At 48.4% G+C, this 70,725-nt stretch overlaps 3 protein-coding genes, 3 non-coding genes and 1 pseudogene across 6 annotated transcripts; 6 read left to right on the forward strand and 1 right to left on the reverse strand.

Moving 5' to 3' along the window:
• The first annotated feature begins 11,244 nt into the window (after window positions 1-11,244).
• On the forward strand, window positions 11,245-16,418 carry RPS11 (ribosomal protein S11). Its single transcript, XM_030545303.1, has 5 exons — window positions 11,245-11,350; window positions 12,006-12,137; window positions 12,727-12,802; window positions 14,546-14,675; window positions 16,247-16,418. Exons 1-5 carry the CDS (start codon window positions 11,336-11,338, stop codon window positions 16,368-16,370), a joined length of 477 nt encoding a protein of 158 aa, XP_030401163.1. The 5' UTR covers window positions 11,245-11,335; the 3' UTR covers window positions 16,371-16,418.
• LOC115642008 lies at window positions 12,466-12,557 on the forward strand. The gene has a single exon (XR_003998141.1). It is a non-coding gene; the product is annotated as a small nucleolar RNA SNORD35 (small nucleolar RNA).
• On the forward strand, window positions 13,228-13,318 carry LOC115642007. Its single transcript, XR_003998140.1, has one exon. It is a non-coding gene; the product is annotated as a small nucleolar RNA SNORD35 (small nucleolar RNA).
• Window positions 15,195-15,289, forward strand: LOC115642006. The gene has a single exon (XR_003998139.1). It is a non-coding gene; the product is annotated as a small nucleolar RNA SNORD35 (small nucleolar RNA).
• A 10,163-nt stretch (window positions 16,419-26,581) lies between the features above and the next one.
• Window positions 26,582-27,641, reverse strand: LOC115641911 (annotated as a pseudogene).
• Window positions 27,642-36,397: 8,756 nt separating this feature from the next.
• LOC115641912 (olfactory receptor 52B2-like) lies at window positions 36,398-37,234 on the forward strand. Its single transcript, XM_030545267.1, has one exon. It carries the CDS (start codon window positions 36,398-36,400, stop codon window positions 37,232-37,234), a length of 837 nt encoding a protein of 278 aa, XP_030401127.1.
• A 12,725-nt stretch (window positions 37,235-49,959) lies between these two features.
• Window positions 49,960-50,910, forward strand: LOC115641913 (olfactory receptor 52B2-like). Its single transcript, XM_030545268.1, has one exon. It carries the CDS (start codon window positions 49,960-49,962, stop codon window positions 50,908-50,910), a length of 951 nt encoding a protein of 316 aa, XP_030401128.1.
• The last annotated feature ends 19,815 nt before the right edge of the window (window positions 50,911-70,725 follow it).

The following is a 70,725-nucleotide window of genomic DNA, read 5'->3' on the forward strand; positions in this document are numbered from 1 at the left end:
ACAGGCCATCCGCACTGCCATGTTGGGCTCCCGACCTGTGTCGCACCGTGAAGTGAAAGGGTTGAAGCGATAGGAACCATCTCGTTACTCTTGCATTTTTGTCCTTGTTTTGGTGCATCCACTGCAACGGGGCATGGTCCGTGACCAGGGTAAACCTCCGTCCCAGTAGATAGTAGCAGAGGCTTTCAACGGCCCATTTTACTGCCAAGCATTCCTTTTCCACTATGGCGTACTTCCATTCCCTAGGCAAGAGCTTTCTACTGAGGAAGAGGACGGAGTGTTCGTCATCTCCGACCATTTGTGAGAGCACTGCCCCTAGCCCTGCTTCAGAAGCATCTGTTTGTAGGATAAACTCCTCCCTCCAGTCTGGGGCTATCAGTACGGGGTCTGTGCAGAGGGCCGTTTGCAGATCTGCAAAAGCGGCTTCAGCCGCAGCAGACCATTTTACTATGTCTGGGTCCTGAGCCCTGGTCAGGTCCATTAATGGGCATGCCCTGGTGGCGAAGTGGGGAATGAAACGTCTATAGTACCCCACGAGTCCCAGGAATGCTCGGATCTGTTTTTTCCGGAGTGGTCGGGGCCACTTCTGTATGGCGTCTAGCTTGTTGAGTTGGGGCCTCCCCACACCCCTCCCCACTATATATCCAAGGTATTTGGCCTCAGCTAACCCGATCGAATATTTGGAGGGATTTGCAGTCAATCCGGCCTTTCTCAGGGTATCCAGGACTGCCTCTACCTTTCTTAGGTGCGTCTCCCAGTCGGGGCTATATATGATGACGTCATCAAGATACTCCCTATGGGACCGTAACAGTTTGTCCATCAGCCACTGGAAGATAGCGGGGGCCCCATGCAACCCAAAGGGAAGAACAGTGTACTGATATAGTCCTTCTGGGGTTGCAAAGGCTGTCTTCTCCTTGTCAGCTTCAGCCAGGGGGATCTGCCAATAGCCCTTAGTAAGATCAAGGGTAGGCATGAAACGGGCTTTTCCCAGTCTGTCAATCAGCTCATCTATCCTGGGTAAAGGGTAGGCATCAAATCGGGATACCTCGTTTAGCTTGTGGAAGTCATTGCAGAACCTCATACTGCCGTCTGGCTTAGGCATTAAAACCACGGGACTAGACCATTGACTATGAGACTCTTTAATGACTCCTAAGGCTAGCATCTTCCTTACCTCTTTCGTAATCTCTTCTCTCTTGGCCCCTGGGATCCGGTATGGCTTGACATGCACCTTCACTCCAGGTTCTGTGAAGATATGATGGTGAACCTCGGTAGTCCTGCCTGGCTTTTCCGAGAACACATCTTGGTTGCGTTTGATCAGGCTGACCACCTGGGATCGTTGTTCCGGGGTCAGCTCCGGGGATATTCCCAGGTTGGGCTCATCGCCTTTAGGGGATGGTGCCCCCAGCGCAGCTACCAGAGCTTCTCTATCCTGCCAAGGTTTCAGCAGATTTATATGGTAGATCTGCTCTGGCTTGCGGCAACCTGGCTGCCAGACCTTATAGTCAACTTCTCCTACAGCTTCAATTACCTCATAGGGCCCCCCTGCCATCTGGCCAGGATCTTGCTCTCCGCCGTGGGTATGAGCACCATCACCCGGTCCCCCACCTGGAACTTCCGGGACCGTGCTTGACGATTGTAGTACGTCCATTGCGTCCCTTAGGCCTTCTCCATGTGTTTGCGCACAAGGGGGGTGACTCGGGCTATTCGGTCTTTCATTTGCAGCACATGTTCCACAATGTTTTTGCCCAGGTTCGGCTGTTCTTCCCAGTCTTCTTTAGCCAGGTCCAGTATGCCCCTGGGATGTCGACCGTAAAACAGCTTGAAGGGGGAGAATCCAGTGGAAGCCTGAGGAACCTCCCGTACGGCAAACAGTACATAAGGTAGCAGGGCATCCTAGTCTTTTCCATCGCGGCTAATCACCTTCCGTAACAGGCTCTTCAACGTCCTATTAAAACGTTCAACGAGGCCATCGGTCTGGGGATGGTAGACCGACGTTCTGAGGGTCCGGATGTGGAGCATGGTACACAAGTCCGTCATCAGTTTAGAAACAAAGGGGGTCACTTGGTCCATCAGAATCTCCTTAGGTATCCCTACTCTGGAGAATATCTGGACTAATTCTTTGGCTATGGTCTTGGACATGGAATTCTGTAGGGGGATGGCCTCGGGGTATCGGGTGGCATAATCTAATACTACTAGGATATATTGATGGCCCCAGGCCGACTTCTCCAATGGCCCCACTATGTCCATTGCTATTCGCTTGAATGGAACCTCAATAATTGGCAGAGGTACCAGTGGGGCCCTTAAGTGTGGTCGGGGCCCATCTATTTGGCATTCCGGACAGGAGGAACAATATCGCCGGACTGCCGCATAAATATCAGGCCAAAAAAACCTCTGTAGAATCCAATTGAGGGTCTTACCCATCCCTAGGTGGGCCCCAAATAGATGACTGTGGGCCAGATCCATTACGGCTTTTTGATGCTTCCGGGGGACCAAGAGTTGTTCGATAACTTGCTCTTGGATGCGGACTACTCTATACAGCAGATCTTTTTTAATCATATAATACGGCCCTGGGCCCTTAGTTCTCCCCTCCACCGGGACCCCATTTACCTCGACTACTTCCTTAAAAATGTTGGGGTATATGGGATCATTGGCCTGATCCTGACCAAAAGTCCCACGTGCGGTCCCTATTGGCCCTATTTCGGGGGGGTCTACCTCTGTCTCCCCCTCAGGGACAGCGCCTGGGGAACCCAGTCCAACAATTGGGTTGTAGTTGGCCGACCCCGTCCTGCTGTCAGCTGAGTCCCCTCTTTCCCCTGCCAGTGTAGGCGTCAGGTACCGGGTCAGGATCCTCGTCCCCCTCCTTTTATCGGCCCTCCGTTCCCTCCAAGTCTTCCTGGACTTCCCCGGTGGGAAGAACACATCCTGGCTAAACTCATGGAAGGCGGGGAGAAGGTCCCCAATCTGGGCCACCCTTTGGGTCCCAGGGTCCTTCTTTCCTTCTCCCTCGTCCCCGGGGAGTAGGCCATCAAACCCCAGGAAGTCTCGTCCGATAAGGACAGGATAAGGGAGTTTTGGAACGACTCCCACTGTGAACTCAGCGGGGTTCCCAAGAACTTCTATGTGTACGGGGACAGTCGGGTAATAGCTGATATCCCCATGTACACAGGATATTCCAGAGCGCTTGGCCTGGGATAGTTGGCCCGGCCTGACCAGCTTCCCTGAGACCAGTGTGACTGCACTTCCCGAGTCTATTAATGCTGTGGTCTCTATACCATTCAGCTTAACGGGCCTAGTGTACCTATGGGGGACCATCGCAATCCCGACTAGACTTATTAGCTCGCATGGTCCCCCTATATCTCCCAGTTCACAATGCATGGGCTCTCCTAGATTAGGGCATTGGGCAGCAATATGCCCTAATTCACCACAGGCATAACAGTGGTACCCCCCTCGGGGCAGCCCCCTATTTTTTGGGCTGCTGGGATTTATCCCCTGAGCCTTTCTTCCCCAGTCCTCCAGTCTCTCCGGGACTGTCGGCGGCTCTTCCACCTCCTGCCTCCCCTCCATTTTCTGGCCTGGAGCTAGGGCAAACCGGGGCCTCGGCGCAGAGGCTGGTCTCCAATACTGGCACCTTCCTCCCCCGGTGGTCTGAGAAAGTTCTTGGGCTGCTAAGGGCCTCTCCACGAGAGCAACTAGATCGTCATAAGAAGAGGGATCATTTTGGCGGACCCACCCCCGTATGTCCGGCGGCAACCCTCTCATGTACCTGTCCAATACCAGGGTTTCTACTACCTTCTCCGGCCCACGGGCCTCGGGGTGGAGCCACTTCCGCGCAAGGTGTATCAAATCAAATAGCTAGGACCTCGGCGGTTTGTCCTCCCAGTACTTTCACTCGTGGAAGCGCTGGGCCCTTATGGCTGGCGTCACGCCTGCCCTCGCCAGGATTTCCGCCTTCAGCCGAGGGTAATCCATAGCTGCTTCTGCAGTCATGTCAAAGTAGGCTTTCTGGGCCTCCCCATACAGGAATGGGGGCAGCAGACCTGCCCACTGGTCTCGGGGCCAGGCCGCCCGCAGTGCCGTCCTCTCGAACGCGAGGAGATACGCCTCTATATCATCATCTGTTGTCACCTTCTGTAAGTAGTTGCTTGCCCGTAGCAGCCGGGTCCCCTGGGCCTTGTGCATCATCGTGGTCAGGGCCTTCAACTGGTTCACTACCTCGGTCAGAGTGGCTTGATCTTAGACCGCCTGGCTCATCAGCAGCTGGTTAGTCTCCTATTGTACCCGTACGGACTCTCGCTGGGCCGCCACCTGTACTTGGGTAGCCTCTTGTTGAGCTGCGGTGGCCTGCATCAATGCCTTCAGTACACCCTCCATTTTTCCCCCCAAAAAAATTCTCTTTTTTTTACCTTGCCCTGTGATGGCTTGCCACCGAGCCTCACTCACTAGTACATCCCACTCCTGACACCACGTGTAGCAAAGTACCTGCCTCTCCTCTGCTAGCTCAGTCCTTCTTAGCTTTGGAGACACAGGCTTGGGCAAAGCAAAAGCCCTTCACAGTCGCGCAGGGTCTGGCTAATCCCTTCTCAGTCAGGCCCTTGTTCTGTTGTCCTCTCCTTCTGGGGAGAGTGCAATCCGCCTTGCAAGAAAAGTTTCAGAGTTCAGCTGCCCCTACTCACTGGCAGCTACTTTACTTCTCTCCTCCCCTCTGCTTCCCTGCCAGGGAGGGTTTAAAAAGGTCTCCAGCCATTGGGGCCAGCTGAAAATAATTAGCTCCCTGGTAACCCCTGTTCCAGCTGAACCTTATTCCTCCATGGTTAAGCCTTCTGGGACTAATTACTACCCCTCTCCTGGTAGCTAAGTGTCCTGAGTTTGCCACAGAACCAAAAAAGAGCCACTGTGACTAAACAACAAAGTAAAAGAAGCAGTGAGAGACAAAAAGGCATCCTTTAAAAAGTGGAAGTTAAATCCTAGTGAGCAAAATAGAAAGAAGCATAAACACTGGCAAATGAAGTGTAAAAATACAATTAGAAAGGTCAAAAAAGAATTTGATGAACAGCTACCCAAAGACTCAAAAAGTAATAGCATTTTTTCTTTAAGTACATCAGAAGCAGGAAGCCTGCTAAACAACCAGTGGGGCCACTGGACAATCAAGGTGCTGAAGGAGCACTCAAGGATGATAAGACCATTGCAGAGAAACTAAATGAATTCTTTGTATCGGTCTTCACAGCTGAGGATGTGACAGAGTTTCTCAAACCTGAGCAATTCTTTTTAGGTGACAAATCTGAGGAACTGTTCCAGATTGAGGTATCATTAGAAGAGGTTTTGGGACAAATTGATAAATTAAACAGCAATAAGTCTCCATGATCAGATGGTATTCACCCATGAGTTCTGAAGGACCACAAATGTGAAACTGCAGAACTACTAACTATAGTCTGTAATCTATCATTTAAGTCAGCTTCTGTACCAGATGACTGGAGGATAGCTAATGTGACATCAGTTTTTAAAAAGGACTCCAGAGTTGATGCCAGCAATTTCAGGCCTGTAAGCCTGACTTCAGTACTGGGCTAACTGGCTGAAATTATAATAAAGAACAATATTGTCAGACATACAGATGAACATAATTTGTTTAGGAAGAGTCAATATGGTTTTAATTAAGGGAAATCATGCCTCACCAATCTACTAGAATTCTTTGAGGAGGTCAACAAGCATGTGGACCAAAGGGATCCAGTACATATAGTGTATTTAGATCTTCAGAAAGCCTTTGACAAGGTCCCTCACCAAAGGCTCTTAGGCAAAGTAAGCTGCTATGGAATAAGAGGGAAGGTGCTGTCATGGACTGGTAACTCATTAAAAAATAGAAAAAAAAGGGTAGGTATAAATGGACAATTTTCAGAAGGAAGAGAAGTAAATAGTGGTGTCCCCCAGGGGTCTGTTCTGGGACCAGTCCTAGTCAACATATTCATAAATGTTACCAACTCACCTTCATAAAGCAGCAGACACACCATCTCTGATCTTTCTTTTTTGACTGACATATTGGTAGAACCCCTTCTTGTTGTCTCTAACATTTCTTACCAGCTGTAACTCAGGCTTTGCCTTGGCCTTCCTGATTTTGTCCCTACATGCTCATGCTATTCCCATATATAATTCCTTGGTGACATGCCCCCTCTTTCATTTCCTGTGTGTATCTCTTTTAGTTTTGAGATAGCTAAAAAGCTCCTTGTGTAGCCATATTGGCCCCCTGGGGCTCTTCTTATCTTTCCTCTGCATTGGAATAGCTTAATGTTGAGTGGCAAATAGCGGGGAGTTCCATCCTTTGCTTTGAGATAGGAGGGCTTGAGATATTTGATCCTCTCCCTGCACTGGACACCGTGCCCAATGGATCCCCAGCTCTACCAGCCGAAGCTCCTGCTAAAGCCGTGGATCTTGTTGTCTTCACACCACATGTAGACCAGAATCCTGGTGTGTTCTTCTGGCCAGCTAGCAGTGTGCTGGGTGGTGAACATCTTCTCTGCTTTTTCCACATGCCAGGCATAGCTATTTGTAAAATCGTGCCATATATGGGAAATGAAGGGTTAAATATCAAGGGGCTGTATTTGAACCAAGAAGTTGTTTCCGGTTCATGGAAGGTAGAAGGGCTGGAATGCACAGGCCCAAGGAATTGTGGGATAGCATTGTCAGGCAATCTGAACATGAACCTGACAACAAAAGCTTTAGCTACAGCCTCACTGCAAAGTCACTTGGTCATGAGCTACAGGAGAAAGCAGGCTCATACCCATAACCCTGGGTGAGCCATTAAACCCATATTCTGAAAAGGGGCAGGTGCATGTCAGCAAGCATTGCGTGTGGAAGTCTGGGGAGTTGGGCTTAAACGTATTACAGTCCATATCCACGCTGCAGTGCCGATATACCCTAAATAGTTTGCGTCTTTTCCCCACATAGTCAGCTTGATGCTTACAGGATTCACCATAAACTGAATTTCAGATGTGCTGGGATGACACTTCAAGTCTGTTCTCCCTTATCTTGTGCTCCTTACTGAAAGGAATACAGTACTTCACTTAAATCACAGGTCAGAGTCATCTCCCTATTGGCCCCTCCTTCCTAGGGTGTCCCTTATTCCAAACCCACACTCCCCTCATGTTCCTGCACAGCTCAATTTCTCTCCCCTCATTATTACTGTAATTCGATGGCACCAAAAACTCTTTCTGCACTAACAGAATTCCTCCCTGCACTTTCATTCCTTTGGCTTCCTCTCCAAGGCTACCTTTTGGCCTTGGCAGGGCTGAGGGACATGGTCAGATGCTTCCTGGTGACACTGTTATTCACCCTCAAGGCTGGAAATACATCCAGAAGTCACTGCTCCCACAGAGTGAAGCACTGGGTCTCAGGTAATAGTTCCTGAGTCCTTTGGAGGGTGTAGTTAGTCGTTGGCTGTGTGTTATTTCTGTGTGCTGTCCCAGCTCTGCACAGATAGCCATCAAAGCAGACCTCGACCAAACTGCACAATAAGACCACAAGACTTGGTTTCTAGCGAAGGTACCCAGCCAGGTTTGTTGTTGATGAAGCACAATGCTAATGCTCCAGCTCAGTGGTTACAGGTACACTGACACATGAATGCCTGTGACAATGGACCAGCACAGTGAACAGTGAGACTTTCCATTCCCCCCCAGGCCAGCCAAAGACATTCCCTCTGAGACCCCTCTTTATACACTGATACAAACAAGTTATGTATTGCCCCTCTGACGTGATGTGTCCTAGCATCATTTTTGGGGAGTGTGTTTGTACCATACTTGTACCATATCAGGGTGTTCTGGTACCACCTCTCTGGAATGTTTTACATGAGTGTCCTGTGCCTAGCACTTCTTAGGAATGTGTGTGTTTTTGCAATACCAGCTCTGTTCTTGCCAGGTTACACAAGCAGAGCCTGACTTTTGCTTACAGCCTGACTTTTGCTAACTTTTTGCTTTATATAAGCAAAGTTGACCACTATGTTAGTTCGGGCCTCTTATACCAAGCCTCGTGTCTCAGGCTCTCTCTTTCTACTCCAGGGGGAGGTTTCCTGTTCCAAACTTCAGGGAATTCCACCTCACAACCCACAATGAGCCTGTATCTAAAATCAGGCTCCATTTCAAACAGGTCCCAGCAGATTTTCACACCCTACTCCTCTCGTCACTGTACACACTCATCAGCATCTTCCTGAAAATGCCCCACTGGAGCAGTGTCCCCTCCCTCCAGCCATCCCTTCCCCAACTGCAGAAGAAAAAGGGGGAGGAGGGGAGAGAGGAACTAAGTGTCTTGGGTACCTGAGTACTCTAGAAAACGTTGCATTGACTCTGCTGTGGTGGAGGGGATCAACATCAGGAGGTTTGGGCTGCAGAGAAGCCATCCCCTCCCCACAAGTTCTGCCCTCTCAGGATTTTGTTTCCAGGCACGACCAGCTCCATAGAGACCAGGGATTGGAGTCCTGAAGGGAACATCTCACAACAGGGCCCTGTGCACAGTTTAGTCAATTTTGAGCATGAGGGGCAACAAGAACTATTGCAGGGGAATGAGGACCGCTGCAGAGAACTTGAATTTACCCATTCCCTTTGTGCCCCAAGCTGCTCACGTTCATCGTGAGGTTGGTGAATGAGCTGGGTATTTTTAAAGCTACTCATCATCTCATGTTTCAGACAGGTAGCCGTGTTAGTCTGTATCAGCAAAAACTAGGAGTCCTTGTGGCACCTTAGAGACTAACACATTTATTTGGGCATAAGCTTTTGTGGGCTACAACTCACTTCATCATCTCATGATTTTCTGGCAGCAGGAATCTCCCAATTTTCCCTTATTCAAAACGTCTACCATTTCCCATCACTTACAAAGGAACTGAAGCCAGAGACCATCCTCTCTTAAAATGGTTCACAGTTCACAAGCGGCTGCCCCGAATGAAGATGGCTGCTGTCTACCATTATTTCCAACGGCATTGAAGCCCTCAGGGAAAAACAGCCACTCTCTGGGCCATGCGTGGCCAACCTGTGGCTACGGAGCCACATGCAGCTCTTCAGGAGTTAATATGCAGCTCCTTGTATAGGCACCGACTCCGGGGCTGGAGCTACAGGCGCCAACTTTCCAATGTGCTGGGGGGGCAGGGTGCTCACCGCTGAACCCCTGGCTCTGCTACAGGCCCTGCCACTACTCCACCCCTTCCTGCCCCCCCTCCCCTGAGCCTGCCGTGTCCTCGCTCCTCCCCCTCAGAGCCACCTGCCCACCATGAAACAGCTGATCTGGAGGTGTGGGGAGGTGCTGATCGGCAGGGCTACCAGTGGCGCTGGGTGCGGGGAGGGAGCTGATGGGGGGCTGGGGACGTATTACTGTGGCTCTTTGGCAATGTACGTTGGTAAATTCTTACTCCTTTTCAGGCTCAGGTTGGCCATCCCTGCTCTGGGTGCTCTGGTTTAGAATCTGGACAGGGAAATGTGGGGGGCAGAAGGGGGAAGCCAAAGACAGCCTGAAGGGAAATGGAGTGAAAAAGTGGAGGCAGGTGTGACAGACTTGGGGACCACAGGGGGAGGGGCGTGAACGGTGTGGCAGGCAGGAGAGTGGGTGGGAGGATGAATAGGGATAATATGGCTGTTCCCCAACCCCTGAAGTTAGGAGAGGGTAAGGCAGCCCCCCACTGAGCAGCCAGCCAGCAGACCCACATTTTTGTATACGATTGAATCTTAAACCTGAAATAATCACGAGCACTGGGGTGAGGGCAATGTTTTCCCTGGAGTGAACCTAATTTAATGCTAACGGGGGCCCCTCTCCCCTCATCTCTGCAGCCCAACCAGAGCCACCAACACGGTTTCTGTCTCGCTGGTGCTGGGGAGGAGGCTGCTGGGGCCCAGGCAGGTCTGTTCCAGGGGAGCTGCTGCGATCTCCCCCCTCCTGATGTTCCCGCCTCAGGAATCGTCTCTTTTAAATTAATAAACTCAGAAGCTGCCCAGCTAGGCCTGGAAATGCCGAACCCCTGCACCCCGCGGGCTCACTGCAGTCTCTGTCTATTGCCTGCGGCGAGGCTGCTTCTGAAGCTAAAGCCCTTCATGAAACCCGGCCCCTTCGCAGGGCTGGCGGCAAACCCCACCATCTCGCCAATGCACTGCTCCTGCTTCTCTTGCACCAGCAGCGGCCTCAGGGCAAGAAACTACTGGCAGCCTGCCACACCTGTGAAACTGCTCATCCCTTTGCACAGCAGTGTGTCCGCGCAATGGCTGCTGGGCAGGGGGTGTGCTAGCCCCACAGAGCAATGGCTGCCGGGCGGGGAGGGGGGGTGCTATCCCCCCAGAGCAATGGCTGCCGGGCAGGGGTGGGGGTGCTATCCCCACAGAGCAATGGCTGCCAGGCGGGGAGGGGGCTGCTATTCCCACAGAGCAATGGCTGCCGGGGGGGGCGAGGCGCAGGGGTGCTATCCCCACAGAGCAATGGCTGCAAGGCGGGGAGGGGGCTGCTATCCCCACAGAGCAATGGCTGCCGGGCAGTGGTGGGGGTGAAATCCCCACAGAGCAATGGCTGCCGGGGGGGGCGAGGCGCAGGGGTGCTATCCCCACAGAGCAATGGCTGCAAGGCGGGGAGGGGGCTGCTATCCCCACAGAGCAATGGCTGCCGGGCAGGGAGGGGGGTGCTATCCCCACAGAGCAATGGCTGCCGGGCAGGGGTGGGGGTGATATCTCCACAGAGCAATGGCTGCCGGGGGGCGGGGGGGAGGCGCAGGGGTGCTATCCCCACAGAGCAATGGCTGCCAGGCTGGAGGGTGCTAGCCCCACAGAGCAATGGCTGCCGGGCGGGGAGGGGGGGTGCTATCCCCACAGAGCAATGGCTGCCGGGCGGGGCGAGGCGCAGGGGTGCTATCCCCACAGAGCAATGGCTGCAAGGCGGGGAGGGGGCTGCTATCCCCACAGAGCAATGGCTGCCGGGCAGGGAGGGGGGTGCTATCCCCACAGAGCAATGGCTGCCGGGCGGGGGTGGGGGGTGCTATCCCCACAGAGCAATGGCTGCCGGGCGGGGGTGAGGGTGCTATCCCCACAGAGCAATGGCTGCCGGGCGGGGAGGGGGGGTGCTATCCCCACAGAGCAATGGCTGCCGGGGCGGGTGCTAGCTCCACAGAGCAATGGCTGCTAAGGGGTGGCTCGCACACATTCCCGCGGGTCGGGGGGGAAATGAGAACTCGATGCCGCTGTCTGAGTCAGCCCCGCCCCTCCGCTGCTGGGACGGAGCGGACACTTCCCGCGCGCCCTGTGCGTAGTGAGGTCACTTCCGGCGCGGCGGCGGATAAGCGGCCCCGTGCTGCTGGTGCAGCCTCTTTTTCCTCGCGCAGTGCAAGATGGCGGACGTGCAGGTCGGGGCTCCGCGCCGCGGGCGGGCGGGAAGCGGCTCACTCGGCTCCTGCGGGGGGGATGGGGCGAGTGGGGCAGCCCCGGGTGACCCCCCTCCCACACACACACCCCCACGCCGGGGCCTGGCGGGCGAGCGGGGCTAGGTGCGGCCCCGGGGGGGGGGGGACACGTAGCTGGCGCCGGGCCGAGCCCCCCGGCCGCGTGCGGGGCAGAGAACTGCCCACGCGCCTGGCGGCTCGGCACGTGCCCCGGGCCCCGGCCGGGGGGGGGGCGTGTCCCCGTGTGCAGGCGCCCCGGGCCTGGCGCTGGCCCCGCAGGGACTTGGGCTGGTTTCACTGCCCGGCCCCAGGGAGTTAACCCACCCTGGCCCCGCGGCGTAGGCCAGGCCCCAGGTACAGTGTCACCGTGTCTCGGAGCTGATCCGCCCTGGCAGCGCTGGCATTGCCCCAACTCCAGGGCCTCCTCTGGGGAGGTGCACTATCCACACCTCCACGCTACAGGGGTGGCAGTGTAGCCTTTTCAGCGTGGCCATAAGCATAGCCAGGCACTCTAACCCCCCTGGTGCCAAGGCAGGCTGGCTCCAGCTGGCGGCATTGGGTGCATTATTTGGGTGACTTTTCTTCATTTTATCTTTCTTTTTTGGTCTTCCCCAAACAGACTGAGAGAGCTTATCAGAAACAGCCTACCATCTTCCAGAACAAGAAGCGGGTGCTTCTGGGAGAGGGAGTCAAGGAGAAACTCCCCCGTTACTACAAGAATGTTGGCCTGGGCTTCAAGACCCCCAAAGAGGTATAATTTTGTGTGTGAACAAAAGTGAACCAGGCTATAGCTGGTCCTAGCTCTGGCTTGCTAGTCTTTTGGGGTGACTCATGAATTTGCCCTTCATATGGGGGAGAGGGCAGAGGAAGAGGTTAATATCTTCATGAAAAGTTTAGTATAGAAATGGTATTAAATTTGGACTAGAAGAATAAAATCCAATAGGATAGAGATAAGTTCAGCCCCAGATTGTCAATGGCCAGAATATTTCTGTCAAAATAGCAGGTTAATAGCCAGTGGATCACCCAGGAAATTATGAAAAGCAATTTCTGCAAACTTCAGGGTGGTTCCTTTCCTTACTGACGTGATGTTTTTTCTCACGATGGTCTTCCAAGTCCCACAGGTGAAGGGGATTTGACAACAGTTGCCAAGTGGCCTTGCTGATGTCAGTTCATACAGACAGGAATAAAGGCGGTCATGTGCCTCATGCTTACAGTACTAGTCCTGTTGTAGCACCCAAATTGACCTTCTGGGGTGCTACAAGTTTTCATTGATGGTAGATTTCTGCAGCACTCTAAGTTTTTAGCTCCCAAGTGCTGATGTCAACTTTCTCTGTTTTCAGGCCATTGAGGGCACTTACATTGACAAGAAATGCCCATTCACTGGTAATGTTTCTATTCGTGGTCGTATCCTGTCAGGTAAGAACTAAGAGACACTTCTGTGAGCAGAATTGTCATTTTGGATAAATTTCAAAACCTTTTGGTTATGTGAACATCCTGCAGGGAATGGCCTTTGGAGGCCTATTTGAGTAGAGCTGTTTAGGAGCTGGATCTATCAGTTAAACAAAATGTAGGCATATGAGCTTATTAATGGAAAACAGGGTTGTTTGGAACTTGCATTGACTGGAACAGGCTGCAGATGTCCTGGAGTCTGAGCCTCTGGAACTAGAGACCCGAGCATATAAGGTTACTGTTAAAAGCGGGAGCCATTTCTTGCCTTTAATGTGCAGCCCACTCTTTAGGATCTCAGATCCCAAAACACTAAATGCCCCCTTCAGGTTTGTACGCTTCCTGCCAGAAATTAATTGCTGTCTCCCCTTTTCACTGCTGCTATGGTCCTGAGCTGCAAATGATGCTATTCTCACGATGGTCTTCCAAGTCTCATGGTGAAGGGACTCTGACGACACTGCCAAATGGCTTTGCTGATGCCTGACAAAAGGACCCAAGAGACAGTGGCAGTACTCTTCTAGAGAGAGTTGCTACATCTTATCTTAGGAGAAGCTCTTTACACTGAAATAGAACTGTTTTGGTTGACCTAGATAGTGAGGAGAACATCACCTTCAGGGGCCATGCTGCTGTTGAAAAATGCATGCTGATGGTACAGCACGGGTCCCGAATGTGGTGCCCACTGGCACTGACACCTAAATGCGCCCATGTCCTGGCCGGTGGTCGAGCATGGGCTGAAATGCCGCTGAATTTCAGCAGCTGCTAACAAGTGGTGTCATTGAGAGGCATCACCACCGAAATGCCGTTGTAATTTAGCGGCATTTCGACAGATGCTCAGCCACTGCCACAGTCCTTCGTCTGACACCTGCCAGACAAAGGTTGGGGACCACTGGGCTACAGACTTGATAATGTTGTCCAAAATTATCTGATGCCATCCTTTGATGCTTAAATACTAAGTAATCCATTTCTAATATACAGTGGATTATGGAGCCAACTAATCCTTAATGAGTATTAGGAATAACTAATTAGCCACCATCTTTCGAATGTAATACAGGATAGGATAGAGAGAAATGTAGTGCCTATGTTAATGCATTAAGGAGGATGGGTAAAACAGAGGGGCATGTAATCAATAGCTCCAAGTATAGCATCCTATTGAAAATTTCAGGAAAAGGTCGGGGACAAGTCTCCGGTCTGTACAATCAGGGTTAATGGTTTAGGCATGTAAGTGCACTGTACTGTATTGGATTTATTTTTATTTTACTATAAACCATTGGTAAGAGTTATACGATAGCATGATAGGAAAACTTACCATATAACCCTGAAGGTCCCAGCTTCAGTCTGTTGTCTGAGTTTTACTCTCCAGACTGGAGCTTCTTTTGGGAAGTCTGATCTTATCTATACTAGGAGGTTTTAGTACACCAGTACAAGTACAATGGCAAAACTTGTAAAGCCCTTCTAGTGTGGATGCAATTATACCAGTTCTCTGAACCAGCAAAAGCGTGCTGGCATAAGCACAGTTAGACTGGTATGTGTCTGCACTAGGGCTGTTACCAGCAAAGCTGTGCTGATTTTAAATTAAAAAGAAATACCTTGTCCAGCATAACTATACTGGAATAACTTTGTAGACCAGGCATCAGTAAAATATTAACTTCTGCTTAAATACAACAAGTAAGTGCTTGGTGTTCTTTCCTCCTCTATGCCCCCATATTCCCGCAGGTGTGGTTACCAAGATGAAGATGCAGCGTACCATCGTCATCCGCAGAGATTACTTACACTATATCCGCAAGTACAACCGTTTTGAGAAACGCCACAAGAATATGTCCGTGCATCTCTCCCCCTGCTTCAGGTGAGCACAGGAGTAGTACTGGGGGTACACTGTGGAGCAGTGATTAGTGGTGCTGCGCTCTTCCCTTCAAATCTGAGCACTGATGACCCTCTACATAGGTCATTATGTAGTCTCTCTGTACTGTTCACTAACCCGCCCTGGAGACTTCAGGCCCCAGAATGCAATGATGGGCACAAGACAAGGAGTCAGGGTATTTGTATTAATCCATTCTGATAGAGACTGACCATGGGCAAGCTGTGTATCTTCTACCTCTGTTTTCCTGTGTGCAAAATGGGAATCACTTACCTGTCTTGCTAGTGTGGTGGTAAGGTTAAAGCATGCACGTGCTTTGAAGTTGAGATGTGCTGCAAGTGCTATAAATGCTCAGTCTCAACCCAAACAGAAAGCTGTTCAGATCAAAGGGAAGGAGGAGATACCCAGAATTGTAGTTGGTGACTACACTTCAATCTAGAAAGGTAAATGAAGCGAGTCAACACTGTACAACTGTGTGGGCTGTGCTCTGACCTAGAGCCTGTTTGGTGGTGGTGATGTCTAAACTCACGATGGTCTGCAGAGCCCCCCGTGGTGAAGGGGGACTGCTGAAAATGCCAGTCTGGCAATGCTGAACCATAAAACATGTTCTGGTCTGGCAGCCCCCAGTCTCGAATGCTTCTCTGTGCAGGAACTTTCTGGAAAACTGTCAAACGTGTACGTGTAGGGATGTTTATCAAGTGAGCTGTCTGCATGTGGTATGGTCACATTGGTAAATATAAATTTTCTGGGAGGAAGCCGCCTTGGAGTACTTAGGACAGAGGACTTGGTGTAAAGACTGAGTCCCCATTCTTAGTGCTGTCTGACCTTTATTCTGTGATCTTGAGTAAGTCACTTCATCTCTGTTCCTTATTTATCCCTCGGTAACCAGGGATTACTTGCCTACCTCCCTGGAGGTTGTAAAGCTTTGTAAGTATTTATAAAGCTCTGAGATCCTTGGAAGAATGATATTTGATCAGAATATAGGGAACCTTTCAAATGACATGTGAAGATAAGTATAATGAGAAGAGGGAAGTGAGGGTCCTGTAGCTTGAACAACACTCTGATCCTCTTGTCTCTGGAAGGTCCTGGATTAGCATTTCAGGTCAAATTCAGGTGACTGAGTACTAAGCAAGAAGCTTTTTCCAAGTGTTTAGGTAAGGATTGCAAGGGAAACACCTGGTCTTTGCCTGGGCTATGATTCCTCAAGCACTTGTTTTTGATCCTGATTAATATTCTCCTGTGGGAACTGTACTCTCTTACATATTGACACTTGCTTCATGCATGCCAAAACCAAAGGCTAGAAAGACCTGGTTTGGTGGTGGATGGTGGACCTCTCACTTTCTGAAAGCAAATGCTACCTGTCTGGCAACTTAAATTAACAGTAGAAGGAGCCTTTAATACTTCAGGTTCATGAGACCTGTTTTTCAGTGTTGTCTTGTTCAGTTGCGTTTAGTCTCTTCAGTGCTGTGCTGGCACAGATCCGTACTGCAGGAACAAATTTTTGGTGGCAAAGAATCTGCTGTTTAGCTATCTAAAAGCAGCTGTTCTTTTTTTTCCAGGGATGTCCAGATTGGGGATATTGTGACTGTGGGGGAATGCCGTCCCCTCAGCAAGACAGTCCGATTCAACGTCCTCAAGGTCACAAAGGCTGCTGGCACCAAGAAGCAGTTCCAGAAGTTTTAAAGGCGATAAATGGATGATTGGGATGAATAAAACCTTTGTAAAAACGTGTTCAGTTTGTGATCTGAAGTGAGCAGGGAGGGCATGCCAAGGGGCATGAAACTGCAGGACTCTAGCAAAGGATAGTGGCCTTGCTCCAGGTCCTAGAGTATCTGCAAGAGTGCTGCATGGTCACATGTCAGTTCTAAGTTTGCAGAAAGGTGGGGAGGAGTGCTTTGTACAAAGAAGATATGAGTGGTTTTGGTGTCCCTGTAGGACTCCTATTTCCACATGGAAATCTTTGCTTGCTCCACGGTACCAGCCACCTGAACAATGCAATGAGGTTTCAGTGAGGGTTGGGGTGTTCCATTTTTACTGAACCCCCTCTCCCACATGGTTTTGTTTGAATGAGATAAGTACCAACAGCCTTTGAAAAGGAAGTGAATACACTTTTAATCAGGCTTCACTTCTCCCTGTCCTAGGGCTTGGCTACACAGGAGAGTTGCAGCGCTGGTGGTGAGTTTACAGCGCTGCAACTTAAACTCTGTGTCCACACTTGCAAGGCACAGCCAGTGCTGTAACTCCCTGGCTGTACACCTGGTCTGCTTGGGGTGAAACGATTCTAGCGCTGGGGATGCAGCGCTGCTCAGCAAGTGTGGCCAGCAAAAGTGCTGTTGTTGGCCTCCAGGGTATTAGGAGGCGTATCCCAGAATACCTTTTCAGCCACTCTGCTGATCGTTTGGCACTCCACTGCCCTCGGCTCAGGTGACCTGCCCTTTAAATGCCCTGGGAATTTTAAAAATCCCCTTCCTGTTTGCTCAGCCAGGTGTGGAGTGTAATCAATCAGTGACCATACCTCCATGTGCCAAACAAGCCCCAGCATGGAGCAGTGGCTAGCTGCTGGACCTCATCAGTGTTTTTGGTGAGGAAGCTGTGCATTCACAGCTGCACTCCAGCCATAGGAATTATGATACCTATGGCCAGATATCAAAGTCCATGCGGGAAAGGGGCCATGAATGGGATGTGGTGCAGTGCAGGGTTAAAGTAAAGGAGCTGCAGCGTGCCTTTTGCGAAGCGTGTGAGGGAAACCGCCACTCACGTGCTGCCCCTATGACCTGCTGTTTTTACAAGGAGCTGGATGTGATACTTGGGGCTGACCCTACTACCAATCCAAGGACCACGATGGACAGTTTGGGGAGGGGGTAGAGGAAACTGAGAGTGAGGGTACTGGAGTGGTGGGAGACACCCAGGAGGCATGTAGCCAGGAGCTCTTCTCTAGCCAGGAGGAAGCTAGCCAGTCACAGCAGCTGGAACTTGGTGAAGAAGCAGAGGAGCGGGTTCCCAGTAAGCAGCTTTTATTTTAAGGATGGAAATGTTTCAGGAGAGGAGGGGGGTTTGGGCTGCATGCATGCATGTATGCCTAGATGTGGAATAGCCCATTGATGTGGTCTATCATGTCTCAGTAATCGGCCTCTGTAATCTCTTCAAAAGTTTCAGCCAGAGCGTTGGCAATGTGCTTGCGCAAGTTCATAGGGAAAGCCACTGTGATCCCTGTCCCAGTCAGGCTAAAATGTCTGCGCCACTATGCTGCGAGGGGTGGGCGGACCATTGCTGCACCCAGGCAAGTTGCACAGGGGCCAGGGCGGAATCCACATTGCTGGAGAAGATCCTCTCGCTCTTCCCAGGTGACCCACAGCAGCGAGATATCTGTCAGGATAAAATCCTGTGGAAAAGGTAGGGATAGTGTTCAGTGCAGGTCATCCCCCCCAGCAGCTCTCTGATTTCTCCAATGCACAGAAACCCCAGTGCAGCCGTGACCCAAGCAGTTGCCCTTCCCAGGTGAGCCACGGCAGCGAGATGGCTTCATTAATCACTCATTCCCCATTACTCACCATGTCTTCGCTGCTGTGGCCTCTCTGTGCTATGTTTGCTATGTGTAAAGGATGCTACAAATGAGACTAAAAACTCCTTAACTGTGATTATAAACAATGCAGCCTCTGTAATGTTTCTATTTCTGTTTTTTTTCTAAGTGTCCTTGAATAGTACCAGTAATCCCCCATCACTATCACAGACTGCTGAAAAGCTACAGAACCTGAGGAGGAAACCAAGAAAAAGCAAAGAAGATTTGGTGAAAGCAGTTATGAATCAGTCTGCCAGAGAGAGTAAGAGGCTGCAGGACTGGAGAGAAAAAATTCAGCAGTAGAGGGAAACAGAAAGCAGGAGAAAGGAATTGGCTAAGAAGAAAAGCACAAAGCAGCTGATAAGCCTCCTGGCGCACCAAACGGAGTGTATGCAGTCACCCATAGCCATGTAGGCAGAGCACTACCGTGCTGCCCCCTCCCCATCCCAAAGCACTCTCCCTTGTGCCCCAATGTCAGCTCAAAACCCACTTCTCCAGCATCCAGGTTCTAACCACCACCAGCTGCCCCCAACACCTGTACGTTCACCTACCAGCCCTGAGAACTACGACCCTTACCCTCTGCACTCAACCCCCATCACCATGCAGCATTTTCATCCTGAAGTGCAGCAGGCATTGCACAGCACTCCAGGCAGGACATATTCAAACCTCTGACTGTACAGTTCACCACCCTACCCCCCCCCCCGTCCTTTTAGTTACTGTCTTTTCAATAAATGATTTCTTGGCTTTTAAAACAGTTTTTATTATTGCAGAAAGTGGAAGATACTGTACCCCAAGGAAAAAACAGGCACTGCAAATCATTGTAACCACTGCACTTCACTCCCGTGCAAGGCACCAAACATTACTGTTGGCTTTCAGCCTCAAATTGCTTCCTTAAGGCATCCCTAATCCTTGTAGCCCTGTGCTGGGCCTCTCTAGTAGCCCTGCTCTCTGGCTATGCAAATTCAGCATCCAGGCGTTGAACCTCGGAGGTCCATTCCTCACTGAATGTTTCACCCTTCCCTTCACAAATATTATGGAAGGTACAGCACGCAGATATAACCGCAGGGATGCTGCTTTCCCCCAAGTCTAGCTTCCCATAAAGACATCTCCAGCGCCCCTTTAAATGGCCAAAAGCACACTCCACAGTCATTCGGCACCGGCTCAGCCTGTAGTTGAACTGGTCCTTGCTCCTGTCAAGCTTCCCTGTATACAGTTTCATGAGCCAAGGCATTAACAGGTAAGCGGGGTCTCCAAGGATCACAATGGGCATTTCGACATCCCCTACTGTCACCTTGCGGTCTGGGAAAAAAGTCCCTGCCTGCCGCTTTCTGAACAGGCCACTGTTCCAAAAGATGTGTGCATCATGCACCTTTCCAGGCCAGCCTGTGTAAATGTCAATGAAATGCCCCGGTGATCCACAAGCGCCTGGAGAACCATAGAGAAATACCCCTTCCGATTAATGTACTCAGATGCCAGGTGGGGTGGTGCCAGAATAGGAATATGCGTCCCATCTATCGCCCCTCCACAGTTAGGGAAATCCATTTGTGTAAAGCCATCTAGAATGTCCTGCACATTCCCCAGAGTCACGGTTCTTCTTAGCAGGATGCGGTTAATGGCCCTGCAAACTTGCATCAACACTATTCCAGCGGTCGACTTTCCCACTCCGAACTGGTTCGCGACCGATCGGTAGCAGTCTGGAGTTGCCAGCTTCCAGATTGCAATAGCCACCCGCTTCTCCACTGACAGGGCAGCTCTCAATCTCGTGTCCTTGCGCTGCAGGGTGGGGGCGAGCTCCGCACACAGTCCCATGAAAGTGGCTTTTCTCATCCTAAAGTTCTGCAGCCACTGCTCGTCATCCCAGACTTGCAGGACGATGTGATCTCACCACTCAGTGCTTGTTTCCCAAGCCCAAAGGCAGCGTTCCACGATGCTGAGCATGTCCGTTACTGCCACAAGCAATTTAGTGTCACACGCGTCAGGCGAATCGATATCATCATCAGACTCCTCACTGTCACTTTGGAGCTGAAGGAATAGCTCAACTGCCAAACGTGATGTGCTGGCGACATTCGTCAGCAAAGTCCTCAGCAGCTCGGGCTCCATTTCCCACAGAAATCGCGCTGCAGACTCACAATGGCGCCAAACAGCTGGGATGTGAAGCGATGCACCACGGGGCTTTGGGACAGGAAGCGGAATGACCCGCACCCTTCCGTCCCCTTCCCACAACCCACGGTGCCAAAATGGGACAAGGTGCTCTGTGGGATAGCTGCCCACAATGCACCACTCCCAACAGCGCTGCAAATGCTGCAAATGTGGCCACATTGCAGCGCTGTTAGCTGTCAGTGTGGCCACAGTGCAGCGCTGTCCCTACACAGTTGTATGAAGACTGCTGTAACTCCCAGCGCTGCACATCTCCAAGTGTAGCCATACCCCTAGCCCTGCTACTTTAAGATTTTCATAGTCTTCTGTGAGAGTCTGAACAAGACTAAAGTTTCTTATATCAAAAATGGGTTTTCTTTTTTAAAAAGGATGGGTGTGCTTTAGGTACAGTAAAACCTCAGAGTTAAAAACCTTGGGAATAGTGGTAGTGGTTTGTCACTGAAATGTTTGTAACTCTGAATATAAATTTTACGGTTCTTTCAAAAGTTTACAATGGAACATTGACTTAATACAGCTCTGAAACTTTACTGTGCAGAAGAAAAATTCTTGTAACCATCTTAATTTAAATGAAACGAGCACAAACAGTTCCTTGCTGTGTCAAATTTTAAACTTGATTTTTTTGGTAGTAGTTTACATCTAACACTGTACTGTATGTCTTTGCTGGAGTCTGACTGCTTTCTTCTGGTTCTAAATGAGGTGGTGTTTAACTAAGGTTCTACTGTACATTGATGCTGAAAGATCACTTCTCCGGTTCCTACATATCCCTGCCAAAAATTGGAATGCTGCTAGCCCATGGTTGTAGATGAAAATTTCATCTTTCAGTGAAAGGCAAGAGTGGACTCATGTTGCTTGCACTGGCGTTAGTCATTGCTTCTCTTTTGTTCTCTAGCGCATGGGTGGGCAGACTTTTGGCCTGAGGGCTACAGTGAGGTTCTGAAACTGTGTGGTGGGCTGGGTAGGGAAGGCTGTGCCTCCCCAAGCAGCCTGGCTCCCTCCCACTTGGTGCCTCCCTCAGAACCTCTGACACATCTAACAGCCCCTGCCCGTAACTGCCTCTATCCAACCCTCTGGCTTCCTGCCCCTTGCCAGTTCCCTCCCACAACTATCCAACTGCTCCCTGTACCCTCACTGCCCCCTGGGATGCCCTGCCCCTTATCCATCCCTCCTCCTGCACCATGCTGCTGAGAGCACCAGGACTGGCAGCTGTGTTATCCTCAGAGTGTGCCACACAGTCTAGAGCACCAGGGCGTATGGATGGCTTGCAGTTGTGTTGCCCCACAGGAGCTCACAGCCCCCTGCCCAGAGCGCTGGTGGTAGGGTGGGCTGCGGCTGTCGGGGAGGGAGGTTAGCTTCCAGGGCCAGGAGCTCAAGGGCTGGGCAGGATGGTGGGTTAGGGGGTGAGAGGAGGAATGCCTATGGTTTAGGGGTTGGGACACCTTACCTCCAGTACCCCTGCTCCAATTGTTATCTGTCCATAGTGGAGCAGCTTCAGCAAAAGATGAGTGAGCCCCACATCAAGTGGCCTATGGCCCAGTGGGGCAGGAGCCCTTTCCATCAAGCTAAGGGAGGCAATTAAACCTAGTTCTCCCACATCCCCGCTGAATGCTCTGACTGGGCTGAAAGTTGCAAGTTGGGGACCATATTCACTTCCCCCTCACTATGTCCCGTGGAGGGACGCAGGTATAAAACTCATTTCCTTAAAAGGTGGCTTAGGTGTCAGCCACCAGGTTCTCATTGGTGGCTTGCAAAACAAGAGCATCCCTGGTCTGAATAAGGAGCCCAACTTGGTTTTGGGGCTCTGGCGTTCCTGTGGTTTTGCTAGCTTGTGTGATGCTCAGTGTGGCAGCACCTGTGAGGCTCCCACGCCAAGAGCAGGTCTACACTACAGCCAGGATCTGGCTCTCAGATCAAGCCTCTGATGATCAATTTAACGGCTCTAGTAAAGCCCCACCAAATTGACTGTAGTTCGCTCTCCAGTCAACTTCTGTACTCTACCCCGCAGGAGAAGAGTAAGGTAAGTTGACGTGAGATTTTCTCCTGTTGACCCACATTGTAGACCCTGCAGTAATGTGACCTAAGGTACATCAGCTCCAGCTACATTATTAATATTTCCAGGTATTTTCTTCTTCACCTGAGTATAAATTATAAAAACAGTGATCTTGGAAATATAAAATTTGTTTTTGTGATATGCTTATTACACACTATTCATTATTTATCATTAATAGAATTTTATTACATTATGAAAATGGCAACACTCTTCCAAGATCTCACTTTCGTAGCTTGTATCACTTTGAGTTAGTCTGTTATAAGACAAGGCTCCTGTGTTTCATCAAGGAGCATCAGATGTGAAACAGCATGAAGATATTTAAGAAGCCAACTCAAAGAGTTCTTCCTACACAAGCATTCAGGTCTTGAGCAGTCCAGGCAAACAGCGCACATTACAACAAAGCTTAAACTTGTTCAGCATAATTGTAAAAATACTAGCTGCCAATTTAATTTTAAAAACAGCAAAAAAAATCCACTTCCCTTTCCATTTCTTATGAGTCTTGAAGTTTAAATCTCCTCATTGTGACAGGCATGCTTGGTTTGATCTGCTTAGCTTTGAAAGTCCAGCGGCTCTGGGCTACTATCCTGTGCTGCCTGCGGTCCCTAGGAACAGCTCTGTCTGCCACTAGGGATTTTTGATCATGGGTGGAGTAGCCCATCCATTCATCATTTTGTTCACTAATTAGGTCTAATTTCTGATAAACCAAGTTTGCTATATTGATTTCTAGTATCCCACTTTTGTTTAAAAAGCACAATCTTAATACGCTCCTTGAGTTATAGCAGGAAGCCTTTTTGTTTAAATTAAGTCCCTTTTGCACCTTTTTGCATGACAGTTTGTTGTTAAAGGTTATTGTGGCATATTAAGAATACTTAGTTTTCACAGCTGAGCTCACAACTAGGATAAATCTGTAGGCCCGATGCCTGATTCATTGTTGAGGGCCCCAAGACTGGCTCAGGTGAATGAGGGAGTGCCCAGCAGTACTACCTTTCTCAGGCCTTGGCTACACTCACACTTTACAGCGCTGCAACTTTCGCGCTCAGGGGTGTGAAAAAACACCCCTCTGAGCACTCCAAGATACAGCGCTGTAAAGCATCAGTGTAATCAGGGTGGCAGCGCTGGGAGTGCTGCTCCCAGCGCTGCACGCTACACCCATAAAGGATGTGGTTTACATGCAGCGCTGGGAGAGCTCTCTCCCACGCTGCCGCTCCAACTACACTCACACTTCAAAGCGCTGCCACGGCAGCGCTCCCGCAGTGCTGCCGGGGCAGAGCTTTGAAATTCCAAATGTAGCCATACCCCCAGTGTTTTCACAGTGAGGGGATTGTGGCTGGCCCACTCCAGGCTGCATCCAGTCCTAGCTGCTGTAGCCAAAGCTCTCTCCCATCAGCAGTCAAAGCCCAGCAGCTCAGCATGGCTTCTGTTCTGTAAACAGGAAGAACTGGTGTGACCAAAAACCACACCCGGATAATTACAGGTCTCTCAGCCTCACACTGACCCTGGGCAAAACAATGGGATGGCTGATATGGAACTCAGATAACAAAGATATAAAGGATGGTAATGTAGCTAATGCCTGTCAATGTGGGTTTATGAAAATGAATCTTAGAATCATAGAATATCAGGGCTGGAAGGGACCTCAGAAGGTCATCTATTCCAACCCCCTGCTCAAAGCAGGACCAATTCACAACTAAATCATCCCAGCCAGGGCTTTGTCAAGATGGGCATTAAAAACCTCTAAGGATGGAGATTCCACCACCTCCCCAGGTAATGCATTCCAGTGCTTCCTCACCCTCCTAGTGAAAAAGTTTTTCTTAATATCCAAGCTAGATCTCCCCCACTGCAACTTGAGACCATTACTCTTGTCAAACTAGATTTTTTTTAAACAAGATTAACTGTTTGGTTGATAAAGGTCAATAGTGTTGATGTAATATACTTAGGCCTCTGCAAGGCAGTTGACTTGGTGCTGCATGACATTTTGATAAAAAAAATTGAAACAATACAAAATCAACATGGCATACATTCAATTAATTCAAAACTGGCTAATGCATAGGTTTCAAAATCTAATGGGAAATCATGTAGGTATTTTTTCTAGTGGGGTCCAGCAAGGATCAGTTCTTAATCCTTTGCTATTTAACACTTTTATCAATGAGCTGGAAAGCAAACATAAAATCATCCCTGATAAAGTTTGCAGAAAATGCAAAAAATGGGGAAGAGGTAAATGAAGAGGCCAATGAAACAGCCCTGCAAGCCTGAGTTGGCTGGCACGGTCCAGCTGCATGTGTCTAGTTGCTGGGTAGACATATCCAAAAGCTCCATTGATATGGGACCCAAGTCCCAGACAACTAGGCACCATTCACACCTGTGTCTCAGCCTGCCCTGAAGACAAACAATCCTATTCCATCCCCTAGGTAACCATGTAGCACATAGGGGAAACTGAGGCATGTATAGGATTCATAAAAAATATTACAGAAAATTCCCACTTTGTCACAAACATGAGTGAATTCAGAGTGAAGAAAGTGGGGAAAGGATATCAGAGCAGGAGCAGTTAAGCTTGGGGCAGGCAGGCATGTGAGTGGGGCATCAGGCTGTCTCCCTTTGAATGCAGAACCAGGTGCCTCCTGCCGTGACGTGTTTTGCCCTTGGAGCAGGTGGGGTGGATTCATGCTGGGCCACTGCTTCATAGATTCATAGAGTTTAAGGCCAGAAGAGACTATTTCTCCGCTAGATTACAGAGCCCTTTGTTATAGAGCTTTTTCCTTCACTCTCACCCTTCCCTGGTCCTTCTAGCATGAACAGAGAGCAACAATACCCAAAGACTGAAGGTGCAGACAATTCGATGTTTATTGGGGTGAACTTCCAGCAAGCTTAAATTCAAGTTCCTTTTCCTTATTTTCGAATCCCAACTTATTTCCTGTTTGCCCCTAATTTAAATAGTAATATTTTCAGCTATACCTTAACCAATCATTCTACTAAAATTTACCTAACCAATCCTAACGTACTGTAACATGATTAGCTAACCAATTATATCCCACCACCTTAATTAGTTTACACCTAGCAAAATTAATTATACAGCAGACAGAAACAATCACAGAACCAGACAGAGACCATGCAAATAAACATACAAAACAATATAGAAGTGAGGATTTTACAACTACATCTATACAGACATAAGGGTTCTCCAGCTGTGTCTATTGATAAGTGAGTTCTTGCCAGACAGGATGCTATCAAACTAAATTTCCTTTTACATCTTCTAGGCTCTTTCCTTTCTCTGGAGGTGATAGATCGAATCACCTTCCTAACAGTCCCAGATTGCCTTGTTTTAATATGACTACTTTGGAATGTGAGGACGTGACCATACATTTCCCAGTTTATGGCTGCTAAAGAACCAGGCCTCAGACTATCACAGTAAGAGAAGGCCACTACACAGACAGTGATTTTTTATTCTTTCTTTTATACCTCTATAACTAGCTGAGTGATAAGAATACACCTACATCTTAAAGTCTAGGCCTTTGCAGACAGGCCTGAATATTGATATCCTAACACCCTTTAGTATTTGGGATTTTTTCCCCAGGAAGGTCTTCACACACTGTAATCAAGTCACCTCTCAGTCTCCTGTTTGATTAGCTAAACAGACAGAGCTTTTTCAGTCTCTCACTGTATAGGCATGTCTCCAGCCCTCAAATAATTGTTGTGGCTCTTTTCTTCTCCTCTCCAATTCATCACCCTCTCTGTAAAATACAGACACCAGAACTGGATGCAGTATCCATTAGCAAAGTCCCCTACAGATGTAAAAATCACATCCCTGCTCCTACTCACTTCTGCGATTTATACATCTAAAGGCCACATTAGCCCTTTGTTTCACAGCATCGCACTGGGATCTCATGTCGAGTTGCTTGGCCACGCTGTCGTAAGTCCTTTTCAGTCACTGCTTTCCAGGATACTATCTCCCATGCTGTGTCTATGGCCCTGAGGCTCTTTCTGGGTCACGGTGGGAATCAGAGGCAATGGCTTCTCTCCTGGAGTCCCAGACAGGTTCACTCTCTGCAGCGCTGGGAGAACTCAGGGCTGCTCTGCCTTCCAGCCGAAATCTGGGCCCCTCCTTGCTGGCGCAAAGTATCGGGGAGCCATCAGAGGTTATTGTTTTACAGATGCTGAGACAAAGCCCCCGGGAGGGGACACCATGTGCACAGGTATCTCTGCTTGGGGGAACTGGCTGGATGGCCTTCCGAGGACGGAGCCCCAGTCCGGCCTACGTTTGGAAGTACCTGTGTCCTGCAGGATCACCCTGAGCACCCGCTCCCGGATCTCCCTGGTCCTCACCCCATACACAATGGGGTTCAAAATGGGTGGGAACAGGAGGTTGACGTTGGCCAGGATGATGTGGATAGGGGGAGCCACGCGGTGGCTAAAGCGATGAGTGAGGAAGGAAAAGAGGGCCAGGGTGTAGGAGATCAGGATGACACAGATGTGGGAGATGCAGGTACCAAAGGCCTTGAGCCAGGCCTCCCGGGACGAGAGGCCCAGAACGGCCCGGACAATCAGGAAATAGGAAAGACCGATAAACAGCAGGTCCCCACCTATCACTAGCAACGCCGTGCTGAGGCCGTAGGCATGATTAATGTTGGTGTCTCCACAGGCCAGCTTCACCACAGCCATTTGCTCACAGTAGGTGTGCAGGATGACATTGGTCCAGCAGAAGGACAGCCTCTTAATCAGAAAGGGGCAGGGGCTCATGAGCAGTGCCCTCCTGGCTATGGCCGCCACGTCCAGCTTGGCAATGAGGCGGCCGGTGAAGATGGAGCTGTAGTGCAAGGGAGCGCAGATGGCCACATAGCGATCGAGGGCCATGGCCAGCAGCACAGCCGACCCCATCATGGAGACGGAATGAATGAAGAACATCTGGGCCAGGCAGGCCCCGGCATTGATCTCCCTGGCCTGAAACCAGAAGATGCAGAGCAATTTCGGCAGAGTGCAGGTGGATGCTCCCAGGTCGATGGCTGCCAGCATGCAGAGGAAATAGCACATGGGTCGGTGCAGGGCTGGCTCTGTGGCAACGATGAGGAGAATAGCGCAGTTCCCGAATGTACATCGTGCACACGGGCACCGAGATCCAGACGTGAGCTTCTTCCAGCCCAGGGATACCCAGCAGCAGGATTGTGGCCGGGTTCGAAGGCGTCAGGTTGGCAGCAACCATGGTCGGCCCCTGGTTCTCCAGCTGTGTTCACTGAAGCTCATGCTGCCTGTGAATAAAGACGCAATAAAATCAAGGAGGGAAGACCAAGCCAAGGGAGAAGCCGGTTCTGTATGGACGCTGCCCGGTGCTGCTCTTGGCACCCAGTGCACTTGGCATTGCTGTCCCTGGAGGAAGCAAGAATAAAGGCAGAGGAGTCTGAGCCCAGCAGCACCAGGTCTCCTAGGTTCTATGGTCTCAGTGATGTTCATCATAGCAGGGTGATGCTGGAGGAATCCAGCAGCTAGATCTGCTCTTAGCCTCATTCCTGTGCAGGGCCCCATCCCCTGTGTCGCTCTGCATTGCTTGTGAACCACTCTGCATGAATATCCATAACATAAACCTGTCCCTCCCCGGGCAGGGGTGCCTGGGCTGGTGCTGTCTTCGCTGGCATCAGGCTTCCTAGCTGAGACCTGCTGGGTTCAGTCCTCAGGCGTGCGTGCAGTCAGGCTTACACATACCTCACCTGACCTGCCTGGGTTCTGCCCCTTGTCAGCTTCCTCTTCCCCTTCCTGGTTATTCTGCTCTTTGTTCAATTCGCCCCCGCTTACTGATGCAGGCTCTCCCTTTCTCCTCATACCTGTGCTGAGCTCACTTGAGCCAGCTAGCTATGTCTTCCCTGCTTCTGCCTGCAGAAGCAGTTCCTGCCATTAAACTCAGAATTGGGTGGTCAGCAGAAATGAACAGTGAAATATAACACAGACTTCAGGCTGAAGAATGTGTATACAAACCCATTTATACAGCTCATGATCCATAAAGGATAAGAGCATGAGGAACATAAGAACGGCCATACTGGGTCAGATCAAAGGTCCATCTAGTCCAGTATCCTGTCTTCTGACAGTGGCCAACGGTAGGTGCCCCAGAGAGAATGAACAGAACAGGGAATCATCAAGTGATCCATCCCATGTCGCTCATTCCCAACTACTGGCAAACAGATACTAGGGACATCATCCCTGCACATCCTGGCTAATAGCTGTTGATGGACCTGTCCTTTATGAACTTAGCTAGTTCTTTTAGGAACCCTGTAATAGTCTTGGCCTTCACAACATCCTCTGGCAAAGAGTACCACAAATTGACCATGTGTTGTGTGAAGAAATATTTCCTTTTGTTTGTTTGAAACCTGCTGCAGTGCCTATTAATTTTAAATTGGTGACATCTAGTTATTCTGTTCTGAGCAGTAACTATCACTTCCTTATTTACTTTCTCCACACCAGTCATGATTTTATAGATCTCTATCATATCTCTCCTTAGACGTATCTTTTCCAAGCTGAAAGGTCCCAGTCTTTTTAATCTCTCCTCATACGGAAGCTGTTCCATTCTCAGTACATTCTAAGTTCTCCAGCAGGAGATAGCACAGATAACTGCAGTGTATTGCATGTTTGGGGTTATTTTTAATGATATGTGTGATGGTTCCTCTGCTGTGGAACAGTGGTTCACAACCTGAACTGGTAGCTAACAAAGCATTGTGTGGGGGGATGAATGGAGACAGTTGGTGGTTAGCAGCTGACAGCTAATGAGTTAGAGAGGGAGAAAAGATCACAGTTCCTCTATATGGGTCTGGCATGACTGTGCCTGGGATATTGAGTTCAGAAGCAATTCGAGGGAGCTGAAGACAGAATGAAAGGGCTAATTCTGTTAATCTTAGTGAAGTGCTCATGGAAGGAGGATGTGATCACAGTCTGTAACTGGTCACATAGAATAAGCCCCATGCAGGGAGAGGAATTACTTAGGGTGGTAACACCTGCTGAGATCTTGCTCTAGAACTGCGATGTCACTTGCCAGACCATGTGGCATGTTATAACTCTATTCTTTTCTATATAGAACATGGCAGGGAAGGGATGAGATGTGAGAGAAGGTGAATAAGGATTACATGGGGAATTACAGACCAGTCAGCTTAACTTCAGTACCAGGAAAGATACTGGAGCAATTAATCAGGCAATCAATTTGCAAACATCTAGAAGATAATAAGTTGATAAGTAACAGTCAACGTGGGTTTGTCAAGAACAAATCATGTCAAACTAAGCTGATAGTGCTCTTTGACAGGGTAACAAGCCTTGTAGGTGGAGGGAAGTGGTAGATGTGGTATATCTTGACTTTAGTAAGGTTTTTGATACCGTTTCCCATGACCTTCTCTTAAACAAACTAGGGAAATACAACCTAAATGGAGCTACTGTTAGGTGGGTGCAGAACTAGTTGGAAAACCATTCCCACACAGTAGCTAACAGTGGTTCACAGTCAAGCTGTGCATATCTAGTGGGGTCTCGCAGGGATTGGTTCCAATTCTGGTTCAGTTCAATATCTTCTTCAATGATTTAGATAATGTCTTAGAGAGAACACTTAGAGATGGTACCAAGCTGGGAGGGGTTGCAAGTGCTTTGGAGGATAGGATCAAAATTCAAAATGATCTGGACAAATTGAAGAAGTGGTCTGAAGTAAATAGGATGAAATTCAATAAGGACAAATGCAAAGTGCTCCACTTAGGAAGGAACAATCAGTTGCACACATGCAAAATGGGCAATGACTGACTAGGAAGGAGTCCTGCAGAAAGGAATCTGGGGGTCATAGTGGATCACAAGCTAAATATGAGCCACCAATGTAACGCTGTTGCAAAAAAAGCAACATCATTCTGAGATGTATTAGCAGGAATGTTGTAAGCAAGACACAAGAAGTAATTCTTCCATTCTATGCTGCACTGATTAGGCCTCAACTTGTAAATTGTATTCAGTTCGGGGTGTCACATTTCAGGAAATATCTGGACAAATTGGAGAAAGTCCAGAGAAGAGCAAGAAAAATTATTAAAGGTCTAGAAAGCATGACGTATGAGGGAAGATTGAAGGGATTGGATTTGGTTAGTCTGGAGAAGAGACGACTGAGGGGGGACATGATAACAATTTTCAAGTACCTAAAAGGTTGTTACAAGGAGGATGGAGTAAAATTGTTCTCCTTAACCTCTGGGAATAGGACAAGAAGCAATGGGCTTAAACTGCAGCAAGGGCAGTTTAGGTTGGACATTAGGAAAACATTCCTAACTGTCAGGGTGTTTAAGCGCTGGAATAAATTGCCTAGAGAGGTTGTGGAATCTCCATCATTGGAGATTTTTAAAAGAAGGTTAGCCATATACCTGCCAGGGATGGTCTAGACAATACTTAATCCTGCCATGAATGCAGAGAGCCGGAGTAGATGACCTCTCGAGTTCCCTTCCACTTCTACGATTCTGTGATGCTATGTGCTGTGTGCATCATGGGGCTCCATGTTTAATATCCTAGGGTAACATTCCTGGGTGCAGGTACGGTCCTGTCCAAACTCTCCAGCTCTGCTGGGGCTCTCAGCTGGCAGCTTCTACAGCTGCACCTGCAAAGGGTCTCAAATTCAGAGTGCAATTTCCTGAAAGGACCTGGAGAGGGGTGTGTATGATGTATCTGGGCACCAAAAAAGTATCCAGTGCCAAGAAAAAGGAGAACCCTCACCAAAGCAAGTCCTCACGCCCTGCCCCGGCTTCCGCCCCCTGACACACACAGTCTCCTCTGTGTGAGCGTGGGGGCTAATTCACTGGGTATCGGCCCAGGTGGATTTTCTGTCCCCATTAATTGGCTGAAATCTGTCCTTAATTATATCATGTCACCCACTGGCTCCAAAGAGGTAACACAGTGGAAATAGGACAATAGTCTGGCCTGGTGCATTGTTACATCTAAATTTACATCCTGGGCAGAGCTGCGGCTGACTGGTGTGCATCTGTCTGAGGGATGGGTCTGTCAGGGGATGTCTCTCTGGTCCATATAACTGACCTTCCTTTCCCCATCCCCTGCAGTAGCACAGGAAAAGCCTAACTCCAGCCTGAGCTACAGGACACCCAGAATGTCACTGGTGGAGATGGATCTTACCTAGTTGCAAATAGCAAGGAGGGACGGGGGTTATTTACAGGATAGAAGGCAGGTGCCTGGGAGGAACAGGGTGAAATTAGGGAAGAGAACATGTAGGCTGAAGTTCAGGAGAAATTGATGCAAGTGGGATCAATCAAGCTGAGGGATTATATCTCAGGACAAGTGATGGGGTCCATATAACACAGGGCAGTTTAAACTAGGCTGGTCAATGCACTAAGATATGTAATAGGGACCAGTCTGGCACTTGCCTCGGGAGGTGGGATTGAGTGGATCTTTTCTGTCTGTCTTGTGATCGGGAAATTGCCCTTTCTGTACACTGCATCAGAGATACAGTTAATCCACAGCACCAGTGGGTTAAATACTAGCCGAGTAACCAAGTACAAAGGACTCACCATGCTCTGAGGAAGCAGCAGAGAAAGAAAGGTGTTTGTAGGGTGACAGGAGCCTTTATCCTGGAGGAAACCATCTGGACAAATCTCCTCTTTCCAGGGCATTGGTAGCAGAGACATTTATAACTGCCGTGTGAAATCCCTATGGAACATCCTCACCAGCTGAGATGTCCCCAGTGCTCAGTGCTTCCCCTTGAGATTGGCTCCGGGCTTGGGGAATTATGGGGAACTCTCATAGACTCATAGACTCTAGGACTGGAAGGGACCTCGAGAGGTCATCAAGTCCAGTCCCCTGCCCTCATGGCAGGACCAAATATTGTCTAGACCATCCCTAATAGACATTTATCTAACCTACTCTTAAATATCTCCAGAGATGGAGATTCCACAACTTCCCTAGGCAATCTATTCCAGTGTTTAACTACCCTGACAGTTAGGAACTTTTTCCTAATGTCCAACCTAAATCTCCCTTGCTGCAGTTTAAGCCCATTGCTTCTTGTTCTATCATTGGAGGCTAAGGTGAACAAGTTTTCTCCCTCCTCCTGATGACACCCTTTTAGATACCTGAAAACTGCTATCAAGTCCCCTCTCAGTCTTCTCTTTTCCAAACTAAACAAACCCAATTCTTTCAGCCTTCCTTCATAGGTCATGTTCTCAAGACCTTTAATCATTCTTGTTGCTCTTCTCTGGATCCTCTCCAATTTCTCCACATCTTTCTTGAAATGCGGTGCCCAGAACTGGACACAATACTCCAGGTGAGGCCTGACCAGCGCAGAGTAAAGTGGAAGAATGACTTCTCATGTCTTGTTTACAACACACCTGTTAATGCATCCCAGAATCATGTTTGCTTTTTTTGCAACAGTATCACACTGTTGACTCATATTAAGCTTGTGGTCTACTATGAGCCCTAGATCTCTTCCTGCCATACTCCTTCCTAGATAGTCTCTTCCCATTCTGTATGTGTGAAACTGATTGTTCCTTCCTAAGTGGAGCACTTTGCATTTATCTTGATTGAACTTCATCCTGTTTACCTCAGACTATTTCTCCAATTTGTCCAGATCATTTTGAATTTTGACCCTGTCCTCCAAAGCAGTTGCAATCCCTCCCAGTTTGGTATCATCCGCAAACTTAATAAGCGTACTTTCTATGCCAACTTCTAAATCGTTGATGAAGATATTGAACAGAACCGGTCCCAAAACAGACCCCTGTGGAACCCCACTTGTTATACCTTTCCAGCAGGATTGGGAGCCATTAACAACTACTCTCTGAGTACGATTATCCAGCCAGTTATGCACCCACCTTATAGTAGTCCCATCTAAATTGTACTTTCCTAGTTTATCTATAAGAATATCATGTGAGACCGTATCAAATGCCTTACTAAAGTCTAGGTATATCACATCCATCGCTTCTCCCTTATCCACAAGGCTCATTATCCTATCAAAGAATGTTATCAGATTAGTTTGACACGATTTGTTCTTTACAAATCCATGCTGGCTATTCCCTATCACCTTACCACCTTCCAAGTGTTTGCAGATGATTTCTTTGATTACCTGCTCCATTATCTTCCCTGGCACAGAAGTTAAACTAGCTGGTCTGTAGTTTCTTGGGTTGTTTTTATTTCGCTTTTTATAGATGGGCACTATATTTGCCCCCTTCCAGACTTCTGGAATCTCCCCCGTCTCCCATGATTTCCCAAAGATAATAGCTAGAGACTCAGATACCTCTTCCATTAACTCCTTGAGTATTCTACGATGCATTTCATCAGGCCCTGGTGACTTGCAGGCATCTAACTTTTCTAAGTGATTTTTTACTTGCTCTTTCCTTATTTTCTCTTCTAAACCTACCCTCTTCCCGTAAGCATTCACTATACTAGACATTCCTTCAGACTTCTCAGTGAAGACCGAAACAAAGAAGTCATTAAGCATCTCTGCCATTTCCAAGTCTCCCGTTACTGTTTCTCCCTCCTGACTGAGCAGTGGGCCTACCCTGTCCTTGGTCTTCCTCTTGCTTCTAATGTATTGATAAAAAGTCTTCTTGTTTCCCTTCATTCCCATAGCTAGTTTGAGCTCATTTTGTGCCTTTGCCTTTCTAATCTTGCCTCTGCATTCCTGTGTCTCTATGTACATGCTCGGGACCCCAGTGTCTGTGCAGATCTCATGGGACACACACGGCTGCACTGCAGAGCTAGTGCAGGTTTACAAAGGTAGGGAAATCTAATGGCTGGATGTTAAAGCTAGACAAAATCAAGACAGAATAAGGTGGAATTTTTTAAGAGTGAGGATAGTTAACCATCGGAATCCGTAATTTGAAGTCGTGAAAAACATGCTTGATAAGGAAAGACTCAAATCAATCCTTGTATATATAAACAAGGGAATCTCAAGTAGGAGTAAGGAGGTTATACTACCTCTTTTATTTGGCACAGGTGCTATTACTACTTGTAATATTGGTTCCTGTCCTGGTATCCACAATTGAAATAGGTTGGAGAAGGTTGGAGAAGATAAGTTGGAGAAGGTTCAAAGAGCCACTAGAATTTTAATCACTGGAAAATCTACCTGATAGTGAGAGACTCCAGGAGCCCAATCTTTTTAGTTTAACAAAGAGAAAGTTGAGGGGTGAGTTGATCACAGTCTGTAAGTACCTACATGCAGAGAAAGAACACGTATGCACTCACACATCCCACCCTGTGGCCCCAGGCAAGGAAAGCCTAAATATTTTCTTGCTACAGAGGGGACATTGTGCTGTACAAATCCTGGAGGGGAAAGAAAGATACTGCTGTAAGAGAAGAACACAGTGAATGATGCTTATCACCTGTCCATTAATTAATTAGTTGGCCAGTTCATATGGGCAGTACAGCCCTCTACTGCCGGAAATTGGAACGACTGTACTGTGTGCCAAAGGCACTCTACAGCTGATAATAACAGTGATTCTCCATTATTTACTATGGGCTAGGCACTCTCCACACCCACACAGAAAACAATTCACACCCTAGCTAGTGGTGTTCTGTTACTTTCTTTGTTGGGCCTGTCCTATAGTAGATGACTTCTGGGTACTCTTCTGGCTCTGTCAATCTGTTTTTTCACTTCACCAGGTGGGTATTGTAGTTTTAAGAACACTTGATAGAGATCCTGAAGGTGTTTGTCTCTGTCTTTTTCTCACTAATTGTCACCTACAGCCCTCAACTAAAACCTCTCCAGTGCATTATCAAGGATCTACAACCTATCCTGAAGGATGATCCCTCACTCTCACAGACCTTGGGAGACAGGCCAGTCCTCGCTTACAGACAGCCCCCAAACCTGAAGCAAAGGCTCACCAGCAACTACACACCACACAACAAAAACACTAATCCAGGAACCAATCCCTGCAACAAACCCCTGTGTCAACTCTGTCAGCATATCTATTCAAAGGACAGCATCATAGGACCTAACCACGTCAGCCACACCTCAGGGGCTCATTCACCTGCACATCTACCAATGTGATATATGCCATCATGTGCCAGCAATGCCCCTCTGCCATGTACATTGGCCAAACTGGACAGTTTCTACACAAAAGAATAAAGGATAAATGGACATAAATCTGACATCAAGAATTATAACATTCACAAACCAGTCAGAGAACACTTCAGTCTCCCCGCACACTCAATAACAGACTTACAAGTAACAATTCTTCAACAAAAAAACCTTCAAAAACAGACTCCAATGAGAAATTGCAGAAATGGAATTAATTTGCAAACTGTACACCATCAGATTAGGACTGAATAAAGACTAGGAGTGGATGCATCACTACAAAAACTAATTTTCTCCCTGCTGATACTCACATCTTCTTGACAACTGTTTGAAATGGGCCACCTTGATTACATTGACCTCATTAGCACTACAAAAGTGATTTCTGCTCCTTCTTGTCAACTGTTGAGAATAGCCCACTTCCACCTTAATTGAATTAGCTAATTAGCACTGACCTCCCACTTGGAAAGGCAACTCCCATCTTTTAATATGCTGTGTATTTATACCTCCCTACTGTATTTTCCACTCCATGCATCTGATGAAGTGGGTTTTGGCCCACAAAAGCTTATGCCCAAATAAATTTGTTAGTCTCTAAGATGCCACAAGGTCTCCTTGTTGTTTTTGCTGATGCAGACTCACACGGCTACCACTCTGAAATCTTATCCTTGGGTTGCTCTCCTGGATGGAGATGGAAAACATGTACCAGGTCTCAGCTTGCCCATTTCCCAGAAGCCAGTGCAGGATTCTTCCTCCAGTGTGTTGCCTACCTTGATTTTAGGTATCTGTGGCAATGGGGATTTCCTTGGGAGACGATTTCTCAGGCTGCCCCAACTCACTGCCAGATTATTTCTCATGATACTCAGCATAATTTCTCACATCCCTGATGTGGGCTGTGTGCAGGTTGATGTGCCCAGATGTGGGGAACTGGAACGCGTCCTCAGCAGCCCCTCCTGATGACCTGCAATGACAAGGACCTAGAACAGGCCATCTTCATCCTAGTTGGCATCCTTGGGCTGGAGACCTTTCCCTGCTGGATTGCCATCCAGCTCTGCTCCATGAGAGTCCTGACCCTCCTAGGGAACTGCACAATGCTGCTCATCATCAAGACAGAGGTGAGCCTCCTCACACCCATGTACTTTTTCCTCTCTATGCTGGCCATCAATGACCCACTGATCATCACCTCCACCCTGCCCAAAATGCTCAGCATCCTCAGACTGGATTCCCAGTTGATCAGCTTCAACACTTGCCTGCTGCAGTTGTATTTCACCCACACCTCCCACATCATCAAATCTGGCACCCCCTTGGCCACAGCCTGCGTCCCCACCTTGAGGCTGCCCTACTGCTTCCAGCAGGTCATCCCACGCACCCACTGCAAGCCCACAGCCGGGGTGAAGCTGGCATGTGCAGACACCGGACTCAGCCAGATCTACGGTATCTCCGTGGCACTGCTGGTGGTGGGGCTGGACATGATACTTGTTGCCACCACCTACTCCGTCATCCTCAGGGTTGTCTTCACACTCTTGTTGAGTGAGGCTAACGGTAAGGCCCTGGCAACCTGCACAGCCTACCTCTGCACCCTCCTGGTTTTATGCACATCTCCCCTCTTCACCTTCCTGACCCACTGCATCAACAGAGACATGCCCCCTTATAGCCACATCCTGCTGGTGAGCATCTACCTCCTGGTGCTGCCCCTGGTAAATCCGCTGGTGTGTGGCATGAAGACCAAGAAGATCCGTGACCGGGTGAGCAACATTGTCAACCATGGCCAGAAGACAGCTGCAAAGCCTTAAAGCCTGGACTGTTACCACTGGGCCTCCAACACTGCCCCACTTGCATGTCTGTGTGTTCAACAGAGAACATTTATTTAAAAAGAAAGGGAACCAAAGACGAGTTTGGGAAAGCCCCACACCCACATTCAAAACATGCAGCCATAAGCAACCCCGACCCCACAGTGTGTTGGGCAGTGTCCTTTGCCTCACTTCTCCCCTTGCAGTGGGAAAGTCCAGTGAATGAACGTCCCTTTAGCACATCACTCCCCTCTCCCTCTGCTGCCCAGCATCCACAGTTGGCTGCCCTTGGTTAGTGAAGACCCAGCGGTGCGTTCGCAGCTGTTCCTCTCCTACCCTAGACGGGTGGGGGTGGAGCATGGAGCCACACCTCTGCGTCTGGCTCACAGCTGCTGCTGTCTCTCTGCCATCACTCCCAGGCAGCGGGGAAGCTCATGGCCAGTGTAGCGTCTGTGTTGTTTTTCATTGTCCCCACACAGGATCTAAGGCTTAGCCCCTAGACCTGCTCAGCCCTGAGGACAGCTCTCAGAATCACCAGCCACAAACAAGGGCTCACAACTGAGTCTAATCAGCTCGATCATTAAACACTGGAGAGGGACAGGTCAAATGGCTGGTTGGTTGGTTCACTGGGATTTGGCAACCCTATCCCTTGCTTAGCAGGGGTGGTTTGGTGAGGGTAAACCCCTCAATCAGGATAGGCTAAGCGCAGGTCTGCTGCCCTTCACGAATACAAGGATAACATTTCATTACCCTGCATTCAAACACTAGTGTGATTTTAAACTGAAATCAGCTGAAAGTGATCATTTTAGCAAGGCAGCTCCATCTGTGGAGCAGTGAGGCAGAGCAGGCGTGTCTATACAAACCCGGGCTGCTCCTGAAGCCGTTCCCCCAGCTCGTCACTAGGTGTCGGGGAGAGCTCATTCAGACCCTGTCTTTCAGAAAGACATCAAATCTTGCTTTAAATTCTCCAAGTGCGGGTGGGTCCACCACCTCCTCAGGAAGCTGCTCTAATGTCTCAGTTACCCACTAAATTGCATCTTATTTCAAGGCTGAATTTCTCTAGCTTCAATTTCCAGCCATTGGATCAGTTAAAGAGCCTCTTGAGGGGCCACGGGGGCAGGCGGCAGAGCTTTGGGATTCATCTGCACCAACGAAGCAGCTCATTAGCAGCCCTCTGTGACTCAGCCATAAGAACATAAAAATGGCCCTACTGGGTCAGACCAAAGGTCCACCTATCCCGGTATCCTGTCTTCTGACAGTGGCCAATGCCAGGTGCCCCAGAGGGAGTGAACAGAACAGAGAATCATCAAGTGATCCATCCCCTGTCACTCATTCCCGGCTTCTGGCAAACAGAGGCTAGGGACACCATCCCTGACCATCCTGCTAATAGCCATTGATGGATCTATCATCCATAAATTTATCCAGTGCTTTTTTGAACCCTGTTATGGTCTTGGCCATCACAATATCCTCTGGCAAGGAGTTCCACAGGTTGACTATGTGTTGTGGGAAGAAATACTTCCTTTTATTTGTTTTAAACCTCCTGCCTATTAATTTCATTTGGTGACGCCTAGTTTTTGTGTTATGAGAAGTAGTAAGCAACACTTCCTTATCTAATTTCTGTACACCAGTCATGATTTTATAGACCTCAATCATATCTCCCCTTAGCCGTCTCTTTTCCAAGCTGAAAAGTCTCAGTCTTATTAATCTCGCCTCATGCACCATGGCCGCTTTCATGACAGTGCGGCCAAAGCCGGTTGCTAAGATAGAGGCTGATCCAGGAGAGCACATGTATGGCCCCATTGCTGTCATATCTGAGCTCTACAACATACTTATCCTCCAAACCCCTGTGAGGCAGGGCAGGGCTATTATCCCAGATGGGGAATTGAGGCACACAGAGGCTAAGGGACTGGCCCAAGATCCCACAAGAAGCCTGTGGTAGAGCAGAGAACAAGGGCCTAGGCAAGTGCCCTAACCGCTGGCACTTTCCCTCTGTGAGTGCATTCTGCAGCCTCTCTCTAAGCAGGACAGGATTTAAGCATATCATTAAGCCCCCACTGACTTCAGTGCAATTCGGGTATGTGCATCAAGTTAAACATACTTAAGTGTTCTCCCAAATAGGGACGCTTTCCTGGACAGGGCTTTGGACTGAGCAGACAGGACCATTACTCTCTCCTCCTTCAAACCACTCCTCAAGCAACCATGATGACTGAGAGCAACTCGCCAACTAGGTAAGGCTGAGGATACCTGATGTACATTTAGAGTTTAGTTCTATCCGTATGGAATCCCTTTGAGAGTAGCCAAGGGAGTCCTAGCTCCTTTGAAGTCAGGAGTCCTGTCATTGACTCACTGACTTCAATGGGGTTGGGACTCCAACTTATACACACGGGAGGACCTGTTTGCAGGATGGGCCCCTAATTTTGCCTTGGGATGGGTTCTTCGCAGTGCCAAGCTGCTCAAGCTTCGTGTTTGGAAAAGCTAGTCCCCCACACCGTGAAAAGGCAGATTCAGAGCCTCTGTGACCATAGCCATTTCGTGCCTCACACTGAACTTCTTGGAGCACTTGCAGGAGAAGCATGTATTAATGTATTGTTAAAGGGAGTGCTTCTCCCAAAGGGCACAGAGCATCATCTCAAACTGGACATCGCTGGACCAGGAAAAGGAAGCGTAAAGCAAATAAAAGAGCAGAGGAGAAGGTGTTGTGGGGTTGTTTTTTCTTCTTAGAAATTGTGCATAATAAATATTTTCAGGAAACCTGCAAGACAAAGAAACTGCTTGGAGTTTCTTTTGCCTGTGTATAATACGCAGATCCCATCAGCTAGTTCTTTCAGCCGACAAACTGCAGGTTGTACTGTGTTTAAATGGAAGGTTCAAGGGATTAGTCAAGCCAAATATGTATCATTTGGAATATAGGCACTCACTTTTTGGTTCCCAATGTGTGGTCGAGCCCTGCACCACCCCTTCCCCCAAGCCTCTGCCTTGCCTCTTTCCCATTCCTCCCCCTCTCCCACCTCTTCCTGCCCCTGCTCCTCCCAGCACCTCCTGCATGCCGCGGAACAGCTGATTGTGGTGGGTGGAAAGTGTTTGGAGGGAAGGGGAGGTGCTGATCAGGGCGGCTGCCGATGGGTGCTCAGCACTCACTATTTTTTTCCTGTGGGTGCTCCAGGCCCAGAGCACCCACAGAATCAGTGCATGTGATTTGGAAATGGAAATCCAACCTAAATGAATCCAAAAGAAAGGGGAAAAAGTTAAAACAGGGCAGCGTCTGTGCATTGCTTCCTCTTCAAAGGCTATGAACAGGGGCAATGGCCAGCAGTTACAAGTTACCAAATGGCTCTTTGTGAGCAAGCACATTTATTTTTAAGGTGAAAGTGTCACAGAGAAAACACTAAAAACCCATGCATGATAATAAAGGAGGGGTAGTTCAGTGGTTTGAGCATTGGCCTGTTAAAGCAGGGTTGTGAGCTCAATCCTTGAGGGGACCACTTAGGGTTTTGTGGCAAAAATCAGTATTTGGTCTTGCTAGTGAAGGCAGGGGGCTGGATTCAATGACCTTTCAAGGTCCCTTCCAATTCTATGAGACAGGTCTATACACATACCCCGTGCCTTCAATCACACTTCAATGCCCACAAAGGGGTTAACAGCCTTCCCTCAGAACTCACACCCCATGAATAGCTCAATTTTTCCCTTATACAGCTTGAGTCTCAGGGATCAAGCAATGAGCACACAGTGGAGCCCTCCTCAGGGCACAGCTTCAAAACGCTGGGTTTTCACATAACCAGGAAAGGGAAATTTGCATTCACCTCCTGGTAGAAACCCCCAGAAAACCACTCAGCCTTGTTTGCTCCCCAAAACCCATTCTTATCTGGGTCATTGTTTAATTCACTCCTTTGAAGTCATAGCGCTTTCCAGGGTCCACATCCCATCTCCCCCCTAGAGATGTTACATGCAATCGCACTCCACAGTCACACAGAAACTTTGCCTCCAATATAGTGGACTCCAAAGCTACCTAAACGGTTTATTCCAAGGATATTGCAGGAAATTGCCATCTCTGTCACTGGGGTGGGGGGCTAGCTAGTGAATGGCCGAGGAAGTGGAAAAAATCAAATGCACAACTCCACAATGGAGAATAACTGGCTAGGCCGTCGTACTGCAGAAAAGGGCCAGGAGGCTATAATGGATCACAAATTAAATATGGGTTAATAATGTGCAGTTGCAAAAAAGGCTAGTATCATTCTGCGGGGTATTAACAGGAGCATCGTACGTAAGCCATAGGAGGTAATTGTCCCATCCTATTCAGCGCTGATGAGTCCTCAGCCAAGTTATTGCATCCGTTTTTGGGAGCCACACTTTAAAAAAGATTTGGACAAATTGGACAGATTTCAGAGGAGAGGAACAAAAAATGATAAAAGTTTTTAAAAATCTGACCTGTGAAGACAGATTAAAAAAAGCTGAGCATATATAGTCTTGAGAAAAGAAATCTGAGCTAGGACAAGGTTATGGCATTCAAGTATGTGAAGGGCTGTTATAAAGAGGACTTTGATCAATTGTTCTCCATGTCCACTGAAGGTGGGACAAATAGTAATGGGCTTAATCTGCAGCAAAGGAGATTTAGGTTTGATATTAGAAAAACCTGGAAACTCTAAGGGCAGTTAAGGTCAGCAATAGGCTTCAAAGGGAGCTTGTAGAATCCCCGTCACTGGAGGTTTTTAAGAGCAGGTTGGACAAACACCTGTTAGGGATGATCTAGGTTTTCTTGGACTCAGAGCAGGGGCTGAACTAGAAGACCTCTTGAGGTCCCTTCCATCCCTTTGTTTCTATGATTCTGTGATTCTATGTCGACACCTAGAATCCTGTTCAGCTAAACATTTACACAGCTGGTAGAGGCGTTTTACTGCTGATCTGACCTAGGAATAAATGAACTTCAAGGGATTCAAGGCTCTGTGAACAGCTTGATTATTTGGGCAAATCTAATTTTGCAATTTTGTTTCCAGAAAATTTAAACTCACCATTTTCTGATTCAATTTGAGAAAGTAAGAAGTAAGTCATTCGAGCTTACGGCAACCAGGCCTCTTTTACCGGATTTTAGATGCCTAACGTTAGGAATCCACGTTTGGGATTCTTTCCTTTTTCATCAGAATTGTTCTCTGCTCCTTTCGCACAACCTCTCCATATTTGTTTCTCGCACGACCCAGCCCTCAGTGCTCCATTGCCCACACTCGGTCTCTGTTGAATTGTTTCTCATCTCTGCACTCACAACAGCGTCTCCTATGCAGAAAGAGTCCTAATGACATTCACTTTCAAGCTGAACCTGAAGACCAACAAGCCCATGGTAACAAAATCACATGCGGCAGATAACAGACACAACTGCATGTACACACTTGGGGACATGAGACTAGAAGAGGGCACCCTTTGGCTCCAAATCACAGGCCTCTAGTACATGAGGTGAAAAAATAGCAGCATCCCCTGCAAGCCATGATAACATTAGGTCCAGTAGCCTCTCTGTGGGCCCAGCTGGAGGAAGGCAATGTCACCTGCTCGCTTTAAGCTTGTACATTGCATCATGCCTGATGTGAAGCACAGCACTATGTAATGCTTTGGGGTGACTCTGGGGCCTGCTTTTCATGTTCCGTGTTATAATCCAAGGTGATATCTTGCAGCCAGGTGGGTTGTGAAAAGGGAATTCAGGCTCAAACAGTTAATTTGCTGCTACACTTTACCACCTGAGTCAGGGTTAAAGTCATATTGACCCTGGGGCTCCCTACTGGCTTTGAGCCACCTCCCGGGAATCCCAGGGCAGGAGTATAAATATCCCTGTGTCTCAGCCCTGGTCAGTGCAGATTCCTCACCACCTGCTGCTCCCCGCACAGATCACAGGCAGAGATTCCTCATCCCCGGCTGGGGCAGGAGCCTGGTGAGTCAACTGCATGAAACGCTTGGGTTCAGGGCAGCTCTCCGGCATTCAGCAGCTTTTGGTGGGATGGGGATAGTGATTAGAGAGGCAGGGGTCTGCAAGTGGGAGGGAAAAGCCTTCGGGAGATGCAACTTCTAGGCGCAAAGCTGGGGGCATGTCACTTGCCCACCCAGAATACATAACGTAGTGTCAGTGCCTGGCACACATAGCTACTTTCTGACCTGCTCGTTATCATTTAACATTTGTATTACCAAAGATACCAGCTGGGCTTAGTGTCCGTTGTGCCAAGTGCTGTGCAAACACATGTGAGAGAGAAAGCAGTCCCTGCTCGGAGGAGCTTCCAGGCTAATTAATAATGCTGCTGCTTTTTGACCCAAATGGCCAGTCAAATTTTGGAACCATTGGAAATCCCAGTTCAAAGTAGAAGCTAAATCAGTGGTTCTCAAACTCGTATGATCAGGCTCCCCTTCTCTGTGTCTGCAGTCATCCACGCCCGTCCACCAAGTTCATATTCTGCCCCCCAGCTCTGAAGGCAGAGTGGAGAGCAGCGGCGGCTGGCTGGGCACCCAGCTGTGAAGGTGTATCCCACACACCTCCTGGGGTTGTGTCCCATCTAGTGGCACTGAGGACACTTGGAGAATAGGAGCCAGATTAACCACTTTGCTCTACCGTCTTAGCTAATAGCCTCTAACTTTTAGCTCATGCGCTAAGCTCCAGAGGGCCCTGGTTCAATCCCACCCAGTGACAACCGGAGCCCATCGGCATTACAAAGGCTGCGCTGCACCACTTAGTAAGGATGGCAATGTGATTTTTGTCACAGCAGACTTAGATTCCATTGCCATCCTTACTTCTGCAATCCTGCTGCCCCCAGCCCCCGGGGCTGAAAACTGGAGCTCCACCACCTGGAGGGTGAGTGATTTGGGCGGGAGAAGACCCAGAGCCTGGGTAGCAGGGCTCTGTTTGTCCCCTTCATCCCCACCTCCTGGTTGTGCATGGCCCTTCTGCATGAGCCCCAGCCACCCAGGGCTGACAGCCAGAACTCTATTAAAAAACCCCACAGAGCTTGTGCCTCTCTTGACACATTCCCGCACCCTGCTCCAGAGTTTGAGAACCACTCAGCTAAATAGATTAAGCTCCATAAGTCTATCACTATAAGGCAAGTTTTCTAATCCTTTAATCATTCATGTGGCTTTGCTCTGAACCCTTTCCAATTTATTGATGTCCTGCTTATACTGTTGTACCGGAACTGGACACAGGATTCCAGCAGTTGTTGCACCAGTGCCAAATATAGAGGTAAAATAACCTTTCTGCTCCTAATCTAGATTCCCATTTATGCAGCCGAGAATTGCACTTGTCCTTTTGGCCACAGCGTTGCAGTGAGAGCTCATGTTCAGCTGATTATCCACCACGACTTCAAAATCTTTTTCAGAGTCACTGCCTCCCAGCAAAGAGTCCCACATCCTGTAAGTATGCCCTGCATGCTATGTTACTAGATCTATACATTTACATCTAGTGTTTGCTTGCATCAGCTCACCAAGCAATATCATTGACCTGACTTCTTCCTTGTTTACCATTCTCCCAATTTTTGTATCATCTGCCAAATTTATCAGTGATGTTTTTACATTTTCTTTCAGGCCATTGATAAAAATGTGAAATAGCGTAGGGCCAAAAATGGATCCCTGTGGGATCCAATAGAAACATACCCATTTGATGATGATTCTCTGTTTACATTATATTTGGAGACGTATTTGTTCACCAGGTTTTTAGTCATTTGATGTATATTATGTTAATTTTATATCTTTCTAGTTTTTTTTATCAAAATGTTATGAAGTATCAAGCCAAATGACTTGCAGACTTCTAAGTCTATTGTGTTAACGCTATTACTTTTATCAACCAAACTCAAAAAAAGATATCAAGTTAGTTGGGCAGGATCTGTTTTCTGTACACCCATGTTGATTGACATTAATTATATTAACCTCCTTTATTAATTAAATCCCATATCAGCTGCTCCATTATCTCACCCGGGATCTATGCCAGACCTACAAGCCCTATAAATAGCAAGTCATCTCATTTAGCCTTTTTAAATATTGTCACAAGATTCGCTTTCTTCCAGTCTTCTGGAAATTCCCTGGCGTTCCAAGACATCTTGAAAAGCAGTATTAATAGTCCGGTGAACTCCTCAGCCAGCTTTTTAACACTCTTGATGGCAAGTTATGTGGAGCTGTTGATTTAAACTTTTCTGTGGTTAGTGTCTGCTGTTTAATGTCCTCCTGAGATTCTAGTGGAATGGAAAGAGTGTTACCATATAATATGACCATATCATCTGTTTGTTTGATTTTTCTCCTCAAAGCAAAGTTAGGATAGGAATAGGATATTTCTTTCAATGCAACATAAATAACAGCAGAGTCTCTTGCTTTGATGGATAGACAAGGGACTTGGAAACTGGACTGCCTGAGCTCCAGTCAGGACTCTGCCACTGACATCCTGCGTGACCTTGGGTGAGTCCCTAAATCTCGCTATACCCCAGTTTTTAACCACTAGAATTTTCTTAGTTAATTTAAATATTGTCCACATTAGCGGTTTGCTATTTTTAGAGAAGCACATGCAACCATGGGGAATGGTGCAAACAACCGGCAAAGCAGGTGGAAGGTGGTCTAAGGATTCCACTCCCTTCTGGCAAACTGCTGCTATGAATCCCACAATGTGCAAAGAGAGAAGTCCTAGAATACATAGAGCCCAGCCTTGAAGTGAAGCACCATGGGATACTCACCCAGAATGCTGAGCATTTACGCTGCCCAGCCATCTAAATGCACCGACACATACTGAATAAGAAAACAGCTGACAATGCTCACACAGTCAGTGTGCATTATCTAATATGCACCACTTAGTGTGAACAAACTCAGTGTAAATTAACTCCCCTGTGTAGACAAGACGGAAAAAGACTAGAGCGTGGATTAAAGGGAAGTAGGTGTAACAACTTCCTTCCTGGCTCATCAGAATGGTTATCATCTGAACTGAAGAGAGGGGAGCAATAGTAGGCTCTTATTCTGCAGTGGGCAAGTCACTAGAAGGGAATGTGACAGACACTTAGCCATTGTCCTAAACTGGCTTGGTCGGCTGAGCACATTCAGAGGCCAGGCAGGAAGTTATGAAATGCAAGGGGCAGATTAAAATAAAGGTAGAACTGTCTGTGTAATGCAGACAGACAGACCCAGGATTGAACCAGGGAGCTCTGGAGCTCAGTCCAGGAGCCTCTGCAGCATGACATAGGAACATAAGAATGACTGTACCGGGTCAGACCAAAGGTCTATCTAACCCAGTGTCCTGTCTAACAACAGTGGCCAATGCCAGGTGCCCCAGAGGGAGTGGACCTAACAGGCAATGATCAAGTGATCTTTCTCCTGCCATCCATCTCCATCCTCTGACAAACAGAGGCTAGGGACACCATTCCTTACCCATCCTGGCTCATAGCTATTTATGGACTTAACCTCCATGCATTTATCCAGGTCTCTTTTAAACGCTGTTATAGTCCCAGCCTTTAGAACTTCCTCAGGTAAGGAGTTCCACAAGTTGACTGTGCGCTGCGTGAAGAAGAACTTCCTTTTATTTGTTTTAAACCTGCTGCCTATTAATTTCATTTGGTGACCCCTAGTTCTTGTATTATGGGAATAAGTAACTAACGTTTCCTTATCTACTTTCTGCACATCACTCATGATTTTATATACCTCTATCATATCCCCCCTTAGTCTCCTCTTTTCCAAGCTGGAGAGTCCTAGCCTCTTTAATTTCTCCTCATATGGGACCCGTTCCAAACCCCTAATTATTTCAGTTGCCCTTTTCTGAACGTTTTTTAGTGCCAGTATTCCTTTTTTGAGGTGAGGAGACCACATCTGTACACAGTATTCTAGATGTGGGCGTACCATCGATTTATACAAGGGCAATAATATATTCTCAGTCTTATTCTCTATCCCCTTTTTAATGATTCCTATCATCCTGTTTGCTTTTTTCACTGCCTCTGCACATTGCTTGGACATCTTCAGAGAACTATCCATGATCACTCCAAGATCTTTTCCCTGACTTCTTGTTGCTAAATTAGCCCCCATCATATTGTATGTATAGTTGGGGTTATTTTTTCCAATGTGCATTATTTTACATTTATCCACATTACATTTCATTTGCCATTTTGTTGCCCATCATTTTTGTAAGATCTTTTTGAAGTTCATCACAATCTGCTTTGGTCTTAACTATCTTGAGCAGTTTAGTATCATCTGCAAACTTTGCCACCTCACTGTTTAACCCTTTCTCCAGATCATTTATGAATAAGTTGAATAGGATTGGTCCTAGGACTGACCCTTGGGGAACACCACTAGTTACCTCTCTCCATTCTGAAAATTTACCATTAATTCCTACCCTTTGTTCCTTGTCTTTTAACCAGTTCTCAGTCCATGAAAGGACCTTCCCTTTTATCCCATGACAGCTTAATTTACATAAGAGCCTTTGCTGAGGGACCTTGTCAAAGGCTTTCTGGAAATCTAAGTACACTACGTCCACTGGATCCCTCTTGTCCACATGTTTGTTGATCCCTTCAAAGAACTCTAATAGATTAGTAAGACACAATTTCCCTTTACAGAAACCTTATTGACTATTGCTCAACAGTTTATATTTTTCTATGTGTCTGACAATTTTATTCTTAGCTATTGTTTCCACTAATTTGCCTGGTACTGATGTTAGACTTACTGATCTGTATTTGCCTGGATCACCTCTAGAGCCCTTTTTAAATATTGGCGTTACATTAGCTAACTTCCAGTCATTGGATACTGACGCCGATTTAAAGGACAGGCTACAAACTTTAGTTAATAGTTCTGCAACTTCACATTTGAGTTCTTTCAGAACTCTTGGGCGAACGCCATCTGGTCCCGGTGACTTGTTAATAAGCTAAAAGCCAGCTGCCTGTTAGCTAAGGCTGGAGAGCAGACTCATTTCACTCTCTCTAAGTGGTCTTGGTGCCAGTAGATGGGACAGAACACCACACCCAGAAGGTGTGTGTGTTACATCTGCACCAATGGCATGCAAAGAGCTGCAGCGGCAGTAATGCAAACCACCAGGCAGCCCTTTAGACAGCAGGCAGCTGTTCAAACCTCTACTGCACAAACTGCAGGTGGGCAAATGTTAAGCCCCTGAATTACTTTTCCTGAGCGGTGTAACTTGCACATCTCATCAGACCTATACTGCCTTACACCTCGGCTTCTGAATTTACCCCTCAAAGTTCAGCTCTTTTTCCCTCTAGTTGTGGTCTTTACAGGTTTGGTGTCTGAGACTGCAAGCTCATTAGGGCAGGGTCCTTGGCTGCTATGTGTACTGTAAAAAGCCTTGTGTTATTGTCATTATTTGCATTACAGCAGTACTGAGGGGTGCCAATCAATGATCAGGCCTCCTCCGGGCTGGGCTCCGCACAATCACAGTCCCTGCCTCAAAGGACTCACCCTCTGGGATAACGATAAGGCACGAGAGACAGAAGAAACAGACAAAAAATGACTCAAAAGGGGGTGGGTGGATGACTAGGTAACAGTAGAATTAACATGTAAATAGCAATCAGTCCCAATGCCCCACTATTATGTAATCATCTTCTGCCGCCTGCCAGGCAGACTTTTGGGTACTAGAAAACAAATTCATAATAATAATCGCAGCTCTGGTTAGAGCAGGGAACTGTCAGGACTCCTGGGTTCTATTCTGCACTCTAGTACTGATTTGCTCGGTGCGCTTGGCAAATCGGTTATCTCTTCTGTACTTCAATTTCCCGATCTGTGAAATGCACTTGTTTGCATTGCCTTTATTACTTTATATAGTGAAAATGCGTATATCCAACTCTAATAGATTAGTAAGACACGATGTGGATTATGAGTCCTAATTCAATGATGTTTGTAAATCACTTTGGGATCCTGTCACAGAGTGACAGGCTGGGTGCTCTGGCACAACTCTGAATGAAGTCAAACAGGACTCTGGTGCAGCGTCTCCCCTCAGGGCACCTGTCACCAGGGCAGGAAGCCTGCCCCACTTCGGCACCTCCTGGGTCTGATCTTGTAGCGTTCAGGCTCCTGCAGTGAGTCCACCTGAATAGGACACCTGGGGAAGCCTCACACGCCCTCAGAGGGGCCCTGTACACCGAATCTACAGTCAGCAGTGACTCAGACAGCATTGTAAAAGAGAAGGGTTAATTAGTCTTTGGGAACACAGCATAGAACAGATCTTGTTAGCACAAAAAGAAGGAAGTTACAGCAAAGTCCATCTTGGAGGGGATCTGGAGACCCGAGCCCTGGGTTCTGCCACTGAGTCCCAAACCAGAAGACTGGCTCACTTCCCGCAGCCCAGCCTCCATCATGCTCAGCTGCCCTGCTTCCATGCTTTGTATCTTTCCTGGGCAAAGAGGTCACCTGGCCTGCGCCTCTCCCTTTGTTCTCCAATACTTTCATCTGGCTCCCTGCAGAGGATGGGCTGCGGCTATCACTTGTCACGATACAGAGTGTCAGCCATTGTGAGTGCTAACGCAGCCAGTTAGCATTCATACCAGCCCTCTAGGAGGCCTCTGCAACGATCACACACCCTTATCCCACCACCTAGATACTTGAGTAACACATAGGGGAAACTGAGGCACACAGTATTCAGAGAAAACATTAAGAAAATCCCACTTTGCACAGATCCCCAGAGGAAAGGTGCTATAGAAATCCAAAGTACTTCTCATTATTGATGGCATATGATATTTTCTTTGTCTACAGGGAAGGGACCCTGGGTGAATTCAGACAGGAAGCCTCATCACATCATGTCAGCTCTCAATCAAACCAGCTTTCATCCTGCCTCCTTCTTCCTGATTGGCATCCCAGGCATGGAGGAGCTGCACATCTGGATCTCCATCCCATTCAGCCTGATGTACATCGTCACACTTTTCGGAAATTTTACCTTATTATTTGTCATCGTAAAGGAGCGAAGCCTCCACGAGCCCATGTACCTTTTGCTGGCCATGCTGGCCATCTCTGATCTAATATTGTCTTCCTCTACAGTGCCCAAAACTCTGAGCATATTCTGGGCACATTCTAAGGAAATCTCTTTCAATGCCTGCCTGACCCAGATGCTTTTTGCACATATTAGTTTTATTGCTGAGTCAACAATCCTGCTAGCCATGGCATATGATCGGTATATTGCCATATGTGATCCCTTGAGATACACGACTGTGCTAACACATTCAGTGATAGCCAAAATAGGGCTGGCGGCTCTAGCTAGAAGCTTTTGTGCAATGTTCCCAACACTTTTTCTCCTTTGGAGGCTACCGTACTGTGGACACAACATTATGCCTCACACGTACTGTGAGCACATGGGCATAGCCCGGCTGGCCTGTGCTGACATAGCTGTCAACATCTGGTATGGTTTTACTACAACTCTTTTATCACCAGGACTGGATGTTGTGCTCATTTTTGTGTCTTATGTTCTCATCCTCAGGGCTGTCTTTAGGCTCCCATCCAAGGACGCCCGTCTCAAAGCTATTGGGACGTGCAGCTCCCACATCTGTGTCATATTCGTGTTTTATGTGCCAGCATTCTTCACCTTTTTCACACATCGGTTTGGCCACAACATCCCCCACAACGTTCACATCCTACTGGCCAATCTCTACGTACTCCTTCCTCCCATGTTAAACCCCATTGTCTATGCAGTGAAAACTAAGCTAATTTGGGAAAAGATGGTCCGCATGTTCTTCAAGGCAGGGCAGTGGTGCTGAATGCTGTTACTGGGATGCTATCCCCTTAGAAATAAACCAGTTGGAAATTGTGGGCTTCAGTGAGGCCATTCAGGAAATGGGAACTTTATTTATATGGTCTCTTCCTCATCTCTGGCTCCATGGTGTAGCCTGGAGGATCAGAGGAATTGTGAGACTCTCCTAAGACTAAAGCATGGCAATTAGAAAACAAAGAGAAACAAGGGATCACAAAAGTGAAGCTGGTAGGACCTAAGGACCAGAGCTTCAGTGTGTGTAAACTGGCATTGCTCCATTAAAGTAAGAGGCACTATGGTGATAGGCACCAGCTGAAGACGTGGCCCTTACTGTATTTCTGAGATGTACATTTTTACCCAGGCTCTGCCCTGCTGAACTCTGTGTTGGGACATGTCTGTTTTTCAAAGCTGCTGTGATGCACAGCACGCCTTGCTGTGCTCTTCTAATCGCAAACAGGCTAGTGAGCAAACAGCGCCAAAGCGCTTTTGAATGTCCAAAGGCACATTCTACCACCATTCTGCACTTGTTCAGCCTGTAGTTGAACTGCTCCTCACTACTGTCCAGGCTTCATGAGCCATGGGAGCAAGGGGTAGGCTGGGGTAGGTGCGACCACGTGGTGCTGCCAGCTGGGACAGCAGCCTGAGGCAGAAGCCTCCAGCTCACATGATATTTCAGGCAGGTCTGAATCTCCATAAGATGAAACTTATAGAAGAGAATGACCTGGAGTCATTCCCATTTATGTCCAGGCGCCCTTGACCGACCTCACTGAGGTCTCACCCAGGAGACGACGGCTAGCAGTCATATTGCACCGTCTGCTGCTGCAAAGGCAAAGAGCTGCTGCTGTGTGACAATGCAGTACTGCCTCCGCCCAGGGCTTAATCTGTAATGAAAGGCCTGGCACAAATTAAGCACTGCCCAAGGTGCCTGCAGTAGAAAGTCCAGTGAGGAGGTTTGTGTCGGTCCGGGATCCACAGCCAGCCAGTATGTCTCTGGGATATCAGGACTCCTGTGGAGCCTCTGGCCAAAAAAAAAAGCTGCTGCCCTAAATAGAATCCTTGAGAAAGGGCGGCAGTGAATGCCTTCTGGGGTGCTGCAGCTGAGGTGTGATTTCACCTCCCTGTACGAGCAGGAGGGGAATTGGGCATGTGGTCTGATGAAGATGAAAGAGATGACATCATCTGTGTGAACTATGCACCTGACAAATAGCCAGGATTTTCCATCAAGAGGCCTTTCAGCTGTCACTGCACCCCTATTAAATCAGTTAATGGTGGTTTTGAGGGTGCAAGGAATGCAGAATTGGACCCCACATATGGATTCCCAAAATGGTCCCTTTTGGCAATCCATTTACCACAATGCAGAAGCCAGAAGAGCGTCTGTAAATCCTTATTTGGTGCTTTGAAGCACCTACCAGATAAACATTCCCATTGTACAGCCCCTTTTGTGTTCAGCTCTTAGCTGAGTTCCACCGTAAGAATCTGATGGGAGGTGTTAGCTCTTCCTATCCAAAATATTTTCCATTCTTTTCATTTTTAATTCAATGTTTATTGAAGACTTTGACAGGCTGTTATCTAAGATAACTTAGGCATCTGAAAACTCTAGGTTTTTTGCAGATAATAGCTTAGAAATTAGCTGTTGATTTTACTGTACACAAACAAACCCACAAAAAATATTTCCATTAATCATAATCAAAATTTACAGAGAGAGAAAGCAAGAAAAATGCTCTTGAGAACTTGTTAGGCCATGTCTACACTTGTGAGCTTATGGAAGCACAGTTGTATGGATGCAGCTGCGCCACTGTATGGTCGCTAATGTAGCCACTCAATGTCGATGAGAGAGGTCTCCTGTCAACATAATTAAACCACCTCCAATGAATGGGGGTAGCTACATTGCTGGGAGAACATAAGTTATACCGACAAAGTATAGATATAGTCTTAGTGTCAAAATCCATTGATTTAGACTCTGAATTAGGCTTGTTACAAATGGTCTAGTGAATAAATAGTTAACTCAACAAATCATTTCTGGTTTTAGGATATTTATTTTGTATATCTTGACATAAGATATTGACACCTTGTGGTTTTTGCAGTCTTGTTGTAGTCCTATTGGTCCCAGGTTATGAGAGCCACAAGCAGGGGGAGGTGATATCTTTTATTGGAAGAACTTCTGCTGGTGAAAGAGACAAGCATTCGAGCTCCACAGAGCTCTTCTCCAGGTCTGAAGGCCTATGAGCTCTGTGGAGCTCAAACGCTTGTCTCTTTCACGCCCCAACCAACATTGACCCAAACAAAGATTTTACCTCACCCACCTTGTCTCTCTGTGTATAAAAGCTTGAACTCTTTGAATCTCAACTTCTATTGTCATTAAAAAATTATCTGACATCCCCATCATTATTTCCCTTAACTGGTGAAAAATAAAATTTGTAAAAAAACAAAAGAGCTTAAAAACAAACAGTTGCTATTACCCATCAAAGTTATAAGAAAGTAAAAACTGTATTCTACCAAGCCTATTTATAAGCCACTAGAGCAGCAGGGTGGAAGTATGTGTGTGTGTGTGTGTGGGACGGGGAAAGTCTGTCCCTATTAGAGAGATCTCTCAGGTTAAGGGCCTGAAACTTGATTTCACATTCAAACATTGAAGTCAGAGAACGTCAGAGAAAGGAGTTTCCTTATTCTTGATGTGCAGCGCTTTGACCAACAGCTCAGCTAAGGCCTTGGCCCAGGAATTTTAGTGTTCTGTGAAGTAGAACTGGTGGAAACAGAAACAGTTTACAAACAGAAATCCTGAGGGTGGGGATAGGCGATCAGGGATTGAAAGAAAGGGAGATGGGTTTCAAGGTGGTCACAGCAGGCTGCTTTTGGATAATCTGCCATTAAAACTCCAGAGCCTCTGTGCTGGGAACCAGGGCCGGCTCCAGGCCACAGTGCGCCAGGCGTGTGCTTGGGGCGGCATGCCGCGGGGAGCGCTCTGCTGGTTGCTGGGAGGGCGGCCGGCGGCTCCAGTGGACCTCCCTCAGGCGTGCCTGTGGAGGGTTTGCCGGTCCCGCAGCTCCGGTGGACCTCCCATAGGTGTCCCTGCAGAGGATCTGCTGGTCCCGCCGCTCCGGTGAAGCATCTGCAGGCATGCCTGCGGGAGGTCCGCCGGAGCTGCGGGACCAGCGGACTCTCAGCAGGGACGCCTGCGGGAGGTTCACCGTAGCTGCGGGACTGGCGAGCAGCAGAGCGCCCCCCCAGTGCTGCCGTGCATGGGGTAGCGGAATGTCTAGAGCCGGCCCTGTTGGAAACACTCCTGGGACAAGGCACAGCATGCTACTCCCCTACCCATTGTGACCCCCATTCCTGCCCCTGTTGATAAGCAATAGGCCGAAAACATGACCAAGATGAATGACATCATCAGAAAGAAAGGGGTAGTTTGTGTTAAGTTTGTAGCATCGGCGCCATAATGCGGGCTGGGGGCGGGGGAGTCATGGTGCGTTGGTCCATCCACTATTCACCATGGGCCCCTGGCCCATCCTCTTTCCCCTAAGGCTCCACTGACAGATGGAGCCTGGCCGGGAAGCCTGGGCAGCGAGTGGTGCTGCTTCATGGACCCTCCACCTGCCCAGGGTGGCGGGGAGGCAGAGAGCAGCCCTGGCCTGTGTCCCTACCCTGGGCCCCCTGCCCAGGGCAAGTGGAGGGTCTGCAGTTGCTAACAGCTGCATGGCTGCATGGCTCTTACCATGGCCGGACTGCTGCTCCACGGCCCCATCCCCCGGCTGGAGCTGGGTCAGGGTAACAGCCGCACAGGCAGCTGTGGGGAGCCGCGAACCCTCCACCTGCCCCGGGGGCTGCTCTCGGTTCCCCCACCACAGGCAGTTTGAAGGTCCATGGCTCCCAGCCTGCTCCGACTTAGCCAGGGCTGTGGACTTGGGAGCAAGGGGCAGAGGTAGAGACACAGGGGCTTGGTCCCTGGGCCTCCCATTTTTCAGAACGCTTCATCGGTGCTGGATTATAGTGACCCTTGAATTACCAGCATTATCTTATTTAAGGTTTGGGTTGACATAATAAAAAGAAAGAAAAACTGGTTAATTGGAAATAGGTGCAGCAAATAATTATGTAAGTTTGTTTAAAAAGAAATTGTTAGTTTAGTACAGGTCTGTAGCATCTTAGGCGCATTTAACATGCACGATTTTAGCTTTACGTGGTCAGCAAAAACAAGAAAAAACAACAAAAAAAGAGAAAAATAACAATTTAAATACTGTTTCTGTAGTGCGGACGATTCCACCCGCCATTACACTCAATGTAATTTTGACTATACTCGATTTTCGCTTTACGCGCTGACTGCGGAACTTAACCCCAGCGTAAGATGCGACAGACCTGTACTTAGGGAGCAATTTGGCAAATGAGATAAGAAAACCTTGAAATGAGGGGCCTAGCCATTAGTTTTGTGTTAACTGGGCTAAAGGGCAGGGTTCAGCCCAGTGGCGTAGCCAGGTTTTCAGGGTAGCGGGAGCAAAAAACATAAAAAAGGCGCCCCCCGTTTTGGCTCTCCCTGTGGCCACGCCCCCTTGGCTTCCCCCCCTCTGGCCATGACCCCAGACCAGACTCCCCCCACCCCCCCCCTCACCTTCCCTCCTGCTCTTCCGCACTGGCCTGCAGCCCCGCGGCTCCTCCGGCCGTGCGGTGGGCAGTGCAGCTGGAAGGCGCCGCTTCCGCACCAGGCTGCCGCTCGCGCCCCGCGGCTCCTCTGGCCGTGCTCCGCAGAATCCCACCAGCTACACTATTGGTTCAGCCTCACTCAGCCCTTGCCCTGCTCCCTTCCCCACCCCTTCCCCGAGGGCTACACCTCTGCCCAGGGCCAGTGCAAGGATGTTTTGCACCCTAGGTGAAACTTCCATCTTGCGCCCATTCCTGAACCCCCGCCCTGAGGAACCCCCCCCCGCGGCAGCTCACCCCCTCCACCCTGAGGCACCCCCCCCGCAGCAGCTCCCCACCCCCTATCCTCTGCCCTGAGGCACCCACCCTGCCCCAGCTCACCCCTGCTCTGCCTCCTCCCCGAGCACATCATCGCTGCCTCACTTCTCCCTCCTCCCAGGTTTGCGGTGCCAATCAGCTTAGGTGCCGCAAGCCTGGGAGGCGGGAGAAGTGAAGCGGCGATGGCGTGCTCGGGGAGGAGGCAGGGCAGGGGTGAACTGCTTCATTTCTCTCGCCTCCCAGGGTGAGTCGGGGTGGGGCGTTCCCTGCGTGCCGCACCCCTTTAGTTGCTGCAGACGGCCCTCCCCGCACTCCCCTGCCCCAGTTCCCTCTGCCTAAATGCTGGTGGTGACCAGGGCGGCTAAAGATCTGGCCGCCATGGTCACTGCCAAAGAAAATGCCAGCCCCCAAATCCTAGCCCCCTAGGCGACCACCTAGGTCACCTAAATGGTTGCACTGGCCCTGCCTCTGCCCCCACTTCTCCGAGGCTCCACCCCCTGCTCACTCCATCCCCCCTGCCTCCATTTCTCACTCTCCCCCACGCTCACTCACTTTCCCCAGGCTGGGATAGGTGGTTGGGGTGCAGGAGTGGTTGTGGGGTGTGGGCTCAGGGAGGGAGTTTGGGTATGGGTGGGGGTGCAGGTTGTGGGCTCTGAGAGGGAGTTTGGGTGCAGACTCTGGGCTGGGGCAGGGGTTTGGGATGTGAGGTGGGGGTGCCTCCTCTGAGAGGGAGTTTGGGTGTGGGGTGCAGGCGCAGGGCTGGAATAGGGGGTTGGGGTGCAGGAGGGCGAGCAGGGTGTGGGCTCTGGGAGGGAGTTTGAATGTGGGTTGGAGGATCTGGGCTGGGGCAGGGGGTTGAGGTGCAGGAGGGTGAGCAGGGTGTGGGCTCTGGGAGGGAGTTTGGGTGAGAGGTGCAGGCTCTGGGCTGGAGCAGGGGGTTGGGGTGCAGGAGGACGAGCAGGGTGTGGGCTCTGGGAAGGAGTTTGGGTGAGGGGTGCAGGCTCTGGGCTGGGACAGGGGGTTGGGGTGCAGGAGGACGAGCAGGGTGTGGGCTCTGGGAAGAAGTTTGGGTGAGGGGTGCAGGCTCTGGCCTGGGGCAGGGGGTTGAGGTGCAGAAAGGCGAGCAGGGTGTGGGCTCTGGGAAGGAGTTTGGGTGAGGGGTGCAGGCTTCGGCCAGGTGACGCTTAATTCAGGCAGCTTCAGAAAGCGACCAGCACAGCCCTCTGGAAGTGGATCCTGGGTGGGGTTGGGGGAACAGGGGGTCTCTGCATGCTGGCCCATGCCCACAGGCACTGCCCCACAGCTCCACTTGGCTGCAGTTCCAAGTCAATGGGAGTTTTGGAGTCGGCACTTGAGGAAGGGCAATGTGCAGAGACCCCAGCATGGTGCCAGGATCCCTGCTCCTCCCCCTCCCTCCCAGCTCCTCCTTGACGCTAAGAAACAGCTGTTCCCCAACATGAAGGAGGCACTGGGAGGGAGGAGGAGGAGTTGATCAGCGGGCCGGCAGACCCCCTGGAATACCCTCAGGGACCCCTAGGGGTCTGTAGACCCCAGTTTGAGAAATGCCGCTATAGCGTATAAAGAGCAACATTTTTTATAGGTTCCTTTGTCAGGGGTGTCATAACTTTCCTACTCAGATCTGAACCTTAGAGGTTAGAACATGAGAAGCTAGCATGAAACCTCCAAACTTAATTACCAGCTTGGATCTGATATCGCTGCCACCAGCCAGAAAATTCCAGTGTCTGGCTCACTCTGGTCTCCCCAAAACCTTCCCTGGGGAACCCCAAGACTCAGATGCCCTGAGTCTCACCACAAAGGGAAATAACCCACTTCCCTTCCCCCTCTTTACCTCCTCCCAGATTTCCCCACCCTGGGTACTCTAGGATATTCCCTGCTTCAAGTCCTTGAAACACAAGTACGGAGAGATCAAATCTCTCTCTACCCTCACCCAGAGAGTATGCAAAGTCAGGCTTAGTAAATCTAACACAAAGAGATTTTCCCCCTCCCTTCGTTTCTTAGCCTTAACCAGTGAAAAAACTCAAACAGGTCTTAAAAAGAAAGCTTTATTTAAAAAGAAAGAAAAAGACATAAAAATGGTCTCTGTATCAAGGTGACAATATACAGGGTCAATTGCTTAAAAGAAAAATGAATAAACAGCCTTATCCAAATAGAATACAATTTAAAACATTCCAGCAACTACACGCATGTAAATACAAAAAAAATAATATAAACCTATTGTCTTACTATCCTTGTACTTACAACTTGGAAACAGAAGATTAGAAATCCTGGAGATAGAGAGATCACTCTCAGAGCCGAGAGGGTCACCGAACCAAGACAAAGAACACTCACCCAACAGCTTTTCTCCCTTGACATTTGAAAAATCTTGTTTTCTGATTGGTCCTCTGGTCAGGTGTTTGGTTCCCTTTGTTAACCCTTTACAGGTAAAAGAACATTAACCCTTAGCTATCTGTTTATGACAAGAGGTTTTCTTTACCTCTCTGCAATCTCGACATGAAGGAAAGGTATTTCCTGAGCCTGATCCTGTGGTGAATATTTAGCTAACACTTATCACTGTATGGTTGCTAGGATATAACACATAAGTGTGTATCTGCTTGTAACTATGTTTTGGATGTAATCAACACCATGTTCCATTTAGACTAATACAGGAATTCTTGTGTGGAAACTTAGTTGTGCTAAAATTTAATAAACTTATTAGGGAAATTATTTCCAATATCCGGCCTTTCTGGTCACCTGGGGGAGGTACTGGAACCACTTTGGTGAAGTCTTGAAGGAATGGGGGGAATGGCCGACTAACAAGATGGAGGCTGACACCTTGGTGAGTGTATGCATAGAACGGACAGAGTTGGTAGGAATAGGGGAGGAAAAAGTTAGTGCTGTGGAGCGCACTTCTGGCCAGGTCAGTAGGTCGGCAATAATCACAGCCCTCAAGAGTGTCCAGAATGCATTCAACCAGGGAGTGGCTATGCTGGTCCACAGCACAATTTTGTTTAGGAATGAGGGGCAGAGCAGATGATCATTCATACCTAAGGTTAAGATTTTGTCATTTTTTTTTTCAGTAAAAGTCACAGACAGGTCGTGGGCAATAAACAAAAATTCACGGAAGCCTGTGACCTGTCTGTGACCTTTACTAAAAATAATGGGGAGAGGGTTTAAGGGTGGATGACTGAAGCCCAAGCAGGGGGATGAGAGCCCAAGCAGGAGTCCAGCACATATCACCGCTGTGGTGGTTGAGAGCTCCGTGTCTCCTGCTGCAGCCCCAACAGCTCAGAGCTCTGGGTCCCCTGACTACCTGCAGCAACTCAGAGCTCCAGGTTCCCCTACTAACCACAGTAACTCGGAGCTCCAGATCCTCCCACCGCCCGTGGCAACTTGGAGCACCAGGTTAACCTGCTGCTCACAGTGGCTAAGAGCTGTGGGGTTCCCAGCTGGCTGTGGCAGCTGACAGCTCCAGATCCCCTGCCGGCTGACAGATGTGGCTCTGGTACCTTGGGGCTGAATCAGAAAATGTCACAGAGGTGTCTGAAAGTCACAGAATCCATGACTTCTGTGGTATAATCTTATCCTGAGTCATGCCTATGAACAACTTGCTGTTGTGAATGGGGAAGTGGGGGAACCCCAAAGACTGAGGCAGTGGCCACCTTTGAGCCCACAGGTGAACAACTCCACGGTCTGGAGAAAGTCAGCAACCAATGTGCCTCCTGCCCAGAGTGTCAACTGGCTGTGGTTAAGTGCTGAAAGTTGGAATGTCGTTGCTTTGGTAACGCTGTTTAGGCAGCTCAGTTCTGTCCTTGGAGCTCCAATGTTATCAGTATTAGCAGACAAAGCAGCCTGCACATTCTGCAGGCCTCAATGTTACTCATGAAGAAAGACCACAGGCACAGTTTGGTGACAAAGGCACTCGGCCAGGTGTATTGCCCTCAAGGCACAGTCCTAACTCAGTGGTCACAAGTATATTAACACATGAGTGCCGAGTGGCTCAGTCAGCAGCAGGACTCTCTGCTGTCCCCTAGGCTCCACAAAGCATTAAGGTGAGGTACCCCAACATTTATAGACTGAGATAAACATCTTATGTGCCACCTTCTGTGTTTCATGACACCTGTTTGTTACCTTCTCTGGTTCCTGATATCTTAGACAAAATATCCCTATTCCTTATTTTGTCAAAGCATCTTATTTTGTGCTAGACTAGGATGTATCTGTAGTAGCTGGAATAGGTTTAGGTAATTATCTAGGGCCTAGTACACTAACAAGTTTGCCAAGTCCATGTACTGGACAGTGAACTTGTGAGCATTTGCTTTAATACATGGCCTGACTTTGGTTCACAGTATCTTGTTTAGGCCTCAGATCTTGCACCAGGCCCAGTGCTCCAGACTCTCTGTCTCTAGTATACTGACCAGTCCTAAGGGAATACCTCAAGCCCCTCTCATCCCGCTCTCTCATGTTAATAACCTATTTGGAAGGACTGGCATGGACTTTGTGGGGCCCTAGAGAAGAGCGCTATGAGGTATCAACATGTCCTCGTTATCCTTGACTATACACGGCATACTCCAAAGGCATCCCCTTGTGCTTCACCAATGCACCTGTAGCCCAAGGTCCAGAATGCTTCAACAGCAGCCCTGGGAGCTACCAACTGTGGACTACAAACTGCGGCATGTTGGGAGAACTCCCTGGTTCCTGCCAGGATGTATCCTCTGCCCTTCCAGCAAGAGGTCTCAGCACTGACTGAGCTGGGAGCATGCAGCAGGCAAGCAGAGAGGAGGCTGATGGACTGTAATCCTGTTCTATGTTGTTTACAGAATAAAGCCTAGTTCCTGGTGGTTTCTCTGAGTGGGTCTGGCCTCAGGTGAACACACCCTAACACAACGCAGAGCACACAAAGGAGCCTAAGGACAAGTTTCCCAGAGTTATGTAAAAAGTCGCAAGGCAGGCTTCCCCTAGCTTGAACAACCTCCTACTGGGCCAGTGAACAGGAGAGGGGCTACACACCTACCATCACAAATGAGCTTATGTAATTCTTCTCCCAGGTGGTAATACATTAAGAAATCCTTACTGATCGAGGACCTAACTTCACCTTACAACCAAGGAAAGAACTGGGTGATCTCCTGAGGGTAACAACATTAGGAACATCGATCTACCATCCCCTAATTGATGGGTTGGTGAAGCGATTTCACAAAACTTTGATGGCGACGTTGAAGAAGTTGTAGACTCGGATCCCAGGTGTATCAGTTGTTTGATTCCTTTACCACTGTGTTCTCACCCCTACAAGGGCACATCTACCTAAAATACCACCTTACTGGGCAACCATACTTTCCAGGGCAACAGATCAGGGAAACTCTCTGACTGATCCCTACTAAAATGTGGGATACAATGTGAGAGGAACTCCAGGTCATTTTGGCCCTGGGAGTAGTGATGGAATCATACGGTGAGTAGAGAAGTCCCATTGTACTAGCACTGATACAGGACAGCACAACTCATTTCTGCATCGATTTCTGAAAGATCAATGCAGTATTGAAATTTGATGCTTACTCGATGCAGAGAGGAGATGAGCTATTAGAACGGTTGGAAGTTGCCAGATGTATCTCCAACTCTGGATACTGGGCACCTAACTCACATCTGTGCCTCTGAACGTCTCCCTCCACCCTCCCTCTCCTAATTACAGCCTGTGCAGCTCTGTACTCTAGCAGTCCCCAGGCTTCAGGGCACGTGCTGATCACTGATGGAGGTTCAGAAAGCTGCTCCTACCCATGGCACAATATTGCAGTATGGCAGGTTTATGACTGAGCAGGGGCAATCAGTGCTGCCTTCTGTCAGAGAGAGGTTATCAGATGGGAAGGGCTATTGCTCTGTGTTTGAAACAAGGATGTCTGAGAGTCTTTCCATTGCATGTTGCATTATCAGGGATTCAGCACAGGGCTCGTCAGCCGGGAGGGGAGGAGGAGAAGCTCAGATTCTATGACAATGAGCAGCAGCAGGGAAATGATGATAGATAAATGAGTACATCTAAGCCTTGGCTCTTCCTTTTCTCTCCAGGATTTCAGTAGTAACAAACCACTCTATCAAATCTGTGAGACTCAGTTTGCCCTAACAATCTGAGCCCCTGTTATCAGGGAATCATTTCCTCACTCCTGGAGGAGGCTCACGGGCTGAAGTTCTCCAGTGTCTATTTTCTGCTCCCCTCACCGCTCATGTCTTGTGCCTGTACTCCCTCAGCTATGAGAAGGATTTTTTCTGTCTCCTGCCTTTCTAATCTTCTGTTTCCCAGTTGTAAGTACAAAGTTATTGTTTTTTTTCTTTTGTATTTACATGTGTGTAGTTGCTGGAGTGTTTTGAATTGTGTTCTTTTGAATAAGGCTGTTTATTCATATTTCTTTTAAGCAACTGACCCTGTATTTGTCACCTTAATACAGAGAGACCATTTTTATGTATTTTTCTTTCTTTTTACATAAAGCTTTCTTTTTAAGACCTGTTGGAGTTTTTCTTTAGTGGGGAACTCCAGGGAATTGAGTCTGTAGCTCACCAGGGAATTGGTGGGAGGAAGAAGTCAGGGGGAAATCTGCGTGTGTTAGATTTACTAGCCTGACTTTGCATTCCCTCTGGGTGAAGGAGGGGGGTGGGGGGAGGAGCTTGGCTCTCTCTCTCAGTACTTGTATTTCCAGGATTGGAAATAGGGAGGGTGGAATCCCTCTGTTTAGATTCACGGAGCTTGCTTCTGTGTATCTCTCCAGGAACCCAGGGAGGGAACACCTGGAAGGAGGAGGGGGAAGGGAAATGGTTTATTCCCCTTTGTTGTGAGACTCAAGAAATTTGGGTCTTGGGGTCCCCAGGGAAGGTTTTTGGGGGGACCAGAGTGCCCCAAAACACTCTAATTTTTTGGGTGGTGGCAGCTTTACCAGGTCCAAGCTGGTAACTAAGCTTGGAGATTTTCATGCTAACACCCATATTTTGGACGCTAAGGTCCAAATCTGGGAAGATGTTATGACAGATTCATACACTGATTCTCACAGTTCTGCCTTCCTGTCGCCGTAAGGAGATTTCATCACTCTGCTGAGTGGGATTTAGGTGAGTTGCCTGTTTCTGCATTAAAGTTAGTGTTAAGGGCTCAGGCAGGGTTCCAGGGTTCAAAGCAAGAACCAAGTGGGCAGGAATTCACCAGCACGGCAGCTTGAACTGTTTAGTATTGTCAGAAACACCAAGGCATTCACCTGGTAAAATAGGAACAAAACAATTACTGTAAATAGTTTAGACAAATATTCATTTTTAAGATCAGTTCCTTGTTTCTTACTGAGTCCTTCTATCTGTTTCAGCAGCTTCCTTTTCTAGGCTGTGTGGATTTTCCTCGGGTTCGCGCAAGTTTTCTAAATTTCACTGTCCTGTTAGGAAGTGTAACAAAAGCCCCTGCTGTGTGTATCTATGGTAACAGAGGATTCACCATGAGAGCGGGTCGCACACTGGCCAGATTTAACTCTCACATTCTGACTTCACTGGGTCACTCCAGATTGACACTGGCCACCCTGAGAGTAAATCAGGGCTGAAGTGTTTTGAAATCTCCATCTTTCATGCCTGGTCTCAGAACGCCGCATAAACTGGAGGTTTCCTTCAGACTCTTTCAGCAGCCCAGCAGAATAGCGCGTTCTGCAGGAGGGCCTGAAGCCGTGATTTTCACAGTTGGCAACAGAAAGTTAAACACTACGAGTGAAATATCTGTCCGACTGAGTTCAATGGCAAAACTTCCAACGTAGTCAGGACTTCATCCTCAGTCCACTTGTAGGGAGTTTAAGAAATGACCTGGTTTACGCTGCCCTGCCAATGACGTCAGCTGGAGTCATCCAGACGGGTGGGCTGGTTTGCACCAGAGAGGAACTGACAGGAGAGTTGCTGACATCTCAAGCACACAGGCTTCGAGGTTCAGAACATTTAGGATAACAGTTACTTGGCAAGGAGGAGAGGGGTCTGCTGTCTTTGTGCCCCTGCATCTCTGGTTTTGTAGAGGACAAGCAGCACCAAAATGCAAGGGGGGAAAAGCTTGTTTGTGGCTTTTAGGAAACCAGGAGGTGTTGGAAATCTCACCAGGGGAGGTCCAGGAATAAAGTGACTGTGTGTCTTTGTGGTGGGGTTGGGGGATGTGCGGTATCCATATCACAGTGGCATGGATTCCTGAAACCAGGTGAAATAGGGAATGGATGTCCTGCCTAATGCACAGACAGAAAAGGAGTAACGAGGCCTCCTGGGGTGGGAGTGGGGGGCCCCGGGGAGGATGTGTGTGTGTCTCAGACTGTAATGTAATGAGGACCACACAGTAAGAGATTGTCTCTGACAACATCCCCCATTCAGACCATCTCTCCTCCCGTGAGCAGCCCCACTACAGACGTATGATAACATCAGCAATTGCCAACACAGAAAAGCAGCCTCAAGAAGGGGTGTCCGGGTTTCCAAGGGGCTGCAATAGGTTAAAGATTTGTGTCACTTTGAGGAGGAGTTACTCACACTGGCTCCTTTTAGTTTCCACGTCCTCTCTCCCTCCCACCTGGTCTGTCTCTCTCTCCTTCCCTGCACAGGCTGAGCTGCTGCTGGGTTCCCTTCATCCCTGGAAAGGCAGTTCAGGCTGATCTTCCGCTTCTCCCTGGTGCAGGGATACACTGAGTTTAACCGCGTCTGAAGAGATATTTCTATAAGCTGTCGCTGTGGGGTCTGGCACCTGGTTTTGGTCCTGGGTGGGGGGTATCACTGTGTGGCAGGACTGGAAGTTGTGAGGGTGGGGGACATATATGGACAGGTGGGCAGTGCTTGGGGTTATGGGGCAGGCAGGGGGGTGTACACAGACAGGCGGGTAGCACTGAACGTTATTGGGCTGGAGAGAGGGGTGTACATGTACAGGTGGGCAGTGCTTGGGGTTGTGGTGGCATGGAGTGGCATGTACATGGACAGGCAGGCAGCACTGCTGAAATTTTTCTTTGTGATTGTTGGTCCAAAGCCAGTGCTGAGACCTTTCCTGCCCCCGAGTGCATTTGCGGGGTCTCAGGGTCTCTTTGCCCTGCAAACCCACAGAATTGCATCCTGGGTGTTTCCAATGGTTGTTGTTGAATGCTACTTATGTAACTTCAGGCATTTCAGTGGCAGAAAGAACCGTTGATCTTTGCTCCTCAGGTGGTCCTATCTCCCATCATATTCTGACCCCCTGTCTGTACTCTTCTTCCCCATCCCAGGCTGCCCCAATTCCAGCAACACCCTGGTCGCCAGCGTCTTCTCCATGCTAACTAGTCACCCCTGGCTCCCACAACCTCCAAGCTGCCCCACGCTCCCCACAGCTCTTCCTCTGCAGGGGTTGAGGTGTCTCCCATCACGCCTGCTCCCTTGGTGAGGGGGAGATCAGTGAATCTGTCTAACCTGTGAAAAATCTCACACACAGGGAGGCAAATGCCAGGGCATCTGTGCTGCTGCTCTTGCTACATACAAACAAACTGTGTGTAGCTTCAGGGACTGCTACACAGAAATAACTCGCAAGCTGAGAAGCATGCATGTTGCATAATGAGAGCAGGCAACTCTGGGACATGTGAGGGCCTAGGTAAATACAGCTGCCATGTGCAGTAGCCAGTGGCAGCTGTCTGAAACAGTCAGCCACTGGGACACAGATGTTAAACCAAAGATACTCTGGGACCATATGTTAGCCAATGCTGTTAGCCATTCACGGTGACGCTTGACCATTCACTCCTCAGTGCAGAGATTTTGTGGGGTCAAGTCATTATTTTTCTCACCTAAAACATTCATCCATGCACAGCCTCATGGGATCCCTCAGCCTTGTGAAATACCCACCTAGTGTACCCATTCCAAGGCGCCGCAGTCAAAGAAGAATTTCTCCCGATAGGGTTTGTCAAGGTTTCTTCCCCACTCTGAACTTTAGGGTACAGATGTGGGGACCTGCATGGACACTTCTAAGCTTAATTACCAGCTTAGATCTGGTATCGCTGCCACCATCCAGATCCTCAGTCTGGAACACCCCCTTTCCTCCCAAAACCTTCCCCTCCCAGGGTAGCCTTGAGAGACTGTTTCACCAAGTTCCTGGTGAACACCGATCCAACCCCTTGGATCTTAACACAAGGAGAATTTAACCATCCCCCCTCCTTTACCCCACCAGTTCCTGGTGAGTCCAGATCCAATCCGCTTGGATCTAAAAACAAGGAAAAATCAATCAGGTATTAAGAGAAAGGCTTTTAATCAGAATAAATGGCCACATCATCGAGGTAGGCAACTGCAGATTCTCCCAATCCTGCTAGGAGACCATCTACAAGTCTTTGGAAGGTGGCGGGTGCATTTTGCAGCCCGAAAGAAAGCACATTAAATTCATACATCCCTGCATGGGTGATGAAGACTGACCTTTCCTTGGCAGGTTCATCTAGCGGTACTTGCCAGTACCCCTTGGTTAAGTCTAATGCATTAGATAGTTGTCGGGACGAGTTACAGCATTTAGCTTACAGTAATCCACGCAAAAGAGTATTTCCCCATCTGGTTTGGGTACTAGAACACGGGAGATGCCCATGCACTGTTAGAGGGGTGGATTATACCCATCTGTAGCATGATTTGGATCTCCCATTCTATAGCAGCTTGGGCATGAGGAGACACCCAGTAGGATCGGGATCTAACTGGGTGAGCATTACCTGTGTCAATGGAGTGCTCTGCCCGTTCGATGCATCCTGGAATGGCTGAGAACGTTGGTGCAAAGCTAGTGCACAGCTCCTTGATCTGCTGTCACTGCAGACGTCCAAGGGTCATGGAGAGGGTCACCTCTTCCACGCCACCGTCACTTTTTCCTTTGTAGTAGACACCTTCAGGCCATTCAGCGTCATCTCCTCTCTGGGCTGTAAACTGACAAACCTTTAATTCTTTGGAATAAAAGGGCTTTAGAGAATTAACATGGTACACTTTAGGCTTTAGGGTGGAGGTCGGGAATGCTATGAGATAGTTAACAGCTCCCAGGTGCTCTTGGATCGTGAATGGCCCTTCCCATGATGCTTCCTTCTTATGGGCCTGTAGCGCCTTTAAGACCATAACCTGGTCCCCTACTTTGAAGTAATGCTGTCTGGTATGTTTATCATACCAGGCCTTTTGGTCTTTCTGAGCATCCTTTAGGTTTTCTTTAGCAAGGGCTAAAGAGTGTCAGAGAGTGCTTTGTAGGTTGCTTACAAAGTCTAGAATGTTAGTTCCTGGAGAAGGCGTAAACCCCTCCCATTGCTGCCTCACCAACTGTAATGGCCCCTTAACCTCGTGGCCATACGTAAGTTCGAATGGTGAAAACCATAAACTGGGATGTGGTACAGCCGTGTAGGCAAAAAGCAACTGCTGCAACACTAGGTCTCAATCACTGGAGTGTTCATTTACGAATTTACGTATCATGGCCCCCAAAGTTCCATTAAAGCTCTCCACCAGGCCATTGGTTTGATGGTGGTAAGGGGTGGCAACCAAGTGATTCACCCCATGAGCTTCCCACTGGTTTTTCATGGTCTCTGCCAGGAAATTAGTTCCTGAATCTGTAAGGATGTCAGAGGGCCAAACTACCCTGGAAAAAATGTCTGCTAAGGCCTGGGACACACCTTTAGCCCTGGTATTGATTAGAGCTACTGCTACGGGTCATCGGGTAGCAAAATCCATGAAAGTCAGTAGGTACTACTTTCCTCTGGGGGTCTTTTTTGGGAAAGGACCCAGAATATCCACAGCTACTCGCTGAAATGGGACCTCAATTATGGGGAGTTGCTGGAGAGGGGCTTTGACCTGGTCTTGGGGCTTTCTCACTCGTTGGCACACCTCACAAGACCAGACATAATTAGCAACGTCCTTGCCCATTCCCTCCCAGTGGAAAGACTTCCCGAACCAGTCCTTGGTTCTATTCACCCCGGAATGACCATTGGGATGATCATGGGATAAACTCAAGAGCTTTACCCGGTACTTAGTTGGAACTACCAACTGTCTTTGAGGACGCCAGTCTTCCTGGTGTCCACCAGAAAGAGTCTCCTTGTATAAAAGTCCTTGTTCTACAACAAACCGGGATCGGTTAGAAAGGCTGAGAGGCGGTTGTGTGCTCCTTGCCACCACCCAAGCTTTCTGAAGGCTGTCATCTGCTTCCTGCTCAGCCTGGAACTGTTCCCTTGAGGCTAGAGACATCAGTTCCTCCTTGGACTGTGGACTTGGGCTTGGTGCCTCTGGAAGCGATGTAGGTGATGGGGTTGTTTTCGTTGATTGTGAACCGCTCTCTGCTGGTGCACTATTTCAGACTCTGGCTGAGCCTCTTGGGTAGGGTTGTCTGCTGCTTCTGCCAGTTCAGGCCCGCTCGTGCCCTCTGGCATTGGAGTTGTAGATGGGTTTGCAAGCGCTGGAGTCAGTACTGGCAATGGTTCTGGTGCTGGTTGCTTTGCCAGTTCCTGGTCTGGGACTGGAGGCACTGTGGCTGTTGCAGTCGTTGGCAGAGGATCCAGTTCCACCACCTCTGTCTGGGTCTCTGGCAACACAGACGGGGCCCTGGTGAACAGCTCAGGAACAGGAATCCGTGTGGAAGCAATAAACTTATTTATCCCTGTCTAAAACTTACTACTCTGATAAGAGGCTGGTTCCTTGATCTTTTTCACTCTGGCAGAAACGGAAACTCTAAAACAAAGGAAAACTTCCCTCCTTCCTTTTGAAACATCTTGTTTTCCCATTGGTTCCTCTGGTCAAGTGTCAGCTAGGCTAGGTGAACTTCTTAACCCTTTACAGGTATTGGAGGCATTAACCCTTAAATATCTGTTTATGACAGGGTTAAATTCAACATGGTCATGAATAGAAAAAAAAATGCCTTCATTAGGCTCTGGCACAAGCTTGCAGGCAAAATGCTTCCAGGTGACTCCTTGGGACATGTTCAAAGATTCCAAGGTGAGAAGGGACCATTGTGATAATCTAGTCGGTATAACACAGGCCTGAGATTTTCTCCAAAATTATTTATAGAGCAGATCTTTTAGAGAAACATCCAACCTTGAGATAAAAATTCTCTGTGATGAAGATTCTGCCAAGACCCTTGGTAAATTGTTCTGATGTTTAATTACTCTCACCATTTAAATAATATATGGACCTGGAGCAGGAGGAGCCTGTATCCCTAAATACCAAAACCCTTGTGCCCCTAGTGCCCATTCTGTTGAGCACAAAGTCATAGTCAAGCAGGATAATGTCTGTTTTTATGAGGGATTCTTGGCTCCTTTCCAACATAGGAATTGCATTGTGGATCAGACCTATGGTCCATCTAGCCCAGTGTCATCTCTCTGACAGTCACAGTCCCAGGTGCTGCAGTAGGTGTAAGAAACCCAGCAGTGGGTGGATGGGGAGGATGACCTGACCATCATGAGTATGTCACCCAAATGCCTAACAGCTAGAAATTGTTCTATGCCCTGAAAAACATGGGTGTATAGGCTTTCCAAAATATTTATTTAGCTGTAACTATTATAACTAGATAGTTTCACTATCCATGTAAATGTCCAAACCTTACTAATTCTTGCTTAGCTCATACCCTCAATGATCTCTTGTGGTAATGAGTTCCTCAGTCTAATTAGGCATTGAGTGAAGAAAGCATCCTTTCTTTAATCTGTTTTGAATTTACGACATTTCAGTTTAATTGAATGTCCTCTTGATCTTGTGTTATGAGACAGGGAGAACACATTCCCGATCTACTCTCTACAAGAAATTTATAGCCTCTCATGCCAGCTCTTATTCCTCTCTTTTGTAAGGTAACAATCCCAGTCTCCATATGAGAATTACCCCAGGTCATTGATCATTCCCTGAACCCCTCTAGTTCTGCAACATCCTGTGTGAGAAGGGTACCCAGTACTACACAGAAGAGTCCAGAGAAAAATAAAGCATTGACTGACAGATCTCGTGGCATTGCATTTTCTGTATTATTCCTCATCTAACTCCTCCTGGATCCCAATGTTTTGCTTAATTTCTGCTTGCACTGTGAATAGGGTTTCACAGAGCTGTGCACCATGACAACCAGATCTGTGTCCAGAGTTCATGCAGTTAAATTAGAACCTTGTAATGTGTTTGAGAAGTTCAAGCTTTTCCTTCCAGTTGGCATACACATTGCAGTTATTCACATTAAAGTTCATCTGCCATCATGCTGCCCATTCACCTGGCTTAGTTAGCTCTCTCAGAGGACTTCTCTGGACTTGACTATCACCTAAATAATCTGCCACCATCTGAAAATGTTGTCAGTCACTGCTCAGCCCCTTTCTAGATTCTTAATAACTATAAAATATTTACTATACTATTTGTTATATAATGTGTAACCCTCATTGCTGTGCTTTTCTCCCTTGCCAGGCACTTTGAACATTTCTGACCCTGACTGGCGCATCAGCCACCTCATGGCGTCTTTCAACTTCTCCCCATCTGAGCCTTCAACATTTATCCTAATTGGCATCCCTGGCCTGGAAGATGTGCATATGTGAATTTCCATCCCTTTCTCTACATTCTACATTATCGGCCTTTTGGGAAATTTCATGGTTCTGTTTGTTGTAGGCAAAGAACAGACCCTGCACAAGCCAATGCACCTGCTGCTCTGCATGCTGGCGCTCACAGACACCGGCATATCTACCTTTGCCGTGCCAAAGGCACTGCGTATATTTTAGTTCAATTTGAAAGGCATTACTGTGGATGGTTGCCTCACCCAGATGTTCTTCTTTCACGCAGTTTCTGTTATGCACTCAGCCATGCTCGTGGCCATGGCCTTCGATCGCTACGTCACCATATGTAGGCCTCTGAGATATACCACCATCCTCACCAACGCACGTATAGCTAAGCTAGGGCTTGTGGGTTTGATAAGAGCTGTTCTCTTCATTCTGCCCAT

Source organism: Gopherus evgoodei, unplaced genomic scaffold (assembly GCF_007399415.2).
Source record: "Gopherus evgoodei ecotype Sinaloan lineage unplaced genomic scaffold, rGopEvg1_v1.p scaffold_36_arrow_ctg1, whole genome shotgun sequence".
Taxonomy (NCBI): Eukaryota; Metazoa; Chordata; order Testudines; family Testudinidae; genus Gopherus; species Gopherus evgoodei.

Bases quoted from the DNA above. Each gene is read 5' to 3' on its own strand.
- RPS11 (XM_030545303.1), top strand. The intron at 12,138-12,726 runs GTATAATTTTGT...CTCTGTTTTCAG, and splicing joins GCTTCAAGACCCCCAAAGAG to GCCATTGAGGGCACTTACAT. The intron at 14,676-16,246 runs GTGAGCACAGGA...TTTTTTTTCCAG, and splicing joins CATCTCTCCCCCTGCTTCAG to GGATGTCCAGATTGGGGATA.
- LOC115641912 (XM_030545267.1), top strand. From the start codon at position 36,398: ATGACCTGCAATGACAAGGACCTAGAACAGGCCATCTTCATCCTAGTT.
- LOC115641913 (XM_030545268.1), top strand. From the start codon at position 49,960: ATGTCAGCTCTCAATCAAACCAGCTTTCATCCTGCCTCCTTCTTCCTG.